At 33.3% G+C, this 72,089-nt stretch overlaps 2 protein-coding genes across 2 annotated transcripts; one reads left to right on the forward strand and one right to left on the reverse strand.

Moving 5' to 3' along the window:
- The first annotated feature begins 11,591 nt into the window (after positions 1-11,591).
- Positions 11,592-17,254, forward strand: LOC115984825 (putative tRNA pseudouridine synthase). The gene is made up of 7 exons (XM_031107827.1): positions 11,592-11,842; positions 11,950-11,985; positions 12,326-12,438; positions 12,552-12,700; positions 13,282-13,426; positions 14,089-14,532; positions 16,564-17,254. The coding sequence occupies exons 1-7, from the start codon at positions 11,638-11,640 to the stop codon at positions 16,990-16,992; spliced, it is 1,521 nt and encodes a 506-aa protein (XP_030963687.1). The 5' UTR covers positions 11,592-11,637; the 3' UTR covers positions 16,993-17,254.
- Positions 17,255-27,089: 9,835 nt separating this feature from the next.
- LOC115990409 lies at positions 27,090-28,711 on the reverse strand. Its single transcript, XM_031114264.1, has 4 exons — positions 28,515-28,711; positions 27,832-27,957; positions 27,568-27,738; positions 27,090-27,394 (listed from the first exon to the last, which is right to left on the reverse strand). Exons 1-4 carry the CDS (start codon positions 28,590-28,592, stop codon positions 27,302-27,304), a joined length of 468 nt encoding a protein of 155 aa, XP_030970124.1. The 5' UTR covers positions 28,593-28,711; the 3' UTR covers positions 27,090-27,301.
- Positions 28,712-72,089: the final 43,378 nt, after the last annotated feature.

The following is a 72,089-nucleotide window of genomic DNA, read 5'->3' on the forward strand; positions in this document are numbered from 1 at the left end:
ATTAGGTACAATTCATCTTTTTTATTTTATTTTATTAAGATTTCATCTAATAATGACACATAAGCTTTTGAAAACTTGCAGTTTTTCAAGTCATTAGTCTAATATATATATTTTTAATCGACTTTAAATTCTATCAAGATTCCTTATATAATGCCAAGAGTCTTGTATTTTAATTGATAGTTTGATATTTTTTAGTATTTTTAATAGAAATGCGTATGGTTCAAATTCCTCTTCTTGTTGTTATAACTATCAAATTATCAACAACAAAAATAATCTTTAAATTTACTTCTTTTTTCAGCCTCTATTAGAATTTTGCAAGTTTGCAACATCATACTTATTTAAGAGTAATGCTACAGATACTAATTATTTTACAACATTTTTACAAACGGCTGATATGACTTTAGTATTTTCCAAATAGTTATTGCAAGAAAAATGTGATGTTAGTGATGGACCCATATTAGAACTAGTAAGAATTTGTCACATTAGCAGTTTGTAAAATTTTTGTAAAATAGTTTATGTCTGTAGTATTACTCCTTATTTAAATAGTAGAATAAATAATTTCATATACACACAATTATAATAAATGCCTATTGATAACTAGTATAATTAACAAATTCAAATTCTTTTTTTTAATAAAAAAATATTGATGTTTTCTTATTAAAAAAAAAAAAAGGAATATCACATTTTAAATAACTATTCCATTCATGGTACAAGTTACTTTGTATATATATATATAAAAGCCTAAAATTAGATTTGATATAGATGGGATATGAGAAATTTTATTATCTATACTACTTGTGGTGCCCAGCAATTCGTGGACCAGGCCCATTTGCCCTTAGAAAGTCCGAGGGCCCAATCCGAGGAGAACTGTGGCCCAAGCTCCATGACGCCGAGTACGGACCAATTTTTGGGAGGCAGCCGAGGACAGTCTAGTCCTCGGCAGGCCCATAATCTGCCCAGAATAAAGGGATAAATTCGTAAGGAAATCCAAAATATCTTGGGGCGATTACCCTAAATACCCTTCTGGATAAGGCCCAATGCCTGGCAGAACCGTACTCTACAGCTTTATCAAGTCATCCCCAACAATTCCGGGATTAGACTAATGGGACCAATGTCAGTATTTGTAAAGACTGACCCTACACGTGGACGAAGGACATCGAACGCACACTAGTATAAAAGGAGAAGTAAGTGAATCTAGCAAGGGGGAAGCAAAAAGGGAGACTTCAGGAGGAAGATCGCCGGAACGATCCATGCACGGAACAGAGAAAGTCCTCCGTTGGACAGCCGGAAAGGACCACAAGGGCCCTCGGATCAAGTCCGAGGATCCCATTCTCAGAGGTGGCAGTATGGCGGGGCTTTAAACGTTTAGGCCCAGTCCATTTTCCACAGGGATCTTTCTGAAATCCAGACCGGATCATCCCCCCGTGACCAAGCCCAAGCTTTTCAAGCCCACTCTCTACAAATCGTATTGTGAGGGATCTCTCCCGCGTGAACCCTAAGATGTCACTGGGCCGCGCAGGAACCGTGTCCCTACAATTGGCGCCGTCTGTGGGAAGCATGCGCGCTTGGCGCAGGTGGCGGTGGAGTCAACTCTCTACTAAGCAAAAATCCACGGAGCTTCCTCCGTCTCCTTTGACGTGCAGCTGTTGTTCCGACATAAACTTCTGCTAGGGGCTACTCCTTGCAGCGCCCATGGCGTGGGCAGCCCTAGGGGCTCTTGGCCTCAAGCCGGCTCTCCCCGCCCTGATCTAGGGGCTTACATCCGAAAAACAAACCAAAAGTTTTGGACAGAACCAAGGCCTTGCATGGTCCACGGACTCAAGCCTGTGGGGAAACCAAACACAAAAAAATAAGTCTCGAAAGTTTTGGACAGAACCAAGGTCTTGCATGGTCCTCGGACTCAAACCTATGGGGAAACCAAGTACAAGAGATGAAAATCAAAAGTTTTGGACAGAACCAAGGCCTTGCATGGTCCACGGACTCAAGCCTGTGGGGAAACCAAACACAAAAAAATAAGTCTCGAAAGTTTTGGACAGAACCAAGGTCTTGCATGGTCCTCGGACTCAAACCTATGGGGAAACCAAGTACAAGAGATGAAAATCAAAAGTTTTGGACAGAACCAAGGCCTTGCATGGTCCACGGACTCAAGCCTGTGGGGAAACCAAACACAAAAAAATAAGTCTCGAAAGTTTTGGACAGAACCAAGGTCTTGCATGGTCCTCGGACTCAAACCTATGGGGAAACCAAGTACAAGAGATGAAAATCAAAAGTTTTGGACAGAACCAAGGCCTTGCATGGTCCACGGACTCAAGCCTGTGGGGAAACCAAACACAAAAAAAAAATAATAATAATAAATCTCGTAAGTTTTGGACAGAACCAAGGTCTTGCATGGTCCTCGGACTCAAACCTATGGGGAAACCAAGTACAAGAGATAAACATCACAAGTTTCGGACGAAACCAAGGTCTTGTATGGTCCTCGGACTCAAACCTATGATAAAACCAACTACTCGTAAGGAAAAACTACATTACGTAGAATTTGGATTCATCTGAGGAAAGCTCCCCACTCGCCATTGGGTCAGTTCCCAAACTGCGGGGATTCGCAAGTCTGCTCTTAGATCTGCAGCACCAGGGGAATCGATGCGACGTGGGGCAATACGTCACCTGAGAAACGATTTGAGTTCTTTACCCTCCGTCAACTCCTTGGACGGTACTCTCATACTTATCACAGAATATTCAATTGTTATTTTTGCTAGTTTCCTGAGCTAAACCTGCTATGAGTTATCGCCGTAAGGTTTGGTAGTGTTGGTACATTAGAACTGATTGGATTATGTTTCAAAACTTCCTGCTCTAAGTATCATTGAAGAAACAGACACAGGGAGCACACCCTTCCACAAAATAATGTTGCAAAAAGAGTAGTATTCAAAATAAGTAGGCAAAATTTCCTTTCTTATTAGAACAAAGAAACAGTACAGCATACAACAAAAAGCTGAAATCAACTTGTGATAAAACTTGCTACATGATAGAAAGGAAGGTTACAAGGAAGCAAGAGAAGGCCGAGGAGGTAGCACAGACGAGACGTGGGCTACTGCTTCGAGGCCTTGTCCCTTCCCCCATGCTTTCGCATGCCCATAGCTCCGGCAGCAAAGGAGCCCAACTTGAGCCTCACGCCGCAGTGGGGAGGACGCAGGTAGCACAGAGGAGAGGTTGGCTACTGCCTCAAGACCTCGTTTCATCCTCAACGCTTTCACGTGCCCGAAACTCAGGCAGCAAAAGAACCTGACCTCAGGCTAACACCATCTACAAAGAAGATGCAGGGAGCCGAAAGTTGGGAAGCCCCCGCAGAAATTTGCCGGCTGCAAGGTAGACAGTGCTGATGGTGGAAATTCCTTCTTCGGACATACCAAAAATCTGGCATGACCAGAACCTGCTTCGGATTTTGACTAAAAGCGTGGGAAACATCCTCTCCCCTCTGTCATAAGGGAATATTTCTTTGAATCTATGCCTTCGTTGCCCGTATATCACTCTTCTGAGCTTGAGGAGAACGTGGCGCCCTTGCGGCGGAGAGAGTTTTTCTTCCCCGACCCTTATCTCAAACATGACTTGCTGCGGGAGGAAGCTGAAGGAGGAGACTAAGGAGCTGGTGCCTTGGCAAAGAAACTTGCTCTCTTATTTATTTGAGGAGATAGGGTGGTAGCATTTAATTAGCGCAGCTTCCCGAGGAACGCTACAGACAAAACGTCTCCAGCTCGACTTCCAATAAACCTCTGCAACGACAAGACTAAAGGAGCCTCGTCGAGGTGCACCTCGAACATCGGGACACCCAGAAGTACCGCGTGGCCAAAGATTATGGAAATATCTCATGACCCGTGGGCCTAGTAAATCCGCGGCCCATGCCCTTGCTACATGATGGCCCACGGACTACGGGCCCCGCCGGGTAATAACTAATGCCGAGGACAACCTCCTGCCCGGCCGCGTACGGGATACCTGAGGAGAGGGAATAAAACAGAACCAAGGCCTTGCATGGTCCTCGGACTCAAGCCTATGGGGAAACCAAGTATAAAAATTATTATTATTACAAGTCATGGACTGAACCAAGGCCTTGCATGGTCCTCGGACTCAAGCCTATGGGGAAACCAAGTATAAAAATTATTATTATTACAAGTCATGGACTGAACCAAGGCCTTGCATGGTCCTCGGACTCAAGCCTATGGGGAAACCAAGTATAAAAATTATTATTATTACGAGTTTTGTATAGAATCAAGGCCTTGTATGGTCCTCGGACCCAAACACGGCATCAAGCCTCCAGTTCTCTCCTCGGCCAGCATGGGTAATCATTACTTTTCACTGGTCGGCCTTAGTGGGCCAAACACTTATATTAGAGTTATGGCAACATCTTTTTATTATCAAGTATTTTGGTCTTAGTTGTCATCGGTTTAGAGACTTTCTCATTGAGCCGAGCAGCATTTACCAATATACAAAAACATAAACGGAATATGCAAAATGAAATAATAAACACTTTTATTAATATAAGAGATTATTACAATGTACGAAAAAGGGCTCAAACAAGCCTATACAAAAGGAGAACTGCTGAAGCAACGATAACACTCGCAGTACAGAGAAGTAAACAGTCAGGCTTCTTCTAAAACTCATCTTCAAGGTCTCTTCAGTCTCTGCCTCAACATTGCTCATATCATGACAAGAACCTTCTTCGGAAAAGGATGAAGGACAAGGAAGAAGAATTGAAGGAGAAGGAAATAGTAAGGAAGAAATCAATGAAGAAGATGGAGGAGATGAAGGAGGAAGATGGAGGACATGAGTAAAGAAGGAGGAGAAGAAGAGAGAAGGGACGAAAAGAAAGAAAAGGAGCAAAAGAGGGAAAAGGGAAGGCACCAGGACGGAACTGGTGCTGGGAAGACTATAAGAGGAAAGCGGAGGAGGGCACCAAGGAGCAAAAGAGGGAGAAGCAGAAGCACTTAGCCCCTGCCTCAGCCCTGACTCCTAACACGTTGGTGCCATATTAGGTATGCACATGAGGAGCCGGGTGGTGCTGGTCTTGGTTGTTCTCGACTCAGTCGCGCCGAGAGTTCGACACGACGAGTCCCTGCTTCGGATTTTGGCTGAAAGAAAGGCGAGACAGATCTTAAGTCTGCGCCACCCTTGCCCTGATCGAGCCATTTCAAGTTTTATCAGAATATGGTGTCTAGAAGAGGGGCATGATTTCTTCATCATTTGGTGCGATCTCAGAAGAATAGAAGGGAGTTAGTACGAAAGTGATGGCCTCCTGCTTGCCTTCTTATAGGAAGAGCAGAACGGATGGCATTAAATGCATTCAACCTTCCCAAAGAATCTGAAGAAAAAAGAGGCGTCCGTTCCACTTCTCCACCTTATCAAATGAGCCGCTGGATATAAATGAGCCTCATTAAGGGGAATTCATTAAGGGCGCGTCTGGGACATCCAAGCGGAAGGAGCAGATCCCGAGCGGATTAAAAGGAATCCCTCAAAAACCGCCTGACTTCCTGAGAAACCGCTCACATAAATGCGGGATCAAGCTAAATGGGCCATATTAAGGGCCCGGGTTTGCCAAAACCCTCCTTTCCAATCCGGAATTCGGATAGAAGGGTTTTGAGGGGCTATTGTGGGGCCCAGCAATTCGTGGACCAGGCCCATTTGCCCTTAGAAAGTCCGAGGGCCCAATCCGAGGAGAACTGTGGCCCAAGCTCCATGACGCCGAGTACGGACCAATTTTTGGGAGGCAACCGAGGACAGTCTAGTCCTCGGCAGGCCCATAATCCGCCCAGAATAAAGGGATAAATTCGTAAGGAAATCCAAAATACCTTGGGGCGATTACCCTAAATACCCTTCTGGATAAGGCCCAATGCCTGGCAGAACCGTACTCTACAGCTTTATCAAGTCATCCCCAACAATTCCGGGATTAGACTGATGGGACCAATGTCAGTATTTGTAAAGACTGACCCTACACGTGGACGAAGGACATCGAACGCACACTAGTATAAAAGGAGAAGTAAGTGAATCTAGCAAGGGGGAAGCAAAAAGGGAGACTTCAGGAGGAAGATCGCCGGAACGATCCATGCACGGAACAGAGAAAGTCCTCCGTTGGACAGCCGGAAAGGACCACAAGGGCCCTCGGATCAAGTCCGAGGATCCCATTCTCAGAGGTGGCAGTATGGCGGGGCTTTAAACGTTTAGGCCCAGTCCATTTTCCACAGGGATCTTTCTGAAATCCAGACCGGACCATCCCCCCGTGCCCAAGCCCAAGCTTTTCAAGCCCACTCTCTACAAATCGTATTGTGAGGGATCTCTCCCGCGTGAACCCTAAGATGTCACTGGGCCGCGCAGGAACCGTGTCCCTACACTACTATTTAAAGGACTTCCTTATTTGGATTCCTCATTTTTTTTTTTTGGTTCAAAAATACTCATACACCCCTATGTATAAGTAGACACAAAACTAAAGGACAATCCGGTAAAAATACAACTCTAACTCCAATTAAAATATTGCCTAAAAAATATGGTCACTCTTCTGTTGATTTTTTTTTTTTTTGTTGAAAACTTCTCCTGTTAATTTTCAAATTATTTTATCCACTTATAAATTAGATTCTCAAAATAAAAATTATATATATAAAATAAAAACACTTTTTTTTCTATAAAAAAAGCCTCATTATACGAGCAAAGCATATGTGATGAGACTATAAAAATAACGAACATTCTCGTCTTTTATATATATTTTTATATATAAAAACCTAAAAGTAGATATTGATATAGATGGGATGTGAGAATTTTAATAAAATAATGATGAATTTTATCATGAATTTCATTGTGAGACTTCGAGAGAAAGGAATACTACTTTTGAAGTGCGGAATAATTACTCTCTATTCTGATGTTATCAAGGGGGAACTAGAAAAATAGAAATGAAAAAAACCAAGGCATAGAGCAGCTGCTTTCACAAATCTTGGGGTAGTTGTGAAGAGTGTGAACATATTTTCCTTAGGAATCTAATTAGTCAACTAAACCAAAGGTTTATACCCTTTCATTGCTTTAACCTTTGCAACATTCTGTATTTGGAATCCATATTTTGCAAATCCGCCAAACTTAAGAACTTTCCAACTACCCATAGGATTAAAATATTCAATAGCTTCAAAATTCTGCTTAAACAAATAATAATGTCTGGAAATGTAAACGTTTACAAAGTCTAAAAGGTTCATATTAGCCTTTGCTTGAATGGATTTGTTAAAGCTTTTTCTTCCTTTGAGAGCTCATGTTTGACAATTGGGCATTATCAAAAGTAAAATTAAGAAACATAAGCGTGATTAGTATAAGTTCGATCTTAGACGTCATGCTCGATCAACTATTAGAAATAAAATCCGAGTTGTCCTTTATCCATTATATATGCCCCTCTCTCTCTCTCTCTCTCTCTCTCTCTCTCTCTCTCTCTGATGTGACTGATTGCTAACTTCTCTTTACTTTCAAATGCTGAATGGCATCTTTTTATTTTTACTTTTTGGGTATGTTAACACCAACTCTTAAAGTGGTGTTTGGTTTGGTCATGTGTAAACGTGTTAAATGCATGTCCATCAACATACAGATATCAATAAAATTGTAATGCAGGAAAATCTAAATGATTGAAATTAAATATAATGAAATTATAGTTACATTTTTTTTATTAGAAATTTGGCCAAATTCCATAAATGGATAGTTCTATGTTTGTTTTATTCTTATTTTATGAAAAATCTAATTAAAGTAATTTGGGAATTTGGATGCCTATTTATTTTTCAGATTATAAAATAGAAATATTCAAAAATCCTGCTGCCTACATTAATTCACGAGGAGGCCACTTTTATATATATATATATATATATATATATATATATGTGGGTACCTAAGGCATACTTAGGCATGCTTGCAACGTCCTAGGCATGCTTAACAACGTCCTAAAGATGTAGTGGTACACTACTCCTTCGCTTCAAAGCTTATAAGGTAGAAAGTGGGGGGATTTCTCTTCGATGTGGGACGCCAAGGACATTGCCAAGCATGCCAAGGTCGGCCAAGGACGTTGCCAAGCATGCCTAGGACGTTGCAAGCATGCCTAGGACGTTGCAAGCATGCCTAAGCATGCCTTAGGTACATACAATATATATTTGGTAAATGACAATATTTGAAAGTTATTTCTGGGAAATAGCCTATTTTGAATCAAGTCATCCTATAAAGAGACGAGTTTGAACTTATCTCTTCAAGAATTGGAAAAGTTATACCCCATATACCGTTAAAACAGATAAAAACATATATAATTTGTAAAAATATTGCCATTAAGAAAAATTGGCCTTCTGCCACATCAATAAAATTCGTTATTAACAAAGGATCTGATTAATGTATGCTCTTAGGACACACATTAATCATCTATTTTAGAAAGAAAAAAAAAAATTATGAAAAATTGAAAAAGTTGTCAAACAAGTTAGTAATTTTTTTATCATTCCATGAAAAATTTCCTAAAATGGTTTACTAATGTAGACCCTAAGGGTATACATTAGTAAAACCAATTAGCAAAACCCTATTCATGCCTTGGTTTCATAAGATGGTTTTGTCGTTCATCACTTCATCGGTTCATCCTGTCAATCTACATGCAATCATGACATTGACACTAAACAAGAAAAAAAGAAGGAAGAAAAGGAAAGGATAAGTCTGATTGATCCAACCCACAGTATATTTTGACACTTAAAGTTATGATTGTTTTCATTTTAATCATTTGCGTTTCACTATTTTCATTTTGACCATTTATATTTAATTTTGTTATCATATTGTCATATTGAAATTGCTATTTATTTTCGCAATTAATCTGATGAAGCTTGGTTTTATATAGGTGACGTGACTAGATTGGACGTCACTTATTTGGCACTTAACATTCAAGCCACTAACAAAAAAGAAAAAAAAGAAAAAAAAAGAGAAAGACATAGCTTATATAAAATCAAAATCAAATATGAATAGCCAAAATGAAATTTTAAAATATAAAGGCCTAAAATAAAAATGTAAGAACTCAATTTGTAACGATCCCAAACTCGTATTGGGTTCGAACGCTAAATGCCCAAATAATAAATTTGTAAAGCGTGGATATAAAAGAACTAGATTAACTTCAGAAGAAAAACAATTAAACTTAACATTTCTAGATGGATTAATACAAATATTACGATCAATTTATCCTTGAAACAAGCTAAGTTCTTTATTTCATAAAATTTTCTTCTAAGCATCACTTGTTTAGAAGTTCTGATTCTTTCTCTTAATGCATTCTTCCATGTTATATATTGCTCTCTTGGTGTCATCTTCACCACACACATGTAGGTTGGATTTGGGGAATCCCTTCCTGTCCCATCCAACACTTCTTGGAACCTTCAACCAGCAGTTGTAAGGCTGCTTCATCACTGTTCAGGCATCACCTCCACATTAATGCGGCCGGAGAGTTGGTTGAGACGCAATTAATGCGAAGGCAGCAGTTGTTAAAGATATTTGTTTATCTTTTCTTTCTTACCCTTGGCCCCATCTCCTACCTTTAGTAGTAATGTAATTTTGAAGTGTGTTTGTGACAATACGACGTTCAGGTCGTCCTCGGACACATATTGCAGAGAAGGATTTTGTCCTTAGATGAATACTGGACCCATCTCATGTGATATCTACTCCTCTTATCATTTGGTTCCCCTTATAACCTTATGTGGACCTCCTCGGATGGTTTAACTTCTTCGGATGGGCCACAGGCCCAATTAACACGGTTTTAATACTTATTGATTAACTGGCCCCCACAAAAAATAACTTCAAATTTTACGTATTAAAAGTATATTTTAATCTAAGAGAAAATAGTCAAGCTCTTCTAAGGCTTCACTTGGGAGGAGGGAATGGAATGGAAAGGTATAAAAAAATCATTTTAAAATATTCTTCATTTTCCTTGTTTGAGAGTTTTAATGGAGGGAATGAAATAGGTAGGAGGGAACACTCATTCCTCTCTATTCCCTTAAAACCTCAAATTTTCATTCCCCCCCGAAATTGGAAGGAATTGGAGGAAATGGAATTAGATTTAATAATTTTTTTACTAAAACTCCAAAAATACCCCTGTATATTTAACTCTTTATTTTAAAATAGGGGTCTAATAGTAATATTTTCATAAAATGATTCCGTTCCATTCCCTCCATGTTGCTCCAAAACAAGATTACTTACATTCCATTCATTTTCATTCCTTTTGTTTAAAACTTCCACTCAAGGTTACTTAATTCCATTTCATTTCATTATTTTTCATTCATTTCCCTTACTTAAATACATTCCATTCCATTCTATTCCTTTCCATTCTCTTATTATTATTCTATTCCCTTCCCTTATGAACTCCCAAGCAAAGCCTAAGGGACCGGAATATTTGGGTCCAATATGTTGTTGTAGTTTTGTGGATATTTCTCTTTTTAACCACACAATTACTAATACGCCTATTTTGATTCCTAATACAGGAATCAAAATAAGAAAAGCATCAATATAATTCCATAGACCCCTTTTAAAGATTCCACTTTGTAAGAAATATTGATATCTTGTACTTCCCTTGTATCAATTATCATTTTAACAATTGATTTCTCCTATCTATGCTACCTGGTATTATCATAATATCAGCCAAAAACTCGATTACCCGATCCCTTAAGACCTAAAGTCTCAAGGCCCAATTTATTCCCTAAAACGCAGTTCAGCCCATGGCTTGAAGCCTAGCCTAACTCTAAACTAAAAGCCCAAGTCCCCAGCCTATGTATGGTCCGAAAACAAACTCTGTCCGTTTAGTTGATTTCAAACCCGGTTTGATTAAAGCCCAATCTGATCCAATGCTACTGCAAATCCATATCTGCCCACACTTAAACCCATCAAACCGAAGACACTTTAAGTGTAAACCCAATCCAAACAAGCCCAAGCCCATTTCATACATTTAGGCTTAAAAAAAAAAAAAAAAAAGAGCTAAATTACAAATTTCCCCCTTTAAATTTGCTTAAAATACAATTTATTCTTTTGACTTCATTTTCATTCAATTAAGTCCTCTAACTTTCAATTTTGTTAATGATCATTTCATAGTCTTTAACTATTGAGGACCCCACAAAATGATGTAGTTTTGTATTAAACAAAATCAAAACTTAATGGTGCAATTCTAATAAAGACTAGCGGGAAAAGTGAATAGAATAAAATTCAAATTTAAAAGGCTGAATAAAATAAAATAAAAGTTAGAGTACCAAATTTAAATTTTAAGGAAAATTAAATAATGCAAATTTTAATTTAGCCGAAAAAAAAAAACCAAAAGTTCGTAGTTTTTGTATAAAACATTTGAATAATATTACATGTACAAACTATTTCATAATATTTTTATAAGCTATTATTGTTACCAATTCTTACTGATTCTCATTTAAATCAACCATTAATATCACTTTTTACTTATCAATAACTGTTCATTATATAGCAATTTGTTAAAAAATTTGCATTTTCCAAAACGTTTGGTCGTTTCCCGGTTTTTAAATTGCCGTTTTAGTTGCACCAAATGTTAAATTTTCTCTCACTGTATTATCCTCCTAATGAACACCCAAGTCTCAACACTCATCAATTCACATTCACATTGACATGGCCCTCTCTTCCCTTCGTTTCCCGCTCTCCCCAAACCTCCTGAAAACCCCAACCTTCAGTTTCGCACTTCTCAGAATCCCAATATTACCCCTAACAACACCATACTGCTCAACCTCAACCTCAACACCATTGAAAAAATGGGAACCTTTCCGCAAAAAGAAAGTCGTCCTGCGAATCGGCTATGTCGGAACCGATTACAGAGGTAGGTCACCTTTTTCTTTTCCTTTTACAATTCTATTATATATCCCATTTCATTTTCATCTTTTTTCTTCTACTTCTACTATATATACATATTTCTTTCACTTTCAGGTCTACAAAAGCAAATAGAGGAACACGCATTATCCAGTAACATTCTTCCTTTCTTTTTTAATTCATTCCTCTATATACTTCTTCTTTTTTTGGGTACTTTTTATTAAGTTATTTTTATTTTCATTTTGGCCTTTCATGTTTGATTTCGTTTTCATATTGGCATTTTTTTTTTTTTTTAATGAAATAGCACTTAACGGTTAGATTACTGACGAAAATGGAAATTAGGGTTGATATGAAAATGGAATAAAATATGAAGGGCTAAAATGAAAACAACCTCAAACTTTAAGGACAAATAGTGTGTAATGTACTACCTTAATTGGCATGGATGGTGTGTGGAGGGGTTCTTGCTAAAAGCGTTACAATTTTGATTATGTAGCTATTGAAAATGAATTGGAGACCGCCATCTTTAAGGCCGGTGGTATCCGCGATAGTAATTTTGGGAATCTCAACAAAATTGCTTGGGGCAGAAGTAGCCGTACTGATAAAGGAGTAACTTATGAATTCATATTCTGTTTGATTAGTTTGTTTGATAGATATTGAGCTTTTGATGACATGAAGTTGCTGAATTATTTGATGTTTTGGGGTCATTGATATGTTTTTAGGTGCATTCCTTGGCAACGACGATATCATTAAAAATGGAAATCCCTGATAATGCATGGAAAGATGACCCTCATGGCCTGGCTCTTGCGAATCACATTAACTCTTATCTTCCTGAAAATATTAAAGTCTTTTGCGTTTTACCATCACAGAGGTGAGACCCTGCCATTTTTCTTCATAAGAAAAAATCCCATGAACTTTAATGTTAAGAATGGATAATGTCTGATATCTTGATGATGTAGTAGCAACGTGAGTATGTTCTCCATTTACTTGGGGGGGAAAATGCTACTTTATTTGACTTATTGCATACATGAATTGGGTTAAGATTATTTCATTAAGTAATTAATTGTATTTGCTTCCTAAATTACTTTGGCTCAATCTTCCCGTTTGTCACAATTTTGCCTTTAAATTATGGTTCATAGAGTCATACTTCAGCAGAAAGAGAGATCATTTAGTATAAACAAAATTTCTCAAATGTTATTATACTACATGATTAGATGAAGGTCAGATTGTTGACTTATGATTGTTAAGCTCTTGAAGTGTTTGCTTTATTGTCAGAATTGCATTTGCTCATGGTTTGAGAAAAGAATACAGAAGAGGTTAACTGTTTTAATTTACTTAAAAGTCTGTAACTTGTAGACTGGCTCTTGTTATGAAGTTCTGATTCCACAAGTCTATGCTGCTCTCCCATTATTTCTTATAATTTTTTTATTTAGATATGCTTTTATGTTTTAGGAGCTTTGATCCTAGAAGGGAGTGTAATCTTCGGAAGTATTCTTATCTCCTTCCTGCTGAAATTATTGGAATCAAAAGTTACTTTGGCGGAGCTGAAGCTGATTATCATATATCGGACTTCAAGGATATATTAAATTCCTTTGAGGTATGGGGAACTTGTCTTTCTTTTTCACCTTAAGCAATGTAAAAATTATCTTTTAGTAATGTAAAATATTATCAAGGATACATACTAATGAAAATTTCAATATTGCATGAACTAAAGTTGTTTTCAGCAGTTTTCAGCCGTTAAAGTTGTTTTCTGCAGTTTTACGTGCACATAGCTCATAAGTAAATAAATCGAAAATTTGTTCTCTACATTTTGGCTTTCTTGTGGGGGAATGCTCAATTTTGCATTACCTCATATCGACACAATCCTGGATCAGCCTCTCGAGTTAGTTTCTTCACTCTACGTTTTTCTCATAAGCATGCTGGCATGCTTTTGGTGTAGTTTGACATCTTCTCATATGATTGATATGGTGTTTACACTTTTTGATGCAAAAAAGAAGCTATGATGAATTGGGAGGAATGATATATAATTGCTTTCTCTTCTTTATTATTGGGTTTTGGTTGATCTAGGACTTGTTTAAACCTTCTTTTAGAACCCCTTACAGAAGGCTAGTTCTCTATCTTTTTTTTTTTTTTTTTTTTTTGCCCTGGCCTTTATGGAGAATAGTTTCTTCTACTTATGGTCCATAAATACTGTCCATTTCATTATTCTAGAGGTCACTTGTAGACTGAAATTTATATTTTTGGGTATTTTGTTTATAGGGAGAACATCCTTTCCACAATTATACGATACGGTCCAAGTACAGGAAGCAGTTTCCTGCAAAACGATCACTTGGAAATGGCAGTGTTCCTAGTAGAGCAAAGTCATCTGGTGAGGCATCAGCCTCTGAGTTTGAGGAAAGTGATGGAGAAGAAGATGTTGTAATTGATGGGGCAATTGCATTAGATGTTGAGAAGATGAGCAAAAATTCTTCAGAATCTAGTATTTCTCAGGAAAATCTAGCTGACACTTGCGATAAGAATAAGAATGGTCACAATACCAATTTAGTTCGTGCTAGGTGGCTCCATGAACCTGATGATATGGACAGGATAGGTGCTTCCCACTTCAGAAAGATCTCTTGCTGTTCTTGTGGAAAGCTGGAGAAATCACTTGGATTTGCTTACATTGAGGTTTCCATATGGGGAGAGTCTTTCATGTTACATCAAGTAAGTTTTCCAATATAACTGATGGAAAATATTTAATTTGTTTTCTATGCCATTTTTTTCTACATGTTACACTTAAAGAATTTAGATATGGAAGCACAAACAAGTGTAGACATAATTCTTTCTTTAGTTACATTTGGGTGCAATTTAGGGTCATAGTAACTTATTGTTATTGTTGTTGTAGTTTTTATTGAGAATACAATAATAATAAGTGAGTTTTTGCCCCAAGGGGAGGGGAAGAGGAAATTCGAACTAGTGACCTCTGCTTCATGAGGCATGGCCCCTAGTTGATTATGCTACCCTTGGGGTTTGTGATAGTAACTTCTATAGGGAGGATTTGCCCATTTCTAAGGACAAGAGTTTTTCAGTAATTAATTTACATGCAGTACCTTAAAGTCAAAATTTCTCTCATACGTGGGGAATTCATTGTTTTCCTACTCAAATCATTCCATGGGGGAGAGCCCAAAAGATTTATACCACTTAAATAGAAATATGAATTAAACTGATACCTAAGCAACAGCTACTATCTTCTTTTTGCCGAGCAACATTCACCATCTACTTTTTAGAAGATTTGATAAGCTTTGGCTCAATGAAGCTCTATAGTAGGTTCTATCATTTCAATTGCTATTTGTTAAGAAAGATATGGCTAGAGATGTAATGAGCCAAGTCCGAGCTTTATTTCAAGTTCCATTTTGTAGATGAGCCAAGCTCATGCAGTTTTTTTCCCCAGTTTATAAACAAGTTCATGAACATAAGCTTGAAGATAAATGATTCAAGCTTAAGCTTTATTGATATAAACTTGCTAGTTATGCTTGCCAAGGACTTGGAATGAGCTTGAAAAAAACACACAAGATTTTTCAACATGTCATCCTTGTTTACTTACTATTTTCTTCATCTAATGGATTATATCTCTTTTGTTTATCCTCTAAAGAATATGGATAATGGATTGTTTGTTAGGCTCAATATTCTCTCTCTGTAGCTTTTCATCAGATATAAGTGACTAGATTTGATTCTCTCTCTCTCTCTCTCTCTCTCTATATATATATATATATATATATATTCCTTTTCTCATTCTAGGGATTCAGCCTTTTGCTTCCTTGACTTATTCGTCTATCTTGTCTCTGTAGCCTGTCAATGGGCTCTAGGTCAAATGACACTTCCTCTCCTTTTAGTTGCAAGGTAAATGGCAAGGGTATGGGTTCAATATTGACTAGGTGAGTGTAACTTACCAATAATGGGGGAAAAAAAAAAGAACAGATTATTTCTTTTAACCTCCACCACTATTAACAACACTGCTGATGACTCCATGTGTTGACTGATCCATCATGAGGAGATCTAGAGGTAAGAGACAGAGCCTTTGAGCCTCCTTTTAGCATCTCCATTGCATTACTATTCGACTGGGCAAGCCCAAGCCCACTGCTCTTCCCACTGATTTGCCATCTATGATTCTATAATCTACAATTTTCAGCTCTTTCCTCAATTTGGTTATTATGAAAGTGTATGAAAATAGAATAAATAATGTTATGTTGAAATTCTCATTACTTAAATATTTGTGTTTTTCTTTCTTTGTATCTATCTAGACATAATATAGCTCTCTCTCTCTCACACGCACACGTACGCGCGCACACACACACAAACATGAGTGAGCTTGATATGTACTGTACTGAATCATTCTGTTCTGTAAATTACCATTCTAGAAATATGTAATGCGTGGTTTCTCTGACCTAAGTGATATCCCAGCATCCAGTAATTGTTAGATATTGCGTAAAAACCTTCCCTATCCTATTTACATGTTTGAGGACTGTATGTTTCAGATTCTTTTTCCTCTGCTTGTTTTATTCAGTTGATTGTACTTTAGTTCAGACAGGATTTGAAGTTCTGAGTATTCATGAGGCCTTTAGAGTATGTTAATAGCTATGATTTGGTTCTCTTGTACCCAGTGAAGAAATTTACAATAAAGAAGGCTTATGTGATCCCATTATTTTTACTAATTCATTCCAGTCTTTTAATATTATTTATTATCCATTTTAATAGATCCGCAAAATGATTGGCACAGCAGTTGCAGTAAAGCGCAACTTACTCCCCAGAGATATTCTATCATTGTCACTTACTAAGTTCTCACGTATTGTTCTACCACTTGCCCCATCTGAAGTTTTGATTTTGAGGGGAAACAGTTTCACTCTGAGAAACAAACCGGGGGATGTGAAGAGGCCTGAAATGCTAACAATGGTTGAATCAGAAGAAATTTTGAAGGTGGTTGATGAGTTCTACACATCTGTAATGTTGCCTGAAGTTTCAAAGTTCTTGGACCCTACGGGTTCTCCTTGGAAGGATTGGGTTGAAAAATTGGATGAACATACAAGCATTCCAGATGTACAAATAAATGACGTCAGGAAAGCTTGGAAATTATGGAAGGAAAAGTTTCAGAGTAGTGGCAATGTTGCATCAGTGATAAATCAATGAGACAAAGGTAAATTGCTAATAAGACTTGATTGTCAAATTAGTTTTACTAGAATTTTGTTACCTGGTTTATTTATAAATGATTTTGGCTAAAACGTTTTAGCAGTTAGCATCCTCGTTATATATACATATGTACACGTTATGTCTTGAACGTTGCCACATCAATTCTTGAAGACTGTTTCTGTCATTTGTCAAAACTCAATGATCGGCTGAATGCTGATGTGCCCTTAATGTTTGACTAAATGAGGAAAGTGCCTTCATAACATGATCTGTTGCTGTATTATCAGTCAAAGGACCAAAGCAATTATCTCTCAGACCTGCATGAGAAGAAACACTATCACTAATGATTTTTTTTTTTTTGTGTGTGTGTGTGTGTGTGTGTGTGTGTGTGTGTGTGAACTAAAAAGGATAACTAGCACTAATGATTGAATATTTGATACCATGTATCAATTTTATTGGCTGATTGGATGTATCTGGAGCTTGGAAGTATTAGGATAAAGAAGGTACATGGAAGTAATGGCAATAAATAGCTGAGTAGGGTTGTCTGGCAAATTATGGCATATAAAAGAACTTGAACAAAGTTTGAGAGAATATCATCCTTCAGTCATCAGTCTTGTCTTACAGATGAACTCGTGACAGTGCCCACTACATGTATAAAAACTCAGATTGTGATAAAATAAATAAATAAATAAAATAAAAACTGAGTTCAACTTTTTTCTCGGATATTCCTTGACAGGATCCTTTTCTTTTTGTCATTCAGTTATGATGATTTTTCTATAATTATTATTATTATTATTATTATGTTGGTTTAGTGTTGATGCTATGTGATTACTAAAGCATAATTTATCTTCCTAGTTCTTACCAGGGATTTAGATAAGGTGTAATACCCTAGATGTTGCACTTGATGCAATAGTAATACACGGTTGAGATTGAAAGTTTAAAAAAGAAACTTTCAATCTCAACCATTGCATAAAAAAAAGTTAAAAAGAAGTTTAAAAAGTTAAAGTTAAAAAATAAAAGTGGTAAAATTTAATGTGAGTGGATGTAGTGTAATTGCACCCGATGCAATACCTAGCTGTGATTACTAAAGCATAATTTGTCTTCCTAGTTTTTACCAGGGATTTAAATCAGGTGCAATACTCTAGGTGTTGCACCTGATGCGATAGTAATATACGGTAGAGATTGAAAGTTTAAAAAAGAAACTTTCAATCTCAACCATTGCATAAAAAAAAAAAAAGTTAAAAAGAAGTTTAAAAAGTTAAAAAGTTAAAATTAAAAAAAAAAAAAAAAAAGTGGTAAAAATTAATATAAGTGGATGTAGTGTAATTGCACCAGGTGCAATACCTAGTTGTGATTACTAAAGCATAATTTGTCTTCCTAGTTCCTACTAGGGATTCAAATCAAGTGCAATACCCTAGTTGTTGCACCTGATGCAATAGTAATACACGGTTGAGATTGAAAATTTAAAAAAGAAACTTTCAATCTCAAGTTAAAAAGAAGTTTAAAAAGTTAAAAAGTTAAAGTTAAAAAATAAAAGTGGTAAAAATTAATGTGAGTGGATGTAATGTAATTACACACGGTGCAATACCTAGTTATGATTACTAAAGCATAATTTGTCTTCCTAATTCCTACCAGGGATTCAGATTAGGTGCAATATCCTAGGTGTTGCACCTGATGGGATATTGCACTTGATGCAATAGTAATACACAGTTGAGATTGAAAGTTTAAAAAAGAAACTTTCAATCTCAACCATTGCATAAAAAAAAAGATTAAAAGAATTTTAAAATGTTAAAAAGTTAAAGTTAAAAAATAAAAGTGGTAAAAATTAATGTGAGTAAATGTAGTGTAATTACCCCCGATGCAATACCCTAGGTATTGCACCAGATCTAAATCCTTCCTACCAGGGTTTCCATTTCTAGGCTTGGTTAAAGTTGGAGGTACATAACTTTTTTTTCCCAGATACTTTCAGTCCTTGATTTGCGAGAAATTATAGAGTTTTTTGGTAGATTATGTCACTTGTCCATCATTTCACTAAAAAACTTACACTTGTTTAAAATTGCTGAGTTAGTAATTAATTTCTGTTTAAAAAAAAAAAATTAACTAACAATTTTAAACAAATAAAAGTTTTTTAGTGGAATAATAGACCACATCATTTGTCCACCAAGAAATCTTATAATTTCTCTTCAGCTACTGTTCAATTGGGCTTTAATACTGTGGCCTTGTCAGGCCTACTATTTGGAGCTTGACTGGCAGTAGGTTTGACCTAATGGCCTGTGGCTTTGGAGCGTTTGCTCAGTGGCTCGTGTGCGAATATCGCATCTCGAAGCTGTTGCAGAATGACTACTGTCAGAAATATTTGTTCCAGTATATGAAATTAGATTAACATGGAATTTCACCAATGTGAACAACAGAACAAGCTAAAGAACTAATTGAAATGCTCTCTGAAAATTCTTTAGGTGTGGAGAATTAGATCTGCTCTCAAACATTCAAATCATGTGCAAAATTTTACAATTTGAATTAACTCCAACAAGACTGCATAGTACCCGACACTTGTTAACAACAGAGATAATGGAGAATACCAAATCAGCAATCAATAATGTTCAATCCATGAGGGGAAGTTTGAAGCTACATTATATTTAAATAAAACTACAAGGAAGGATACAACGTTACATACATTAATTTCTTTATATATGAGGGTTTTAAGATGGGAGAAATAGTGCAAAAACAAGGAGGGTTAAGTTTTTGGGATTTAGAAGCATTCAACATGGCTTTATTTGCAAAACAAGGGTGGAGGCTACGTACTAAAGACACTAGCATATTCAGTTATCAAGGCAGAGATGTTTCAGCATTTTTCATTCATGGATGCTAAGTTGAAATTAAATGAGTCCTACACTTGGAGAATCATTTTAGAGGTGTAGAATAGGGAGAGGCAATGAATCAATGGTGAGGGGGGATAGATGGTTACAAACTCCAAGCTCCAAGCACATATAAAGTCATAACCCCAAATTATTGGGAGTGGATGAGCCAACTAATCGAAAGGGAGAGAAGAATGAAGATGTTGGGACCAAGAGAAGTTAAAAGAGTTTAGTATGGGAGGTCTGTGAAGCCATAGTAAGAATACCATTGAGTGCATTTAAATCGGCAGAGACAAATGGATTTGGAATGGAACAGGTAATTGGGGTAATGGTAGTTTTAGTGTGAAGAGTGCACATTGGGTAACTTTGTCCTTGAATTTGAAAGAGATTAGTGAGGGCAAAGCTCAAATGGTGACAATACAAGGAAGGTTTGGTTGTCCATATGGGGGTGCTAAGCTAAGATCCCAAATAAAGACAAAATCTTCACTTGGTGTGCATGTCAGGAAATCCTTCCCACGGGAGCAAATTTGATACGTTGATGCGTAGAAATATAACGACGGATTCATGATGCCAAAGATGCCGTTTGTAGGAGAGTATTGTTCATGCTCTTTGGAATAGTGAGGAAGCACAAAAAACTTGGGAACGGTACACTGTTCGAGTCAATTTGACAACTATGGTGCGTTTAATACATTGAATGAAGATTACGTTAAGAATAATAATCTTTATTAGTGTGAATAAAAAATATTGTAATGGAATAACTATTATTATTCATAAGTTTGGTTATTACACATGAAAAGTTTGAAAAAGATGATGTATAAGGAAAATTTATACTTTTGGAAATATATTAATTTTAAGACTTATTATATGCATTAAGAAATAGCTATTACATCTATTTTAAAGAGGAATAACTATATTTTTTTTTAATACAAAATAAAAATTCTACTATATCCTAATTTAAATGTATATGTGTATGAAATTTCTGCTTGGAGACTTAAACCCCGGTCCTTGCTTTCCACATCTCACAAGCACTTATACTTGTAAAGTAACCATCGTGCCAAGGGTGCGCAATGGTGAAGAATAGCTATTCTTTAATTTAAAGAATATTTATTTCTTTGTAATAACTAATACATGTAATAAAGATGCAACCAAACGGCTAAAACTATTCCATTATAGGAGTTATTACACCATACCAAACATACCCCTAGTGTAGTAGAGTTGGCTAAGACATATCCTCACTTGGCTTGAGTTTGTATGGGAATATAGTAGATAAAGGTGAAGCAAAGATAGCAGAATTCTCTTCTGACCACCCATTTTTTCCTCTATTTTCTACCCTTAATAAACCAGGCAGAATGCCACTTTTCTTCCCACTTTTCCCTCCCCACTTTCCATCCACCTAATTTTCACCCCAACCAAAAACTATCTAGGCGTGAATCCAACTCATATCTTAACTAGACACACAAAAAATTGATGATTTTGTTACATGGATAAAGGAAGCTCCAAGCTTCCTACTTGGGGAAATAAAAAATGTTGACGTTTGAGAACAACTCATCTAGCTTTTGTTGAACTTTTTTTGATAAAAGTGTATTAAAGTATACTTATATCTTAAAAAAATTTGAAAAAGTGAGAAAAAAGGGGGGAAAATTAAAATTTAAAAAAACTGTATATAAAAATTAAAAGCTTAAAACTAAAATAAATAGTGAAACTTGTCAATAGTTTTTTACCTCAATGGAATGGTCTAATCTTCCTTACAAGGAGAATTAAGATTCAAACCTCGATTCTCCCATTTACTGTAACAAGTTTTTTTTTTTTTTTTTTTGAATTTATAGAAATTTTTGGTAATAAATTGTTAATCAAGGTACTACTTTAAATTTTTCTATATACCTATTAATAGAGTTATACCAAAAGTAAATTTTTTTTAAAAAATAATAATTTTAATATGCTTATAGTGAGGAACATAGAGGTCAAGGCTTAATGTGATGACAAGTCTTGATGTGACAAGTGTTTTTCGTCAAAAAGTAACAAACCGTGAGTTTGAGTATGAGAATCAACATAAGTAGGAGTTTTATGCCTTGGGTACAACTTTTGTTAATATAAACAAAATTTGTAATTAAAAACATGGCAGATACACATGACGTGACATAATTACAATGAGTCATATGACCTAAGCATAATGTTTAAGACCAAAAATTGTAATAGATGATTAAGAGAATTTAAAATAAATAATAAGACTTTAAAAAAATTGAAATTATTTAGTTATCAAAGTTTAATTTAAACTTCTTGAAATTTTGATAGTTGACTATTACTTAAAGCAAATGACCTTAGTAATTTTTTTTTTTTTTTGGTTGAGAAAAATGACCTTAGTATTTGAAAGCATTTATAATGACTCACGTGAAAAAAGAAAAGAAAAAAAAAATGTATGACCTTGACATAACAAACATACGTTAATTATATAACGAAATGGTGTAGTCTAAGACCATACTAACCCAAGTGTTCACATGAGTTCTATTAATAATTATGGTCATTTGTTGATCTCTATTTTCATAAATGTATATCATAAGAGAAATGCTATATAGTGGGTTGTTAGTGGTTGTTATAGATGAGTAAGAAAATAATTTAAGTTGTAGATTCAAATTAGAACCAATAACAATTTATCATTTATAATTTGTTGTGAAAATTTTGTAGATCTATAGCATTCCTCATTTCATAATCAAGCCCAAATATCATAAGAAGTGATCTAACATTCATGCTCATATAGGTGAAATCTGTCAAGGTGTTTTGATAGTTTTGACTGTCTCATTGATAAGAGCAACAAATTTCATTAAGATTTTTTTAAACATACCCAATCTCCCAAAAATTGCATGATAAACGCACCCACACCATAGTATAAAATTACAAAAAATATAGTGCATTTTTTTACAGCCACCTTATAATTCATTATTTTCATTAAACATAGTTCTTACAATATTTGGTCCCTAGGAACAGCCTTGATGATTGAGAGGAAGTGATTGTATTGGTGGTGGTGGCACCTTGCATCTAGGGACGAAACCAGGATTCAAACTTTTGGGGGCCAAAGTTCTTTGTTTAAGAATTTTAAAAAGTTGGAATATTAATACTAGAGGTTGATAACAATGCATTATTAGCATTAATTTTTTTAAAAAAATCAATAATAGATATTTATAATCAAAAGTTTTGTAAGTCAATTGACACGTCTTGATATTTTTAAGGTTTGATTGAGATTAGACCAACTATTTATTCTATCCACATTATAAAATTTTTTAAAAATCTATTTATTCTTTTCATATAATTCTACCTAATAACTTCATAATGCTATATATTAAAGTTTCTTAAAAAAAATACCAAAACTATAGTTAAAGTACCCGTTTGGATTTGGCGTTTTGTGCGTCTGCGTTTGGAAAATCACGTTTCATTCTTTTTTTTTTTTTTTGTTCCAGCCGTACTATTTGACCAAGTCAACCGTAAACAGTGCACAGGTCCCACAAATTCCATTTTTCAGCCACTTTTTCATTAAAAATGGGTCATACAGCACTATTCACACATTTAAAAATTATTTCGCTACAGTGTTTCAATTTCAGTAAAAATAAGCTCAATCCAAACGGACCCAAAAGTTCAAATCCATGTCTAGTATTACATTAATAAAACTACTAAAATAATGGTTAATCAATGTCATGCACTAATATTCAGTGATAAAGGGTGAGACAATTATTGGTGTCTTGGTTAAGGATTTTTTTTTTTTAAATAATTACTTAGTTAAGATTGAGGTAGCATAAAGATGTGAGATCTTTTCCTTTAAAAAATTGTCATTTTGAAAAAGTAGTAAAAAAAGAAAAGAAAAAAAGGTCTGTTAAACAATTACATGATAATGAATGGTAACTTTGAGTTTTTAACTATGTAAATAATAAAGTTTTTCCCATGGCTACATTAATTTAGCTAAGACACAAAGATTATTACCAATAGACTAATCACATATATGCTATGGTGGCAGTTTAGGTAAGACACAAAATAGTAGATTGTTGTTGTTTTACACGTGTATTACATTTATGCATGCATGTCAAGTGTGTCCCAAAGTTAATAAAACATTAAAAATTAATAAAATCCTATCATTCAAAAAATAAATAAAAATTTTTGACAGGTTGTGTCAAAAGAGCAGTAGCTCTTCAAAAAACAATTTTTTTTTTTTTTTTTTTTTTATGGATTGAGTTAAAAACACCAACTGATCCAAGTTGCTAGTGATACTAATTGGTGTGTGGATGGAGTGATTGATAGCATAGGAGTTGTCTCTGTAACTATGGAGTAAAGTTATTTGAGAGAGACAAAGAGCTCTCAAATGAAAGGTAGAAATTGGGTAAAGATTATTAGGTTTTTGTGATTTGTTTTGCTAGGATTTATAATTGATTTGTTATATATATATATATATATATATATATATTTTACTTAGACCGTGTCCAAATATTTTTTTTAATTATTGAATATGTGAATTGTTTTGTAGATTTTCCTTATTGTTCGGATTTGTAAATTGTCCAAATGTTTAGCTAAATGTTTCTCTTGATATTTTTGGGACAGTTAGACAAGGGATGATTTGATAATTTTTTTCATTTTTGATTTCATGGGTCAGCTTGTAAATTGTTTGGGAGAGGGGGGCCAAGTATATTAATTTTAGAGCTAAATGTATATTTTTAATGCTAGTATATATACTAGGGAATTTTTTTTCAAAGGCTTGGGGTGGGGTGCATGGCCCCCTCAGCCCTAAGGTAGTTCCATCCCTGCTTGCATCCATGCCAACTACACAAAGCCGAGGGCATGAGGAAGGCATGCCATGGGCTGTGCCAGTTCTCATGAGGTAGCAACAGTTTGTGCTGCCTCATTGTGATGTTTAACTACACGAATGGACTTAAAAGGCAGCTGGATGTGGAGGTTTGGTGAGGGATGAGCACGGCAATTGGGTTGGGGGTTTTACTAGACATATTGGCTCAACCAATAATTTCATTGCAGAGCTATGGGGGCTTAGAGAGGGGCTGCTGCTCTGCTGCAACTTAAACATTGATTCCCTTGTTGTTGAATTGGATGCTCAAGCTGTGGTGGAGGTTTTTAAGAATGCTGCTTATGTAAACAATGTCATTTCTCCTCTTTTGGATGATTGTAGGCGCTTGGCAGCTCACTTTCAACGAATTCGGTTTAACCATTTCTACTGCCAAGCCAATCGATGTGCTGGTTTGCTGGCTAGGATGGGTGCTAATGTGCTATCCAGGTTTCAGATTTTCTTTCCTTTAGTAGTCCACCTGTGGACATTTGTAATGCCTTTGAGGATGACTGTAATGGTGTGTTGTTCAACAGGATGTGTCCTGTTCTAGATGTAATTGTTTAGCCGTTTTTAATGCATCGTCTTTTACCAAAAAAAAAAAAAAAAAAAGGTCTTTGGTCATAGTTTTGTAGGTTGCAAACCATGCATGTGCTGTGGGCAGCAATTAAGTGTAATGGAATTAAGCTATGGCAATCTTGTGTGGGCTAGCCTATGAGCAAGTTATTAAGAAGTGGATAGGTTGTGTGTAGGCAAGGTGTTACCTGAATGCATAGTATGTTGAGTTGTGTGAGAAAAACGTGATATAGATTGTCGATGGCATGGTCGAATGTTCCTACAAGTGCTACAGGTTTGAGCCTATATCGGCTTGGGCCAATATATAACTTTGACATTAACACATTAAAAAATATATATTCATTTTAAAGTCACTAAACCTCAAGACTCTTGGCATTAGTTTATCTTATCTAATGATCACAGCTTAGTAAAAAATGAATATAAAGATCTTTCTTAATAAACTTATATAGGTTGTTATATGTTTATGAAATTTGTAAGTGTTGTGCTAATTAGTATGTTTGTGAGATTTGATTAAGTGTAATTGTAATCCATATCATTAATATTTTGATTTTGTTTAACATTGTTGTACATGTAGATATGGAGTTAGCTGTAAATCATGTTAAACTTTTTATCAGTTTATGTTTTCCCTTCTTCCTTTTTTGTGTGAATATGTTTCTGTTAGTTTTAAATCCCAACATTTTCAATATTCCAATGCATGTATTATGTATAAATTTCTTATATTTCTTCTAATCAACGCAAGAATTGCTTACACTATTGTTGCTCTTAAAAAAATAAAAATAATAAGGCTCAAAATAGTGATTTTCAATTGGAAATTTACTTCTATTTAAAAATAAATAAATAAATAATTCTAGTTAAAGGGAAATTTTTTATTTTCCTTCTTTTTTTGGATGAATTTTTCCTAGCTAATTCATAAACCACTACTATATTAATATACTTAGTGATTCTTAGATATCTACATATATATAGTTAAAGCCAAAGTTTAGAGAAAGTCCAATTAGATTTTAAATTATAGCTCAATTTTGCGTCACGTGTCGCATCTAATTTTTTTGTCAAGTAATTATTAGGTGTAAAAACCGAAGTGTCTAAATCTAATTGAATACTAAATTGGATTTCAATTGGGATTCAATTTTGCACCGTGTGTCCTACCTAATTTTTAAAATTTTGTGACAAGTAAATTATTGAATGCAAAATCCGAAATGTTCAAATCTAATTAAATTATAAATTATATATTTGTATATAAAATGAGAAACCATTACATTTTTTTTTTTGAAATTCATGGCTTTGAAAAGATGTAAGTTATAACTTTAATACTAAGTATAATTTGAACTCATATATATGCATATATAATTGTGATTGTTTTTAAATATATCCATGTATATGCACGGAATTATACACTAGTATTAAATGATGTTTAAAAAACTATGGTTCACAAAATTTAAAATCATAATAATATCTATGCTTCTATAATATATAAATGAGACCTCCATGCTAATTAATAACTCCAACTAAATCATAAATCACTCCGAAAAACTCTAGTTACCATTTTAGTTTTGAAATTAATAAGGATCCATGCTAACATCAAATCCATCAATAAGAAAACATTTAATTCTCTACCTTTTAGTGGAGTCATACCATTCAAGTAGAATTTGCACTAGGCATCATAGTGCTTCCGTTTATTGAAACATGATACCATCGATCTCTAAGCAATTTGAAGTTGTCCCTTAAAAGAATTCCATCATAGAAGGTTCTTTGATCTTATAACTTTTCTTCCAAAATGAATTACTAAATTAGCTATCATATGAGAAAAGAAATATTGGGAAAAAAGTGGAAAGTAACCATAATGTGTTTATTTCTTAAAACATTTCTTCCTGTTATTGTTTCCCACAGCACATGAAAACAAACGCACTCACATGTCAACATGATCGATATTGTATGTAGTGTTTGGAACTCTCTGGACCATACTTTCACAAGTATTAACCATTATATGAAAGAGTAACCTACACTAGACAGCTTCATCTAGCTAGCTTGCTAGTTAAAACATGAAACTAAAAAGTTGCTTTTATAATTATTTCTCGCTAATTTCGCTCCAATTTTTAATAGCTTCCAAAACTGCTTCTGTCACCACCTGAGCATCAACCTCATCATCTCCTTCATTAACCTGGTACATCATCAAATGTGCATTATATATGTATGTCCTTTTACATTGAAAAAAAAGAAGAAAGATATATGTACGTCTTTTGAGTGTGTGAGTTTTGTGTGTTGAGAGAGAGAGAGAAAGAGAAAGCACGTGTTAATATGACATCAAGGACTTTCATCCATTTTCTTTCTTACTTTTGCTCCCATGGCTTCTAAATGAAAGTTGTCAGAGCAAGAAACCCTAGCTTGGAGCACATCAAGGCCTAGCTCTTCAAAGGCTTCCAATATGAAAACAAGCAAACCACAGCAACTTCTTTTGTTGAAAACCTCAATCAGGAAACCCTTTTCTTGGGCTTCTACTTTAATCTGCGGAAATATAGATGAGATACATATAATTAATTAATGATATCCCATGCAATTATAATTGATCAAAGGATGCAATTATGTCTTAGATTCTACCTGAGGCAGTGAAGCTTGGGCCTCGGAGTCCTGTGCCACGGCAATTTTTTGATTCATTACATCTATCTTTCGCTTTAGATCTTCTATGTACTTTGATGCATCTAATATAATCGAGGTTTTACTGTGCTGCACAGATAAAGACAAAAAATATATATATAAAAAATAAGAAGAAGAAGAAGGATTTAAGAAATTTGATGCCAGTCAGTCAAAAGATTTTACCATCCTTAAAGATGGTATTAGAAGTTTTAAGAAAAAGATACATGAAAGGATGCTTAAGAACAAACAAGGCTTGCGTGTGATATTAAAATATTGTTAGGCCAGTATCTCTTAAAATAGTATCATACTTATTAAGAAGTTGATGGGTATATTTGAAAAAGGAGATGTGATAAATTAATCAAGATGAACTGCGGACTAACAAATATTTATATATAAGACCAATAACACTAAATCAATGTTTCCAGCATGCCTTAAATGGATACGGATGAGAAAAAATTAGAGCTAAAAGAGAAGAAAATTGAAAAGCTGGTGATGATGATGATGATGAAAATGATGAACTATGTTACAAGGCTGTCAGTTTTGTCCAAATAATTCTCCATTTAGACTATGTAATATAGTAAGAGTTAGAGAATTAAGACAATGAAATAAACTAAACGAACTGATGTTATAGGAAATTAGAGAATTACCGCATGGGAATTAGTGATGGATCGAAGCAGTTGCAGATTCTTATACATGGCTGTTCTCTTGTGCTTCCTAGAAACCATGACTCTCTCTCTCTCTCTCTCTCTCTGAATTTTAGGTTGCCTGGTATTTAAAAAGGGACGAGAACTCAATTTTGAGCATTATGTGATTCCTAAAATTACCAAAACACCACTTCATTTTTCAAAAGTTAAAAGGAAATATTGTTCTATCCTTTTGGGTTTATTTTTGCAAGGTTAAGCTAGCCGTCCCATCACCCATGACCCTTAACCTAAATGAAATATTTGATTCAACCATTTAAACACCTTCATCACCATGGCCAGCATCTTTAGTTCTAATAATGGATGCAGATCAGTAAAATTTATTTAAAGATTTTCATTTTTTTGGGTCCATGTACAACCAACAAGAATAAAGTTGTCCTATCAAAAAAATAAAAATAAAAAACAAGAATAAAGTTACAATGTCCTATCATGTATGAGTAATTATATAATATTATGGGAATACAATAATGAGATTTTCCCCCCTAGCTCTCACATAATAGTAAATAATTAAATTTATTATGAAACCTATTATATATGTGAGATGGAGTATACCATTGTTATACTTCCAAAGTGAAAGTTCAAAAACGTGTAAAAACACCTTTGAACGTTTAGACCCCCAAATTACAGCTTAACCAATTCAAGCAATATGTCAAACAACTAGTGTGCGGAAACTTAACATATGCTATAATATGAAATTGATTAAAAACTATCTAAGCCATAACAAAATAAAACCACAGCAGATAATGAAAAGGCACAGATAGAGAGGAAGGAAGATGCAAATACAAAGACAACACGCGATGTGTTATCGAAGAGGAAACCGAAGCCCTCGGCGTAAAACCTCTCCACCGCCCTCCAAGCGGTAAACAATCTACTAGAAAATACAGTTGGGATACAAGGACAGCAATAGACCCTCCAAGCCTAATCTACCCAGTGCACCTAAGCCCTCCAAGCTTCTTGCTCCAACGAGGTTGCGCCGAACCTTTTTCTTTTCTAACTTCCCGGATTCCGCTACTAGACCGTAGCATCAACCAATGAAGATTGGTTCCTTCCTAACTGCTTCCCAAAAATCCAAACAGCAGTCTCACAATGATGATGATAGTGAGAACCTGGTTTGGTATAATGCCTCTCAAGGATTTGACAATGGAGAGGAAGAGAGTTGAGGAATTTGAAGAGACTCTAAGGTATAGATTGTGGGTGAATCAATCTTGTTTTTCTTTAGGATTTCTCTCTCAAAATTCTCTCTGGAAGTTCTCTTTCAATCGTGGGTAATAGGGGTATTTATACTGGAGTGGGAGAGGAATGTGAAACGTCAGGTTTTACAAACAGGAGTGGCTCGCGGCTTGACCAAGTCGCAAGATCCAGTCGCGAGATAACCGTATGGCCAGTTGTCCTGTTTTGTCCTGTAGTGCTCCAGCTAGCATGACTGTTCATCTTCCAGCATGCTTGGCACGTGTGCTGCTTCTGGCGGCTTGAAATCGCGAGTCACCCGCGAGTCCCAGCCATGAGTCTCTGTTTTCTTGCACACTCTTGAGCAAACTTCACTCTATCTCACTCACTACCCTTACATTAAACCCACCTAAATACAGGGTTACTAAATGCTGAATTACAAGCAAATTTGGCACGGAATAAAGCCAATTAGATGGTTGAATAAATTCAACCTTACACAAAGTATTTCATCTAGAATAGACCATCATGATCTTTCTAGACTCCCACGCACGCTTGAAATCATCGCATAAGGCAAAAAAACACTAGTAGAAATCATAGGCCTTGGAGTTAGAATTTTATGAAATTTGGCAAGTTGAAGCGAAATGGCCTTTTAAGTAATAGTCGTCACTTTGCCATAAGGTATCCCCTGAAATTGGCAAATTCCTCCATTTAGGCCTTGAAAACTGTGATTTTGTCATTTATAGTAATTTTTGTTTTCTTAATAACTTTTTACTTAAAAGTCAGAATAGGGTCTCATTTGTTTTATGATAACTGTTAAAGTCAGTAGTTTATGATTTTCATTTAACTCAATTTTCCACTTTTGGTAAATTTTGGTATTTTGTCATCTAATCACATAATTAGTGCGAATTAGTTTTAGGATGACCATTAAAGTCAGTAGTTTATGGTTTTCATTTAACTCAATTTTGCCACTTTTGGTAAATTTTGGTATTTTGTAACCTAATCACATAATTAGTGCGAATTAGGGTTCAGACGTTTCTTAATCATCCTAAGGTTTTACTTTCTTAGTATTTATATGTTTTGTAGTCATCAAAGGCAAATCAGATTATTATTAATAAAATATAGATTTTTTTCAAATTTTTTCTCTGGTAGATTCCAATTTATTACCTTGTGGATTCAAGGAACCCATCGTGAAAAGTTTTACTACCCATAAACTAACATTTTAGGTTTTGTCTATCAAAGAAAGTATTGTGTGTGCTTTTTTTAGGCTTCTGCGACATCAGTATTGCATAATTTTATAATTTTCTATCATATAGAAGAGGGTTGTAAAGAAAGGTGTTGACTTTTGATGCCGCATTAAAGTATAAAATAATTCTAGTTTAATTTATCATAATTTAAAATTGAATTATCTTATTTATCTATTATAAGCATATATTTACATTAATATATAACATCATAACAAATTATCTATTCAAAATTTTATCACAAATTTAAATTAAATAAAATTATTCATTTATTTAACATAAAAATATTTAAAATTTTAACAAGGATTTATCTAATAACATTACTAATGTGCTTGATATGACATCGATACTATTAGAAATAAATTTATTCATTGCTATTTTTTGAAAAAATTAACTCATTAATTTGTAAATTTTATGTGGTAAAAGTTGTACAATTAGGATCACTCTTTATTATTAGGGACATGGCATCCGGCATAAATGCCATCCATCAATCTTTCAGTGGATGGGTTTTCATGGATTTGAACTCTCTGAATTTTATTACTTATATATCAGAAAAATATTAATTCAATGAGTGACTGTGATTATAAAAGTATATATAAATGGACTCATCCTAAGTGCCATATTATCATGCTTCATGCATGATCATACAGTTAATCCAACTGTGAATTTTCAAATCAATCTCGTTTTAAGTGCAAAATTATGGCCATATTCGATTTTATAATTACGATTATTATGTTTTACACCTAATAATATGTGAGAGGATCTCATCCTCGTGGGTCCTATCAGTTGCCACATCAATGTCATAAAAGAGTACAAGAATAATATTGCACTGTGGAGATGGAAAAAGCCACTAAATATGAAGAAGAAATTATAGGACGCTGAAGAGAGGTGTGTGGGGACATTTTGGACATGGAGAAAATAACGAAACAGACATTTTTTTTGCATGGGAAGAGAGTGAAGGTGGTGGTGGGGTTAACGTGAGAGAAGGAATCTACTCGTGATTGGGAAACCATCAAAAGAAGTAAAGGAAGTGTCAAAGCATTATCAGTTTGTGTTTTTATGAATGCTTCCAAGCCTTCCTCACGGGAAGGAATTAAAACACACTCGTACACACGCACTCTCTCTCCCCCACCCTTGTTTTCCTATCATATAAGAAAGAGCCAACTGGTTAAATTGGGCTTAAATAATTGGCAAATTGGAAATGCTTTTTATTCCTCAGTGGTAACAGCAAAATTTTTGACAGATGTGTCGTATTGTTTTTGTTTCGTCCTTCTCACATGACATATGGGAAATCGAAAATAAGAAACCTGCAGGGTAGAGAATAAACTGCGTACAGTGTTTAGAGTAATTTTGAAGAATAAGTTATTAACTCATAAATTTTGTTGACATTCTTTCAATAACTTTCAAGAAGCCCTACCAAATAGAGAGAACAATATTGTTATATATGCTATAAGCCAACATGTCCATTCCAATCCACGTAGTTCCACAAGTAGCCATACAATAATGGTTTTGCTTTCCAATAGCTTTTTCCAAACATGCATGTTTTATTGGTGTTGGGTTGTGTGTCAAACCCACCCGCCCGACACAATCAATCCAACTCGATAAAATCTAACACCTCGAGTTGGTTTTTATGGGTTGGTGGGTTTAGTTAGAGTTTTATTTTTGAGTCATAGGTAGAGTCAGGTTTGGGTTGATATATTGTTTTTTTAACTCATCTAGCCCAATTCAACCTATCATGTATATAAGTTTATCTTATTATCTTTATTTTAATTTTTTAGTTTAATTTGATTTTTGTTGATATTTTCAAAACTAGTTTTGATGAATCTAAAAATTTGGACTATAATTGATGAAATCCTCTTTTTTTTTTTTTAAGGTATAAAACATGTATGCAAAACTGATTTGACCAACCCAACCCATGTTGGTTGGGTTGGGTTGAGTTTTACACATGATGAATTGGGTTGGGTTAATATCTAAACCCAACAAGGATTGAAAAAGCCTTCCAACCCAACTCATACACACCTCTATTGGTGTGTCTTAGAACCCGACCCAAATTAATTACTAAGGCCTCATTTGTAATTTGACATGATTCATGGACGATCTTGTCCAACTGAATTATAAACTGACTATAGTTGTTAATAGATAAAGAAAATCTTTGTGATATTGGGTGTAAATTAGGGTTTGAATTCTAAGAGACAACATTGAGCATGTATTGTAATTTATTTTATTTTATTTCACAATGCAAGTATTACCCATCTTTAATATTGGCCAAAGGCAAAACTGCGTAATCGAAAAAGATCTAGGATTTTGTAGCAATAAAACTTAATTTTTGTGAACAAGATCTAGGATTTTGTAGCAATAAAACTTAATTTTTGTGCACAATGTATAGATATTTCCTTGTCCAACAAGTTTAGGAAAAATTATAGTCATTTCAATTTTTTTTTTTTTAATTACAATAAGATGAGAATTGAGAATTTAAATCCAAGTCTCACTTTGTAGGAGAATTAAAAAAAAAAAAATACTACTGAACTACAAAGCTTTTGAATATTGTCGTGGTTAGGTAAATAGGTTGTGTAGAAGGTTTTTACAAGAACATTTTCCGAATTAATTAAATCAACTGAAAACTTATACTTGCGAAAACAAATTGCACGTTCACCCAATTGAATGCTGCCAAAGCAAGTGGCAATTTTATATTGGCTGAAATGCTCCAAGCGGAAGAAGAGTTATATTGCTAGCTAAGCTTGTCCATAGCAAATGCCGTCAACAGGTTTTTAAGTAGTATGTCGCATTAGACAACAGGGAAAAACTTATTGTCTAATGCTGAATATATGAAGTATCTTTGATCTCTAAAGAACAAGAAATTGGAGATATTATATATGGTTTTGCCAATTTTCAAATTATATTAAATATCATGGAAAGCAAGTTTATCAGTACTTATAAACCTTATCCTATATATATACTTGGGGCGATTACTTGAATCCTATTATACCATAACCCATTGCATTTGAGGATTCCTTTTTCTTTCTTTTGTTCTTTTTCATAGGTTATAACTTATAAGTATCTTTCGATCTGGGAATTAATAACATTTTCAACTTGAATCAAATGACCCTCTATATATCTTGTGGGAGCAAGTTTCAATATTTAGATAATCTAGAACTAATAAACACACTAAACAAGTTGATATAATCACCTAAAACACATTCTAAGCGGTTCTATTTTGTACGCAGTTTTGTTGGTGGTTCATAGTGACAACGGGAGTGGGCTTGCTTTGAAAGTTGTCTGCATTCAGACATGGACAAATCAAGTTACCATCGGTTCACATGAGTGCTCGTTAATCATCACAACCAAACAATATAACCCATAAGTATTTTCCTGCTATCACCTTGTCCCTTTCCATCCTTGACATGCTACTATTTTCAGAGATTTTAGGTCTACATTTTAGTCTTAATTTGTCAACTATACAAATGATCAATTTCTATCTTGAATGTTATTAGACTACTCTATCATAAATAGTTAGACTTTTAAAATACACATATATATATATATATATATATATATATTGTGTGGCTGTTATCTAGTTTGTCACCTAAACTAGCTAATTATAGGGTCTCAGATTGTGATCCATAACGAAACAGTGTGAAGGGGAAGCATTTAACTATATCATTGTTCTCCAATAGAATTAAGTTATGAAGTTTTTCAATATAATTTTGAATCGTGTTGAACAAATTTGAAATTTGATTGTTCTTTCGTATTTAAACAAGATAAATTTTACAATACCAATATCTTTTTACTAATGACTCCATTAATTAACAAACTAACCCAACATTTAGTTCTGATAAAACTGTTTTCCAGTGAATTCTGAAACACCCAAAAGTTTCGGACCTAAAGAAAGAAACACCCAAAACTTTCATTATTACTTACTCTCATAATTCATATCAACATCAAAAAATTCCAAGACAACCATGTAACAAATAGAAACAGGTGTGACACTTCTAAGTCAAGCAGAATGCGTGGTCTCTATGAAAACCTATATATTGTCAAAAAAAATTGAAAATCGTCTACTTTGTAATCAATTGTGCATTGAAGGTGCCTTGATGCTTATCAAGCGTGAGAAAAAGTTTAACATTAAAACCAGATTTTGCTTGCATTTGAAGTTTAGTTACCATTCATCATCTGGAATTCTTAAATTACATTGCTTGAATTTGAAGCAGCAGTGGAAGCACTTTTCTGCTTTCAAAAGACAGGAGCTACAACAATGTCTTCATTTGTTCGATCAAGATTGTTTTCACACCAGATTTTTGAAGTTTATGTGATGTTAACATAAGTAGGGTTCTTTAGAAAACTTTCTCATCTTTGTTACTTAACATTCTATAATAATCTGGATGATAATTTTACTTGGTAATCTGGGTGAAAGTAGATCCACCACGTTTGTACAAAACAAAAAGAAGCACGTGAACTGGGGTACAGTTGCTACTGTCTGTTTTAGGGCATTATATGTTGTATAATTTATTCCCACAAGCGAAAATCCAGAGCAAACGTGGGGTCTCAAACCACTCAAGCATTTCATTATTATAATATTGTCATAAAATAGCAAACGAATGAGTTGAAAACATACGGAAAACTTTCTTACCTAAGCTTCATTAGTTAATTAAAATTAATAGGTACGTTATATAAAAGAATTGTTAGCTGCACCCCAATAGGATATGATCTGTAATGGGGTCGAGTCAGTTGTTATCAGTCACGTGATTCATAAGGATCTGATACCATTCACTTGAAAATGTGTACACTGTACAAAGAGATGCTTGAAAAGATTAAACCCAAGCCGCCTCTTACTGTAAGCCCTAGTTGTCTGTAATTTTCTAACCAAACTTTGAAAAGATTAAATAAAAAATCTCAAAGTTTTGCTCTAATTTCAAATTAAATCCCGACTTTTAATTTTATCAACTAAAACCTCACAGCTATACCCTATTATTATTATTATTATTATAAAACTCATAGATATATCATCATTTCATATTAATAATGGACCCTATTATAAATTTAAATAATAGGAGTGACCTATATTATAATATGAGAGGAGAGATCCTTATCCCCAAAGTACTACTTGCAGTGCACTGATAGTGATAGCTGAGCACTCTCTTGAGAGCATCCAAAGAATTTGCATGGATAAAATAACGAGAAATATTAATGAATGTCTTAAAAGCATTTGTTAGTGAACTATTTTAAAAAAACTTTTTACTGGAAAAGAAAAAAAATATATATATTTTGACAATTTTTTCAATTTTCTATAAAAGTACTATAAAAACAGGGCATTGGTTAATAATCCATTTTGAAAAAGTTTTGACATCACTTCATAAGAAATGAAAAAAATTGTCAAAACATTAATTACTTTTTTTTCTTTTACCATAAAAACTTTCTTTAAATAGATTATTAACTAATGTCCTAAGAACATTTGTTAACATTTCTCTTAATTTATTAACAAGCCCTAAGAGCACCTATATATTAACATGACCCTAAGATAAAAGCCCAATGACAAAATTTTTGATTCGTAACCTATCTATAGAGACCTATGGTAGTACAGCATGCGCTGGGTAGTTGTGTAAAAACTAATTATTGGACATTTCATCTACAAGCAAGCATCAGGTATAAGTCAAAAACTATATTGTTTTCGGAAAAAAACATGGACTCTCTGCATAACAAGTTGAACTCAAAGGTCATTTTCACTTGTTCTATGTCTTACATTTCTCTCTTGTAACATCAGCCTATAGCTTTCAAATTAAAACCTTAAGAGTCTATCCACTATGTAAAGTAGCCCCAGAAGCTTCCTGTCTTCTTCAAGTTGTAAAGTTTCAATTTTCAAATTAGTTATTAATTACAACAAACAAAATCATAGTATAAAATTACTAATTGAATACTGACCTATATATGTATGCAATAATTTAAATTCTTCTTAAGAAGAGGTCAATTAAAAATGATGGGTGTACGTGAATAGAAGCGCCTTACATCCATTTATTCATATATATTCTGGGTGGTCATCAATGAAATATAAAATAGCATCTAATAATGAAGGTGGAATCTTATGAAAATTGAGAAATTTGTACTTATATTTTTTTTTTCCAGGCTGTAAACACCCGAAAACTAAGGACCCTTGAATTTTTATAAAATATAGAAGAATTTGTCATGTCAAATTATAACTGGGAAAAAGGACAAACTATTCTAATTAAGAGTACTCATGATAGAACATGACAATTGACATGTATATGACGATATCTGTTAATGTCAGAGAGAGTCATATAAGGATCAATCAACGAAAGATTAATTACATTTAGAGTTTCTTGTATTTGTTTAGTCCAAATTTGAAAATCTTCTTTAAACTCTTATGCAATTTGTGAATACAAATCCTCTATTCCAAATTTTGTATTCCACATCCACCAACCATGAGATGCACCATGTGTTTGATTTATTTTATTTTCATTTTTAATTTTGGTTATTTTATAATTAAGGAAAGTCAAACAAATGCATAATAAGTTGTAATCGATGGAGCATAAAATAAAATACAAAAAGTGTGATAGTGAGTTTGTATTCATGATTTGTTTAATGGAACTATAGGATTAATTGTTTAAGCACACAAGATATTTATTAATTCACACAAATATATAGTTCACCATAGTTCAGCAAATACCAAATCTTAAAGTATGATATATAAAAGAAATAAAACACAAGACAAAAGATTTGGTAACCAAACAGAAAACTAAATAATAACCTCTTTAATGGAAAAAACCACTCTAGGAGATAAACAATCTCATAGAAAATTTACTTAAGAAAAATAGTTACAACAATCTACTTACAAGACTCTTATAAAACTAAACTGTCAAATGCCTTGTTTACCTTCCTACCATAGTATCCTAAGAACCTTTGGAATATGTCTTCCTCAACAAACTTCCTCGTCCATATGAACCAAAACTTTTGGCACTTCAAGGAACCTCCTCAAAGATTTGAAAATAGTAAACCACAATAGAAAGGGATTTTATGTGGTTTTAAACAATTTATCATCCACTCACTTTAGAATCACAAGTAGTGTGGGTAGAAACTAAGGTTTTGCAACATGGATCAATGAAGAAGAGGTATTTCACTCAATAGTTCTGGGTGTGGCAGCCTCTAACTCTCAGGAAAATCGTGCAAAAAACACTTTATAGAGGAACACAAAGTAAGGTTGAAGAGGCGAGTGAAAACTTAATTGGTTAAAGTTGAAATTTGGAAAACTGTTTTACATAAGAGTTCTGTGCCTGTGCGGCATACTGTTACATTACTTGGGGTTGGGTTCCTTGTTGCATGCTTGTAATGGATATTCGTGCAACTTATTGTGAGAGTTATGTAGTTTTACAACATACTAATTTGAAAAGATTGATGCTGCATCATTCTAATTACAATTGTTGCATTGCATTGCCACAATCATGTGTTTATGATAGAGCTTTGAAACTCTCAGGTTATAACATGTTTCTCTAGTATTCATTATTATATATGAAACTTTGCATTTCCCCTACTCTCATTAGACAACAACCCATTTACTTGAATTTCCTGACTAGCAGTAGTTAGGATACTCACTAGAGGCTGGGCTTTCTGGAGTTTGAAGATTTTAGAATTAGACCCAGAACTTGCTGCTGGGGTTGCACATTTAAGGGGAGATTTTACACGGTACTTTCATAACTGATTTTAGTGGTGACTTATATCTCATTTTGAAATGAGTTAATAATTTGTAGTTAATATACAAACCTCCATTCTAGTCGTTGTATTTGATTATCTAGCTGTGACTAATATTTGGAAAATATGTTAGTGGAGCAATGTACAATATAATTTATATGGATTAAATTGTATACTTGATGAATGGAATTAATGTTTTCATACTTAATTAGTTTTCCTTTTGCAAGTGGGTGATCTTTTAAACTGAAAATGTTTTGAAAAATAGATGCATGTGCAGGGCGACTCTAGGATTTTTGTCCAGGAGGGTCAATAAGAAACATAAATTATATAAAATCTAAAACAAAAGAGACTTGAATATATCAATATCATAAAAATATATATTTATATATGAAATTCTACAATTATCTTCTACGAGGTTTCATATTTTGAAACCGTTACATGATAGATTCATTATCAATCCTACGAACTATATCTTTTACAATGTATACAGTCAAATAACCATTCATCCACTGATCCCCCATTCGATTACGCAGTTCATTCTTGATATATTTCATTGCTGAAAAACTTATTTCCGCTATTGTGGTCGCAACAAGAAGAGTCAAAACTAATTTCACAAGCAAATATACTAATGAATAAATAACATCCATATTTGTCACCACCATCTTTCTAGCAAGGTCCCCAATTCCTTTAAGCTCTAAAAACTCGTCATTGGAGTGCATATCAACAATATAAGTCTAAAACTAATTATCAATTGCCAATAAATTTGTCTCAGAAAAATCAGATGGATAGAACTTTGCAAGATGGGTTAATTTTTTTATATCGAAAGCCAAAAATGAATCACTTGGATTCATGCAAACCATACAAAGTAGCAACTCAGTAGTCGCCTTTGAAAAACGATTGTTAAGCTCTTGGAGTTGCAAATCTATGACTTCAAAGAATAGATCAACACGATAGTGATGTAAATATGTAATTTGTGGAGCGTTGCTTAGACACTCTGACAAGTGTCATAACATTTACAATATCTTGATTTTTCTTTTGCAATGCTATTGACAACTCATTTATAATCTCCAAAATATTTTTCATCAAGTGTAAAGCAAAGGAAATTAAAAAGATAGAATTAACCTCAAAATAGATCAAACTTCAACTCTATGCTCAGAGAGTACGCTATCCTTTTGAATAATCTCAAGTACATCAACTGTGGAAGAGAACATCAAAATCAAGTTAAGGATTCTCCTATAATGTGATCCCCAATGTGTATCACTAGCACGTTTTAGACTTGTCTCTTGGTTCTAACCTTGCCCACTTTCAAGTTCACCCAAGTTCAATGCTTTTTTAATTTTGGCAAATTGTGCATTTCATAAAAATTCTCGTCTTTTACAAGAGGCTCCAACAATAGTTACTATTTTACTAACCAAGCTAAAAAGTTCAACAATATCAGTATGCTTGTTAGCAACAGCTACAAGAGTCAAATGAAGTTGATGAGCAAATCAATGGACATAAAATGCTGATTTATTCTCCTTCAAAATTGAAATTTTAAGACCATTGGATTCAGCTTGCATCTTACTAGTACCATCATAACCTTGCCCACATAGTCTTGATAAACTCAATGCATATTTACAAAATAAAAATTCAATTGCAACTTTTAGAGATAAAGCAAAGGTATCTGCTACATGTACAATACCAATAAATTGCTCTGTAACAATTCCCTTTTTGTCCACATAATACAAAACAATAGCCATTTGTTCTTTTATTAAGATATCACGAGACTCACCAACTAAAATTGAAAAGAACTCACTGTCAAGATCTTCGATGATGGCATTGGTAGTTTTATATGCAACTGCATTCACAATGTCTTTTTGAATATTAGGATGGGTTAGCTAGTTGTTTTTTGGAGTTTTCTGCAACACTTCATTAATTACATCATTATAATCATTAATAACATCAAGAAAATTTCCTTTATCACTTGAATCACTAAATTCATCATGACCACGAAAAGCTAATTCCCGATGCAAAAGGAATCTTATGCAATCAACTATTGCATATAATTGAGTCCGATATTCAATCTTATCTTGATTTGACTGCTTAACGAAAACACTTTAAATGTGTTGATTTTGCTTCATTAGATTTTCACATTCTTAAGAGCTTGGTTATGGGCACTATTAACACCTCCCACATGTAGGTCTAGCTTTTCTTTCTTATTCCAACTATTGAATCCCTTTGTCACAAAACTGTCACCTCCAAATTGCATACCAACATCTTGTCTAAATAGATAACAATATAAACTGTCACACCCCAAACCCAGAGGGTCCAAAGCATGAGAAAGATGTCTCAAAGTACCTGTAGATTTTTCCTTTTTGACAATCCAATCCACAAAAATAATATCAAGTACCAATATCAGGAATTATCATAATAATTCCATTGAATATACTCTCAAAGTAAGTCAGAGTTTTAAGCAATAATTACAAGGACCAATGCTTAATAATTCAAGCTCTATGCTTATTGTGATAGATTTACTTGATATTATTTAGGTTCTAGCTAATCTCCTTAGAGTTTGGAGAATTAGGATTTTGTGGTTGTGAGATAAGTAGCTTTTTAATGGGATTTTTGAAAAATAATCATATTGTACAAATGTTGTTTTTGGGTTAGACATATTTTTGGAAACTACCTATGGAAACTATATTTTCCTAAAAACTATTGTGTCGTAACCTTAATATATATATATATATATATATATATATATATATGATTATAATATGAAAATGCATCATATTTGGTATTGCATTTGGAGAAATGCATGAATTGTTGATATGGAAAAATGAGCATCTTTTATTTGATCTTTGATAAGGAAAAATCTACAGGTATCTTTGCGATGTATTTCTCATGCTTTGGACCTTTTGGGTTTGGGGTGTAACATAAACAATATGCAGCATTCTTTTCAATACTATATTCCAACCAACTTCCATACTCTTTAAACCATTTAGGATTAAATCGACGCATAAGTTCACCAATTTTTTGTTTGAGGAAAATTGTGTTCATGAGGTTGACAAGGTTTTTTTTGTAAATAATATCTTCTTATTTCATCTCGATCATTAAGATGATAAAATGAAATCTTTTTTCATTGCCCAGGGTCTGAAGGAAGATTGTTCACATCAACACAACCATGCTTAGAAGATGAATCTTGAGTAGAAGATAAATCTTGAGTAAGAGATGAATCTTGCGACCTATGGGGTTTTCTAATTACAAATTTGTCCATAGTACTAGGAAAAAAAAAACTATAAGTTCATTTGACATTTACAATAAATATATTAATTATTGTTGTTAAGTGATTTTTTTTTTTTTTGCAATTCTTTAATTTATAAGTTTACAATTGTTTAAATGTTTTATTTTTTTTTTATCGTCCTTTAGTATTAATGTATTAACCCACTCGCATAGCCAACAACCACTCACAAGTTACAAATTCAATCAAATAGTCAAAGTGCAAAAGACAAACTCATAACTCAAAACTTTATATCGAAACAATACAAACACTTACACATAGAAAAAAAGCTATTGCCAATGACTCAAAACTCAATTAAAAAGTCAAAACACTATAACCCCTTAACCTCCCCCCCCCCCCCCAGGCCCACTCACACACGGTCATATATATGGCAAGACATGTGAGTGAGAGATGGAAATTCGAAGAAGACACATGAACAGAGAGACAAAGACAAAGCAAAAATAAGAACACAGAGAGAGAGAGAGAGAGAGAGAGAGAGAAAGAGAGAGAGAGAGAGAGATGAAGGCGGCGATTAAGAATACAGAGAGTTAAAACACTATAAACACACACTCTCACAGTGAAAGAAAGAGAGAAAGAGAGAGCTGAAAAACTAGATCAAGCAACCGGCGATTAAGTGGCAGCAACGGTAGATTAGGGGCAGTCCAGGCGGCAACAGATCATGGGGCTATACAATGGCGATTAAGTGGCAGCAGCGGCAGATTACTGAGATTAGGGACAGTCCAGACGATGGCAGATCATGGAGCTACATAGTGGCAGATTTTGTGTGTGTAAAGCAGAGAGGCAACCTTTTTCCTTTGGGTTTGGAGAGTGAAGAAGGATAGTGGGAGATTTTGGAGGTTACGCAATAGCAAATTCTTAGGTTTTATTTGGCCTTTTTATTTATTTATGATTTATCAAAATTTGATTTATGGGCTCTTTATTTCTAAGAGTAAAGACCAAAATTTTTTGTTGGACTTTTTTTTTTTTGGGGGGGGGTTTAAGCTGGGCTTTATAAACAAATGGACAAGTTCGAAGGTGAGGGTATGCAAATTTGTATTACAAGGGGTTCAAAACAATTTTTTTATAAAAATATTATATATATTAAAAAAAATTTCGGGTCAGGGGGTTTATTTGAACCCCCTAACTACAACATAGTGTCGCCCCTGTGCATGTGCTTTTAGTTTTGGTTTGTGTTCTCCTCATGCACAACCTTTTAGTGGGTTTAGATGTGACTCTCTCTCTCTCTCTCTCTCTCTCTCTCTCTCTCTTTACTTAATGGTCTGTTTGAATTGAAGGAGAGGGAGGGAGAGTAGAGTAGAGTAAAGTAGATAAGAATTGGGCCAAAATTAGTCTATTTTCAGCTAACTCTACTCTACTCCCCCCCCACCCCCCAAAACGAAAAAAAGAAAAAAAAATTGACTAGTCCAATAATTATAGGCATGAGTTACTTTTTTTAATAATAAAGTTTGCTCTTTTATCGGTTAAAGGTTTAGATCATTCATATTTTTCATAGACTTTATTTATTGGTTCTCTTAGAATTTGTTTTATACACTTTAATCCATAATTTGGTAATTTATATAGCAAATTAAATTTTGATGAATTTACTATTGAGATTATTTATAATAGATGAGATTTAACCTATTAAAGATCGTCATTTTTGGAGAGAGAGAGAGAGAGAGAGAGAGAATTCCTAGGTCCACCCAAATACTTCCTACCCCTTTAGTTTTTTTTTTTTTTTCCTTGTAATTTTTTTTTTATATCTCTTTTTATGTGTCAAACCTTATTAAAAAAATGGAAAGAAAGACTTTCTTATTTTATCAATATTTTTTTTAAGGTTTAAAAGTTTAAAAAAAAAAAAAAAAAAAGGATAAACAAAAACAAAGAAGTTGTAATTGCAGGATAGAAAAAAATATATATATCAAAAGTATAAGAGCTCAATTCCTTTATGTACTCATTTATTATTTTTCAGAAAAATTAGCATTGTACTAAATTTGAGAATAATATAGTATTATACTTTTATATTATTTTCAAATTAAACTCTAGGGTTTTAGATGCCCATATGGTTTCTATATGGTTTTAAATTATTATAATATTAATCATTTTATTAGTTTAACAAAGCTAACATAAGTTTTACTAAAACTAAATTATATAATGAAATTAATGGATGCCCTAAAAGTATTGATATTTAAATTATTTTTAGACACTTTTTATAGGAAAAAGAAAAAAGAAAAAAGAAGTAACTAACAACTTTTTATATTTTTCAGGAGGAATTACACTTTACCATCTTAAACTATATTACATATTACACTTTGCATCCTACACTTTTTGAATGCACATTTTGCACCATAAATTATGATCCTTATTACATTTTGCACACCGTTATTAAATTTGACGTTAACTTGGATAAAAAAGTATGACATCACATGAAAAGACCCAATTTTCCTTATTCTCAATCAATTAAAAACAAAGAAGAAATTGTATTTTACCACTCTAAACTATACTCCTGATTACACTTTGCACCATAAACTTTTGATTTCCATCCAAGTTAACGTCAAACTCAACGTTGAGGTGTAAAGTGTAACAAGAGTCATAACTTATGGTGCAAAATGTGCATTCAAAAAGTTTAAGGTGCAAAGTGTAATGTAAGATATAATTTAGAGTGGTAAAATATAATTTCCTCATATTTTCTATGAAAATAGTATTAAAACTTGTCTAAAATAATCATTAATAAATATCTTAAAGACACATGTTAATAAGACCCAATTATAAATGGTATTAGCATTTCTTACAAAAATAAATTCCATGGAGTCTTTCTTCTTTTCTTCATTTTCATTTTATTTCTCTTAATTCTTTTGCATCATTTTTCCGTTGGCCATGGCAATTGTGCCTATCAAATTCCTACTCTAACAAAAGCCCGTATGAACCTCGATCCGTTAGCCTGGGCCCTATCTAACCCGTATGTGCAGCGCGTTCCCAGAGATTGGGTTGCATTCAATGTGTCTTGTCTTAGCAAAAATATATAGTTTCTTTGGGCTTTATCTCAGCCCTTAACACCAGGCCCAATTTTTCTTCTTCTTCTTTTTCTTCTTCTTCTTCTTCTTCTTATTACATTAGGTGGATGCATATATTTGAACTCAAATCCTGTTTTATGGAAAAATTAAACAATATTGCAAGACTATAAGGTTCTTTATTCTTGAAAGCTTAGGTTATGTCTAGCCATTTAAAGGTTTTTTTTTTTTTTTTTTTTTTTTTTTTTTTTTTTTTTTTTTTTTTTTTTTCAATCTCCTTATTGGAGTCACAAAGCAACCAAGCCATGCATTCGTTAGGCTGTTTTTTTTTTTTTTTTTTTGGCCAGCCTATATTAAATTCTTATTTAATTTATAAGCTATAAAATTGGCTTCTGTTGAGTAGAATATTAAATTAAAAAAAAAAAATCGCTCCTATAAATCGGATAAATTTTAATGAAGATGGATTTAATCCAGCCTTAAGTGGATCATTAAATAAATAAATAAAATTTAAAAAAAAAAAATCACCAACTTAACCATTTCAAACCTTTCACTCTGTTTTACTTTTTAAGTATTATAGATAGATTTATGTTCTTATTTTTATATAAAAAATGCTAAAGACATAAGCTGATAATGTGGTAAATGGTTATTGGTAAATAAAAAAATAGGGATGTTATGTCCACAACATTTTTACAACAAATCATAAATGGTTAATTGTTATTGGTTCAAATTTGAACCTAAGACTAAGATTACCTTTTTGCCCCAACAATAATATGCAACCTGTAACAACCTGCCACTTAGAATTTGTTGTAAAAATGTTGTGAAAATGTTGTGGACATATCATTTCTCATAAAAAAAAATAATGTTAGTGTTGAGCCCAAATATGAACCTATAAAAATTCTTTACATCAATTGTTTATAAAAATGTTGTAAAATAATTTGTATTTATATCATTATTCTTTTTAGGCGAAAATATTATTTTGGTCCTTACATTTTGGTATCATAGTCAATTTGATCCCTACATTTTGGTTGCAGTCAATTTGGTATCTGTTATTTTCAACTTGTAATCGATTTGGTCTCTACCGTTAAGTCACTAACGAAAAATGCTTACATCCAAATGATGTGTACGGTTGGCACATAGTAGCTTACATAGCATCTAAAATAATAATAATAAATTTAATGGCTATTAAAAAAAAACAAAAACAAAATCCAACGTCGGCATTTATATTTTTCAAAAAATTTTGAAATGTGAATTTTGAAAGGAAAAAATTTTAATATCAAGTTCACAATTTCTTTACTTTTCTAGGAACCAAACACATCAACAATGTTTGTGGAGAAAATCTGTAACAATATGTAAGCAACCAAAGTACCAAACACATCTCTAGTAGCAATATGCTAGTTCATTTGAAAAGCTCAAGAAATTAACAAACAAAAGTCAAAAAGAGAACCTAAATGACAAAGAGAATTCCACACAAACAAAATCAAAATGTCAAAACGAAACCATCAATGGCAAGCTCCAAAATGCAGAAAAACCTTAGCCCTATTGAACAAAACATTAACCAAAATTAGCATCGATTTTGGGAATAAGAAGTGGTCAATCTATTCATCTTTGTGTCAGATTCACTGTTGAGGCGGAGCTTTTACTGTTGAGACCGATCTGCTACGGATGACATCGATTTGCACCAAGAAGTGGTCGAACTCCTCATTTTTGGTTTCTCTCATCTGTGCAAATTTCTCTCTTTAAGGGATAGTGGCAGTGGAGCCACGAGCACCATCGTAATCAAATCTAGAACCATGTGTTAGGCTTTGTGGAGTCTAGTTATGTTTGATCTGGTTTGACGACCCAACCCGACCCAAATAATATTGTGTGATTTTTAATGGAAGATTTATTGAGGCTTAGTTCATGGCCCAAGCCGGATGTAAAAACCCGTTTTGTAGCCCATTGTGAATTCTATGCGTAGGATGTAAAAACCGTTTTTGGTGATTAGGGTTTTATTGTTTTGTTGTCGTCTTGAGAGAGAGTGTGAAACAATGTAGCCGCACTTTGTATTTTTTTCTCTGATAATAGTGAAATTCCTGCAACTCCGTAGACGTAGGCAAATTGCCAAACCACGTAAATATTATCTTGTGTGTGTAATTGTTTTTCTTTGGCGTGTGTTTTCTCTATTTTTTGTTTCTTATAGGTTGGGAATTTCGGTTAAATTCCCTACACCATGAGCATCGCAATAGCCCCACTAGTGGATCTAGGTTGCAACGATTCTGGGTTTGCCATATGGGCTGCTGGGTTAGATTTGGATTGCAAATTTTAGTTGTATGAAAAACAATTTATTTCATTGGTGAAAAAAATGGAACAAAGGAGATAAGTTTTGATTTTAATGTATATGGAATAACCTATTTTCGCCATTCAAGCAGAGCACTAGAAGCTCATTTTCACCAGCCAAGAACAGTAGAAGAACACAAGAACTCGTTTGATGAGCTTGATGATTTTTTTTTTTTTTTTGAAAAGCTATGAATTTTTTTTTTTAATTCTTGTGTTTTTATAACTTTTTGTTATTGGTTTTCATTCAAATGTTTGGTGGCTTTTTTAATATTTTATTTTATATTATTATATTTGCCATTTGTACGCCAACAATGCAACCGTTTGCCACATAACATTTTCCGTTAGTAAGTTAACGGTAAAAATCAAATTGACTGTAACTTGAAAATAACAAAGATCAAACTAATTGCTACTAGAATATAGGGACCAAATTGACTGTGATTTCAAATTATAGGGACCAAAATAGTGTTTTCGCCTTCTTTTATATTGAATCAACTATAACATCTTAACTCTTAATAACTATTCTTTATTATTGTTGAGCCTTTGAAAAAAAGAAAAGATTGTTACAACATGTGAGGAGAGAAATTCAAATCTTAGTTCTTCTCATGAGGATATTCTCATAAGGATGGCTAAACCACTAATTAAACTTCATGATTCTTGATATTGTAGAGCCTCTTTCTATCTTTTATCTTTTATTACCGCTTGAAGGGTCATTGTTATACATTTGGGCTTTAAGCCTCTAACCCATTAAGGGCCATACAATATCTCAAGTGATTTGCACTATAACATCATTGAGTGCGTCATTCTTAGTAGATGCTTTTTTCTTTTCTTCTTTCTACTTTTAAGAATCTACTAATTAAATGCTTCTGTTTAATAATATAGTTGTTACCATAAGTGTGAGAATGCAGATTCAACCCTTTAATTCTCTTCATAAAGGAAATTAAATAATACAATGAAAGAGAGAAAAGATGATAGTTTAAAAGATGACAGTTTTAGAAATAATGATGATAGCTTGAAAGAATTACATGAAAGACAAAATAGTAAAGATGTAGAGAAAGACATGCCAAAAGAAAATAGTGGTAAGGAATCACAACGTAGGAAGATAGAAATAGAGGAAAAGATGAAACATGAAAGACAAAAAGAAAAAGTCAACAATGGTGGGAAAAATAGTTATGGTAATTTAAAAGAAAAAGCAAATAGTGATAGTGTAGTAAAAGTAAAAATGGAAGACAAAAAGTGTAATAGTTTTAAAGAAGAAATTGATGAGAGACTTAAAACAATTGGCAGAACTGAAAACCACAGTTTAATAGAATTAGCTAAAAAGATAGAGATATAAATTTTAAGTTTACCTTTAGAAACAGTCAGATTAAGAGACATAACAGTTTTAAATACTACAGAATTATCAGATAATGAGAAAACTGACAGACAGGTTAATAATACTATTTGTCATAAATGCAAAAAATATGGACATACTAAAAAACAATGTGACAGACATAATAGAATTATTAAACAAATTAGTAAATTAGAATTTGAGAAAGATATTATAAAAGAATTAACGGAAATATTTAATGTTAGTCAAAAAGAAATAGATCAAGTAAAGAAAGAGTTAAAATCAACCAACCCACTTAAAATTAATAAAAGAAAGAGAAAACAAAAAGACATAATAATAAAACTAATAGACAATCTACCAAATCACTATAAAGAGAAAAAAGAATATTTATTAAAATTAAAAGACTCTATAGAAATACCTATTGCTTGCATTAGGTGCAGGAAATATGGTCACCATGTTACGGATTGTAGAAAGAAAGAAAAAGACAAGAAAGAAAAGGTAAAAATGAAATTAAAACAAGATGGTGTAGAGATAAAAATAGCTCTACTGACAGAAGACGAAATGGTAAAAAAGGAAATTAAAGAAGAAAATCTGACAGACATAAATGAACATAATATTGTAAAAGAATTTTCTAATTCCATGATAGACCCCTTTGATCCTCCTACAGATAAAGAAGTTACAGATATTAATGTTTCAAACAATAGTAATAAATTTGATAGACAAAATTTCTTAAGTTCAGTTGACAGAGTAATTTTCAAAAAATGGCATACAAAAATTACTTTAGAGTTTTCTTTGACAGAAATACACTCTTCCAAAAACGTTGCTATTTTAACAGATATCAACGAAAGAGAAATCTATAGAACTGAAAGAAGTTTGTCATCTTTAAAGACAGAAATGCTACTTGTTAATCAATTGACAGAAAATGACAAAAAGAAAGATAAGCAAGACAAAGAAACAGAGATATGTTCTTATTCTTCTATTGCTTTCTTACATAAAGTCCAATCTACAGAAGAATTCACAAAAGATGGAAATATGAATATATGGACTAATAGTATATGGACTGACAGATGGCAATTTGAGACTATTGCCCCCACACAAAATATAGATGGTACAATTATTACTTCTTTTAATAATAATGACAGACATACTGATAGACTGATAGAAGTACTAAATGACAAATGTACACTCTTTATAGCATTTTTAAATATTCATATGACAGATATTTTAATAAAAGAATCTTTGACAGACTCTTCTTTATTAATCATTAAAGAAAACATTAATTGTGGTAATTTCTTGAATAATGACAGATTCAATTTCCTAATAGACAGAATTAATCCCCTAATAGACTGCCCTATTAATGAAAGACTTTACGAAGAAATTTTATTCTCACAAGATGAGATATATAGTAGTACATGTATGAATAGAATGGATAGAATCATATTAGATTTTAACCAATCTCTGAATCCCACTTACTTTGACAGACCCCATCATGACCACTCTAATATTATTGCTACTCAGAAAGAGCACAAAAGTGAACAAAGAAAAGTTTGTTTTATAAATGTTTTTATTGTTTTCCTTATAAAATATTTCAAAAGAATTTCACAGAAAGACATTGACAGAAGAATTTCGAAAGAAGTTTTTATTTGTTCCAAATATAATCCTTTTCCAAAAACCCAATTGCAGACTACCATGAGTAAAAGATTCTCTCAGAAAGACAAGGGCAAGGCACCAGCGGTGCAACCCAGAGGTTTCCGAAAGCCCTCAGTCAAAATTTCGGATATGCATGAAGGCGTCTCGATAGAGACAATATCCCTTCAGGATACGTTGCTAGCAGAGGCAATGTATTCATGTGGTAATAAAAGTGTAATCTTGCAAAAAGTGATCGACAGCAATCTTATGTTTCAAGACGGAGAATTTACAGACCTTCCTCTTCATATTAAACTACTTCTTGATAATTTACAGGCAGCATTCACCCTCAGACAGAAACCCTTATTCCAAATGACCCTTCAGGCTTTGGAATTACATCTTGTTAGCACCGGGGCATTTATTGAAGCTTTCGGTTGTCAACTCCCTGGCAAGGAGGATGGAGATTCAAGCTCCACAAAGACAGAACTACAGTCTCTAAAAAGCTATCTTATGGGAACAAGCTTTTCAAAGCTCCACCCTAAGATTCAGCAAAAAACGAGACTTGCTATTAGAACCTTACCCCCTGAAATCCAACAGAATATATTAACTCATAAAGCTATAACAAGTTCTTATGACAGATGGATGTATCTTTTTAAATTATTAGTCTCTACAGCATTTATCAGAACAGAAGACATGACAGGTGATATATGGTTATCTCATAAGGCTAAATGGTATAATAGTTTTGGAAATTCAGACAGAGTTTATGAAAGAACAGGAGACAGATTTGATCCCTACACGGGATTACTTATCAACACAGAGACAGAAGATCCAGTAATCTATGATCCCTTATGGTTATCTGAAATGCTAGAAGCAGGGTTTATCAGAAAATTAACTATTACTTCGGCAAATCAGATTAGTTTATTTCCCAGAGTCATCCAAGAAGTAGCAGCACAGATTGGAGGACTTAATTATATGAAGATAGAAATCTGGAGTACTCTTCCAGTTTGGGACACTAGCTATTATATGGAAGCTCAGCCAGCACACATTTTAGTCCTTATCCATGATTGGTGTGGTATCCTTGAATATAACTGGTATACAGGTGATACTTACTTATCACTGGATGATCCAGGTGCTTTGGCTCAAGAATGGTCTAATTTCATGAGTAATAAGATTTATGAAGAACAGAAAGAATTAGATAGAGGTTTTCATTTATATGGCTACACCGACAGGATAGCTGTGTATGGCCCAAGACCTTCAGCAGGAAGGCTCATTGGGAAAAGAAGGATTGTTAAAGATCCCAGATTGATGACAGCCAAAGATCATGTTCCTGTTTTCGTTCCTATTTCATATTGTGCCCTATGTAATGATTATGGAGTGCTCCACGAGCATGAGCAGTATGAGGATAACACTGATCCGCTAGATTATGATAACTACGCAGATACAGATTGATAGACAGATAGATAGAAGGCACAGACAAACAGAATACTCTTCCGACAGACAACGGCGACAGATCACTATTCACCGACGACAGATCACTATTCACCAGCGACAGATCACTATTCACTAGAGACAGATCACTATTCACCGACATGCATGAATAGCTTCCAGATAGATCCATTACAGTCCAGACAGATACAGACAGATCCAGAAAGATATTTTGAAAGATATTTTGACAGAATATTATTCACATACAGACAAACTATTACTGTTCAAGATTCTACCGACAGATTAACTTGAGTTCACTTCATTTAACTCAGGTTACTTTTGAAGACTTACCATGGTTCACTTTATCTATAAATAGATAGACTTCGAAGACAGAAGATAGATTCAAATTTTAGGTTCAAATTCTAGGTCCAAATTTTAAGTTTCCATTCCAAGGTCCAAGATAGCCCTCTCCCTCAGAAAGACTTTATAGCTCTCCCTTTCCCCGAAAGACTTTTGTACTCTCCCTTTTGTACTTTACTTTCTTTTTGTAATCTTGTAACCTTTCCTTCAGACAGACAATCTTGTAACCCTTTACAGATTTTACTTTGTAATCTTGTAACTCTTCAGACAGTGTTTATTTTCAAAGCTTGTAAGAAAGACAGAAGTTTTCAGTTTTAATCAAAGACAGAAGTATTTTCAAGTAAGATTTTATTTGTTTCAGTTTTATATTCCATACCCTGTTTTAATCTATTTTGACTATATCTATTTTGCTATTCTCTTCTTTATCAACTATTTTATCATTGTTTATGCTTCTATATTACTGCTGTGCTCACTCCTGGGTAGTCAATGGTATCAGAGCCATGGATGGTAGGTGTATGAGTTTTATTTCTTTGCAATTAAGAAGTTACTAGGAACTTATATTACTACATAGCCACTACTTGCTCCTTGTTAGCGTTGGTCAGCCTAGAGACTCGTTGGCAAACCATAGTTTCGCGTTGGTCAGCCCCTTTGTTGTAGCCGACGGACAGGCGTTGTTTGGGTGGTCCCGCAATGGAGTTTCCCGAGGAGGTGGTCCCGATAGCAAGGATACCAGTGGTTAGTAATAGTTCCGCCAGTAATTATTAATTGCTTAGAAAGAGAATAAATACATTTATCAGCTCATCATCTGTTTGCTTGTTCACACTTAGGCTAGGCACACACTAATTGAAACATGGACTATGATGATATAGTTTATGATGAAGGTTATAGCATGACAGATATAGATGATAATTGGTCAAATAGTGATATGGAATATGAAACAGATTCTGATTCTGACAGAAAAATGGATAATTATAACTATAATGGTAACACAAATAATTGGTGTAATTTCACAAATGATAAAATCAACCGACAGACTAATAACCACAATAATAGTTTTTTGGACAGAATTAATAGAAAATTGGAATCCTTGGAAAATATTGATAGATTTGCTATATATACTAAAGTTGAAAAGAAAAATGATAGCTTTTTGGACCTCTATGAAAGAATGAAAGCTTTAAATTCACATTTTGAAAAAGATATAGAATTTGGACCCCATCATAGATCATCTTTTACAGAAACTATGACAGATAATTGGTATATAAATAGTAATTCAAAAGAAGTTGATAAGAATTTACAGACATTAAAAGCAACTGACAGATTAGAAAGTGGCCCTATTAAGGAAAGAGTAACACGTATAAAAGATAGAAGTACTATAGAAAATGACAGACTAAAAGAAATTTCTAGTTCAGTACTAGACACAGATAGACAAAGAAGCCTAATAGAGACAGACAAGAAAGAATCTCTACATGAGAAGTTGATAGATAATGAGAAAGAAATAATAAGAAAAGGAATGGTAAAAGAGATGAAAGAAATATTTGAAAGACAGAATAGTGAAGATGTAGAGAAAGTGATAAAGACAAATGATAGAAGAAGAATTGAAAGACATAAAGATGAAGGTGTTATACGTAGAAAGCTAGAAAAAGAAATAGTGATAGATGATAGTTTTAGAAATAATGATGATAGTTTGAAAGAATTGCATGAAAAACAAAATAGGAAAGATGTAGGGAAAGTAAAGGACATGCAAAAACCAAAAACAAATAGTAGTGAAGAATCCCTACGTAGGAAGATAGAAATAGAAGAAAAGATGAGACATGAAAGAGAAAAAGTCAAAGTCCACAATAGTAGGCAAAATAATTATGGCAATAGTGATAGTGTAGGGAAAGTAAAGATGGAAGTAAAAGACAAAAAGAGTAATAGTTTTAAAGAAGAAATTGACGAGAGACTTAAAATAATTGACAGAACTGAAAACCACAGTTTAATAGAATTGGCTAAAAAGATAGAACTTTTAAGTTTACCTTTAGAAACAGACAGATTAAGAGACATAAAAGTTTTAAATACTACAGAGTTATCAGATAATGAGAAAACTGACAGACAGGTTAATAATACTATTTGTCATAAATGCAAAAAATATGGACATACTAAAAAACAATGTGACAAACATAATAGAATTATTAAACAAATTAGTAAATTAGAATTTGAGAAAGATATTATAAAAGAATTAACGGAAATATTTAATGTTAGTCAAAAAGAAATAGACCAAGTAAAGAAAGAGTTAAAATCAACCAACCCACTTAAAATTAATAAAAGAAAGAGAAAACAAAAAGACATAATAATAAAACTAATAGACAATCTACCAAATCACCATAAAGAGAAAAAAGAATATTTATTAAAATTAAAAGACTCTATAGAAATACCTATTGCTTGCATTAGGTGCAGGAAATATGGTCACCATGTTACGGATTGTAGAAAGAAAGAAAAAGACAAGAAAGAAAAGGTAAAAATGAAATTAAAACAAGATGGTGTAGAGATAAAAATAGCTCTACTGACAGAAGACGAAATGGTAAAAAAGGAAATTAAAGAAATTAAAGAAGAAAATCTGACAGACATAAATGAACATAATATTGTAAAAGAATTTTCTAATTCCATGATAGACCCCTTTGATCCTCCTACAGATAAAGAAGTTACAGATATTAATGTTTCAAACAATAGTAATAAATTTGATAGACAAAATTTCTTAAGTTCAGTTGACAGAGTAATTTTCAAAAAATGGCATACAAAAATTACTTTAGAGTTTTCTTTGACAGAAATCGCTTTGACAGATTCAGGTGCTGATATGAAAAGATTAATACCCTTAAAGTATTATGAAAGATCATCTGAAAGATTAATTCAGGCCAATGGAGAAAAACTAATAATTAATTATAAAATACCTATTGTTCATATATGCCATGATAGAATATATTTTGAGACAGCCTTTGTTTTAATTAAAGACTTTCCTTCTAAAATTATTTTAGGAACTCCTTTTATGAATTTAATTTATCCATTTTTAGTGACAGATGAAGGAATTAAAACTAATATATGGGAAAAAGATATATTCTTTAAATTGATTTTACCACTTGTCTTGATAGAAATACACTCTTCCAAAAAGGTTACTATTTTAACAGATATCAACGAAAGAGAAATCTATAGAACTGAAAGAAGTTTGTCATCTTTAAAGACAGAAATGCTACTTGTTAATCAATTGACAGAAAATGACAAAAAGAAAGATAAGCAAGACAAAGAAACAGAGATATGTTCTTATTCTTCTATTGCTTTCTTACATAAAGTCCAATCTACAGAAGAATTCACGAAAGATGGAAATATGAATATATGGACTAATAGTATATGGACTGACAGATGGCAATTTGAGACTATTGCCCCCACACAAAATATAGATGGTACAATTATTACTTCTTTTAATAATAATGACAGACATACTGATAGACTGATAGAAGTACTAAATGACAAATGTACACTCTTTATAGCATTTTTAAATATTCATATGACAGATATTTTAATAAAAGAATCTTTGACAGACTCTTCTTTATTAATGATTAAAGAAAATATTAATTGTGGTAATCTCTTGAATAATGACAGATTTAATCCCCTTATAGACAGAATTAATTATAATCCCTTGATAGATTGTCCTATTAATGAAAGACTTTACAAAGAGATTTTATTTCACATATTCTCACAAGATGAGATATATAGTAGTACATGTATGGATAGAATGGATAGAATGATATTAGATTTTAACCAATCTCTGAATCCCACTTACTTTGACAGACCCCATCATGACCACTCTAATATTATTGCCACTCAGAAAGAGCACAAAAGTGAACAAAGAAAAGTTTGTTTTATAAATTTTGTTTGTTTTATAAATGTTTTTATTGTTTTCCTTATAAAATATTTCAAAAGAATTTCACAAAAAGACATTGACAGAAGAATTTCGAAAGAAGTTTTTATTTGTTCCAAATATAATCCTTTTCCAAAAACCCAATTGCAGACTACCATGAGTAAAAGATTCTCTCAGAAAGACAAGGGCAAGGCACCAGCGGTGCAACCCAGAGGTTTCCGAAAGCCCTCAGTAAAAATTTCGGATATGCATGAAGGCATCTCGATAGAGACAATATCCCTTCAGGATACGTTGCTAGCAGAGGCAATATATTCATGTGGTAATAAAAGTGTAATCTTGCAAAAAGTGATCGACAGCAATCTTATGTTTCAAGACGGAGAATTTACAGACCTTCCTCTTCATATTAAACTACTTCTTGATAATTTACAAGCAGCATTCACCCTCAGACAGAAACCCTTATTCTAAATGACCCTTCAGGCTTTGGAATTACATCTTGTTAGCACCGGGGCATTTATTGAAGCTCTCGGTTGTCAACTCCCTGGCAAGGAGGATGGAGATTCAAGCTCCACAAAGACAGAACTACAGTCTCTAAAAAGCTATCTTATGGGAATAAGCTTTTCAAAGCTCCACCCTAGGATTCAGCAAAAAACGAGACTTGCTATTAGAACCTTACCCCCTGAAATCCAGCAGAATATATTAACTCATAAAGCTATAACAAGTTCTTATGACAGATGGATGTATCTTTTTAAATTATTAGTCTCTACAGCATTTATCAGAACAGAAGACATGATAGGTGATGTATGGTTATCTCATAAGGCTAAATGGTACGACAGTTTTGGAAATTCAGACAGAGTTTATGAAAGAACAGGAGACAGATTTGATCCCTATCCGGGATTACTTATCAACACAGAGACAGAAGATCCAGTAATCTGTGATCCCTTATGGTTATCTGAAATGCTAGAAGCAGGGTTTATCAGAAAATTAACCATTACTTCTGCAAATCAGATTAGTTTATTTCCCAGGGTCATCCAAGAAGCAGCAGCACAGATTGGAGGACTTAATTATATGAAGATAGAAATCTGGAGTACTCTTCCAGTATGGGACACTAGCTATTATATGGAAGCTTAGCCAGCACACATTTTAGTCCTTATCCATGATTGGTGTGGTATCCTTGAATATAACTGGTATACAGGTGATACTTACTTATCATTGGATGATCCAGGTGCTTTGGCTCAAGAATGGTCTAATTTCATGAGTAATAAGATTTATGAAGAACAGAAAGAATTAGATAGAGGTTTTCATTTATATGGCTACACCGACAGGATAGCTGTGTATGGCCCAAGACCTTCAGCAGAAAGGCTCATTGGGAAAAGAAGGATTGTTAAAGATCCCAGATTGATGACAGCCAAAGATCAAGTTCCTGTTTTCGTTCCTATTTCATATTGTGCCCTATGTAATGATTATGGAGTGCTGCACGAGCATGAGCAGTATGAGGATAACACTAATCCGCTAGATTATGATAACTATGCGGATACAGATTGATAGACAGATAGACAGAAGGCACAGACAGACAAAATACTCTTCCGACAGACAACGGCGATAGATCACTATTCACCAGCGACAGATCACTATTCACCAGCGGCAGATCACTATTCACTGGAGACAGATCACTATTCTCCGACATGCATGAATAGCTTCTAGACAGATCCATTACAGTCCAGACAGATCCAGAAAGATATTTTGAAAGATATTTTGACAAAAAGATATTTTGAAAGATATTTTGACAGAATATTATTCACATACAGACAAACTATTACTGTTCAAGATAGACTTTTACTGTTCAAGATTCTACCGACAGATTAACTTGAGTTCACTTCATTTAACTCAGGTTACTTTTGAAGACTTATCATGGTTCACTTTATCTATAAATAGACAGACTTCGAAGACAGAAGATAGGTCCAAATTTCAGGTTCAAATTCTAGGTCCATTTCTAAGGTCCAAATTTTAAGTTTCCATTCCAAGGTCTAAGATAGCCCTCTCCCTCAGAAAGACTTTATAGCTCTCCCTTTCCCCGAAAGACTTTTGTACTCTCCCTTAGAAAGACTTTTGTACTTTACTTTCTTTTTGTAATCTTGTAACCTTACCTTTCCAGACAGACAACCTTGTAACCCTTTACAGATTTTACTTTGTAATCTTGTAACTCTTCAGACAGCTCTTATTTTCAAAACTTGTAAGAAAGACAGTTTGTTTTCAAGTTTAATCAAAGACAGAAGTATTTTCAAGTAAGATTTTATTTGTTTCAGTTTTATATTCCATACCCTGTTTTAATCTATTTTGACTATATCTATTTTGCTATTATCTTCTTTATCAACTATTTTATCATTGTTTATACTTCTATATTACTGCTGTGCTCACTCCTGGGTAGTCAATGGTATCAGAGCCATGGATGGTAGGTGTATGAGTTTTATTTCTTTGCAATTAAGAAGTTACTAGGAACTCATATTACTACATAGCCACTACTTGCTCCTTGTTAGCGTTGGTCAGCCTAGAGACTCATTGGCAAACCATAGTTTCGCGTTTGTCAGCCCCTTTGTTGTAGCCGACGGACAAGCGTTGTTTGGGTGGTCCCGCAATGGAGTTTCCCGAGGAGGTGGTCCCGATAGCAAGGATACCAGTGGTTAGTAATAGTTCCGCCAGTAATTATTAATTGCTTAGAAAGATAATAAATACATTTATCAGCTCATCATCTGTTTGCTTGTTCACACTTAGGCTAGGCACACACTAATTGAAACATGGACTATGATGATATAGTTTATGATGAAGGTTATAGCATGAAAGATATAGATGATAATTGGTCAAATAGTGATATGGAATATGAAACAGATTCTGATTCTGACAGTGAAATGGATAATTATAACTATAATAATAATACAAATAATTGGAGTAATTTCACAAATGATAAAATCAACCGACAGACTAATAAACACAATGATAGTTTTTTGGATAAAATTAATAGAAAATTGGAATCCTTGGAAGATATTGACAGATTTGCTATACATACTAAAGTTGAAAAGAAAAGTGATAGCTTTTTGGACCTCTATGAAAGAATGAAAGCCTTAAATTCACATTTTGAAAAAGATATAGAATTTGGACCCCATCATAGATCATCTTTTACAGAAACTATGACAGATAATTGGTATTTAAATAATAGCTTAAAAGAAGTTGTCGATAAGAATTTACAGACATTAAAAGCAACTGACAGATTAGTTGATGAAAAAACTGACCCAATTAAGGAAAGAGTAACACGTGTAGAAGATAAAATAAAAGATCTCACAAAAGATAGAAGTACTATAGAAAATGACAGACTAAAAGAAATTTCTAGTTCGGTACTAGACATAGATAGACAAAAGAGCCTAATAGAGACAGACAAGAAAGAATCTCTACATGAGAAGTTAATAGATAATGATAATAATAGTTTGACAGATTCAAAAGTAACTGACAAAGCTATATCTATAACTTACGAAGATAAGGAAAGACAGAATAGTGAAAAACTATGTTCAAAGCTAAAGACAAAAGAAGATGTAGAGAAAGACATGCCAAAAGAAAATAGTAAGGAATCACTACGTAGGAAGATAGAAATAGAAGAAAAGGTAAGACATGAAAGAGAAATAGTAAAACAAAGAAACATGACAAAGAAAGAGAAAAAAGATGATAGTCCTAGAAATAATGATGATAGCTTGAAAGATAAATTGTATGAAAGACAAAACAATGAAATGGTACGTAGGATGTTAGATACAAAAGAGATAGAAAGAGATAGTGAAAAAGTAGTCAACAATGGTGGGAAAAATAGTTATGGTAATTTAAAAGAAAAGGTAAATAGTGATAGTGTAGTAAAAGCAAAAGAAGGAATAGTGAAAGAAGTACTCAATAGAAAAGACAGAAAGTGCAATAGTTTTAAAGAAGAAATTGATGAGAGACTTAAAACAATTGACAGAACTGAAAACCACAGTTTAATAGAATTGGCTAAAAAGATAGAAATTTTAAGTTTACCAATGGAGATAGACAGAAAAAGAGACATAACAGTTTTAAATACTACAGAATTATCAGATAATAAGAAAACTGACAGACATGTTAATAGTACTATTTGTCATAAATGCAAAAGATATGGACATACTAAAAAACAATGTGACAGACATAATAGAATTATTAAACAAATTAGTAAATTAGAATTTGAGAAAGATATAATAAATGAATTAATGGAAATATTTAATGTTAGTCAAAAAGAAGTAGATCAAGTTAAGAAAGAGTTAAAATCAACCAACCCACTTAAAATTAATAAGAGAAAAAGAAAACAAAAAGACATAATAATAAAACTGATAGAAAATCTACCAGATCACTATAAAGACAAGAAAGAATATTTATTAAAATTGAAAGACACTATAGAAATACCTATTGCTTGCATTAGGTGCAGGAAATATGGTCACCATGTTACGGATTGTAGAAAGGAAGAAAAAACCAAGAAAGAGAAAGACAAGAAAGAAAAGGTAAAAATGAAATTAAAACAAGATGGTGTAGAGATAAAACCAATAGCTCTACTGACAGAAGAAGAAATAGTAAAAAAGGCAATTAAAGAAATTAAAGAAGAAAATCTGACAGACATAAATAAACATAATATTGTAGAAATGATAAAAGAATTTTCTAATCCCATCATAGACCCCCTTGATCCTCCTACAGATAAAGAAGTTACAGATATTAATGTTTCAAACAATAGCAATAAATTTGATAAACAGAATTTCTTAAGTTTAATTGACAGAGTAATTTTCAAAAAATGGCATACAAAAATTACTTTAGAGTTTTCTTTGACAGAAATTGCTTTGACAGATTCAGGTGCTGATATGAAAAGATTAATACCCTTAAAGTATTATGAAAGATCATCTGAAAGATTAATTCAGGCCAATGGAGAAAAATTAATAATTAATTATAAAATACCTATTGTTCATATATGCCATGATAGAATATTTATTGAGACAGCCTTTGTTTTAATTAAAGACTTTCCTTTTAAAATTATTTTAGGAACTCCTTTTATGACTTTAATTTATCCCTTTTTAGTGACAGATGAAGGAATTAAAACTAATATATGGGAAAAAGATATATTCTTTAAATTGATTTTACCACTTGTCTTGACAGAAATACACTCTTCCAAAAAGGTTACTATTTCAACAGATATCAACGATAGAGGAATCTATAGAACTGAAAGAAGTTTGTTATCTTTAAAGACAAAAATATTGCTTATTAATCAATTGACAGAAAATGACAAAAAGAAAGATGGACAAGACAAAGAGACAGAGACACGTTCTTATTTTCCTATTGCTTTCTTACATAAAGTCCAATCTACAGAAGAATTCATAAAAGACGAAGATATGAATATAGTCTTTTGTAATCAATATGCATGGACTAATAGTATATGGACTAACAGATGGCAATTTGAGACTATTGCCCCCACACAGAATATAGATGGTAAAATTATTATTTCTTTTATTAATAATGACAGACATACTGATAGACTGATAGAAGTACTAAATGACAAATGTACACGCTTTATAGCATTTTTAAATATTCATATAACAGATATTTTAATAAAAGAATCTTTGACAGACTCTTCTTTATTAATCATTAAAGAAAATATTAATTGTGGAAATCTCTTGAATAATGACAGATTTAATCTCCCTATAGACAGAATTAATCCCCTGATAGATTGTCCTATTAATGAAAGACTTTATGAAGAAATATATAGTAGTACATGCATGGATAGAAACATACTAGATTTAAAAAATATTCTGAATCGCATTTACCTTGACAGATCCTATCATGACTACTCTAATATTATTGCTACTCAGCAAGAGCACAAAAGTGTACAAAGAAAAGTTTGTTTTATAAATGTTGTTTGTTTTGTAAATGCTTTTATTACTTTTCTTGTAAAATATTTCAAAAGAATTTCACAGAAAGACATTGACAGAAGAATTTCAAAAGAAATTTTTATTTGTTCCAAATATAATCCTTTTCCAAAAACCCAATTGCAGACCACCATGAGTAAAAGATTCTCTTAGACAGACAAGGGCAAGGCACCAGCGGTGCAACCCAGAGGTTTCCGAAAGCCCTCAGTCAAAATTTCGGATATGCATGAAGGCGTCTCGATAGAGACAATATCCCTTCAAGATACGTTGCTAGCAGAGGCAATGTATTCATGTGGTAATAAAAGTATAATTTTGCAAAAAGTGCTTGACAGTGATCTTATGTTTCAAGATGGAGAATTTACAGACCTTCCTCTTCATATTAAAATACTTCTTGATAATTTACAGGCAGCATTCACCCTCAGACAGAAACCCCTATTCCAAATGACCCTTCAGGCTTTGGAATTACATCTTGTTAGCACCGGGGCATTTATTGAAGCTCTCGGTTGTCAACTCCCTGGCAAGGAGGATGGAGATTCAAGCTCCACAAAGACAGAACTACAGTCTCTAAAAAGCTATCTTATGGGAACAAGCTTTTCAAAGCTCCACCCTAGGATTCAGCAAAAAACGAGACTTGCTATTAGAACCTTACCCCCTAAAATCCAACAGAATATATTAACTCATAAAGCTATAACAAGTTCTTATGACAGATGGATGTATCTTTTTAAATTATTAGTCTCTACAGCATTTATCAGAACAGAAGACATGACAGGTGATGAATGGTTATCTCATAAGGCTAAATGGTATAACAGTTTTGGAAATTCAGACAGAGTTTATGAAAGAACAAGAGACAGATTTGATCCCTACCCGGGATTACTTATCAACATAGAGACAGAAGATCCAGTAATCTGTGATCCCTTATGGTTATCTGAAATGCTAGAAGCAGGATTTATCAAAAAATTAACCATTACTTCTGCAAATCAGATTAGTTTATTTCCCAGAGTCATCCAAGAAGCAGCAGCACAGATTGGAGGACTTAATTATATGAAGATAGAAATCTGGAGTACTCTTCCAGTTTGGGACACTAGCTATTATATGGAAGCTCAGCCAGCACACATTTTAGTCCTTATTCATGATTGATGTGGTATCCTTGAATATAACTGGTATACAGGAGATACTTACTTACCACTTGATGATCCAGGTGCTCTGGCTCAAGAATGGTCCAATTTCATGAGTAATAAGATTTATGAAGAACAGAAAGAATTAGATAGAGGTTTTCATTTATATGGCTACACCGACAGGATAGCTGTGTATGGCCCAAGACCTTCAGCAGGAAGGCTCATTGGGAAAAGAAGGATTGTTAAAGATCCCAGATTGATGACAGCTAAAGATCATGTTCCTGTTTTCGTTCCTATTTTATACTGTGCCCTATGTAATGATTATGGAGTGCTCCATGAGCATGAGCAGTATGAGGATAACTTTGATCCGCTAGATTATGATAACTACGCAGATACAGATTGACAGATAGACAGAAGGCACAGACAGACAGAATACTCTTCTGACAGACAGCGGCGACAGATCACTATTCACCAGCGACAGATCACTATTCATCGACATGCATGAATAGCTACAGACAGATCCATTACAGTCCAGACAGATCCAGAAAGATATTTTCAAAGATATTTTGACAGAATATTATTCACATGCAGACAGACTATTACTGTTCAAGATAGACTTTTACTGTTCAAGATTCTGCCGACAGATTAACTTGAGTTCACTTCACCTAACTCAGGTTATTTTTGAAGACTTACCATGGTTCACTTTATCTATAAATAGACAGACTTCGAAGACAGAAGATAGGTTCAAATTCTAGGTCCATTTCTAAGGTCCAAATTTTAAGTTTCCATTCCAAGGTCCAAGATAGCCCTCTCCCTCAGAAAGACTTTATAGCTCTCCCTTTCCCCGAAAGACTTTTGTACTCTCCCTTAGAAAGACTTTTGTACTCTCCCTTAGAAAGACTTTTGTACTTTACTTTCTTTTTGTAATCTTGTAACCTTACCTTTCCAGACAGACAACCTTGTAACTCTTTACAGATTTTACTTTGTAATCTTGTAACTCTTCAGACAGCTCTTATTTTCAAAGGTTGTAAGAAAGACAGTTTGTTTTCAAGTTTAATCAAAGACAGAAGTATTTTCAAGTAAGATTTTATTTGTTTCAGTTTTATATTCCATACCCTGTTTTAATCTATTTTGACTATATCTATTTTGCTATTCTCTTCTTTATCAACTATTTTATCATTTCGCCTTCTTTTATATTGAATCAACTATAACATCTTAACTCTTAATAACTATTCTTTATTATTGTTGAGCCTTTGAAAAAAAGAAAAGATTGTTACAACATGTGAGGAGAGAAATTCAAATCTTAGTTCTTCTCATGAGGATATTCTCATAAGGATGGCTAAACCACTAATTAAACTTCATGATTCTTGATATTGTAGAGCCTCTTTCTATCTTTTATCTTTTATTACCGCTTGAAGGGTCATTGTTATACATTTGGGCTTTAAGCCTCTAACCCATTAAGGGCCATACAATACGTCAAGTGATTTGCACTATAACATCATTGAGTGCGTCATTCTTAGTAGATGCTTTTTTCTTTTCTTCTTTCTACTTTTAAGAATCTACTAATTAAATGCTTCTGTTTAATAATATAGTTGTTACCATAAGTGTGAGAATGCAGATTCAACCCTTTAATTCTCTTCATAAAGGAAATTAAATAATACGACTGAGGCTGAGTTACAAAGTTAATGACTACTCCTAAAGATTGTTTTATATATATATATATATATATATATATATATATATATATATATATCTGTGTGTGTGTGTTTTATGTTTTTTGTTATTTGTTAATATCCTTGGTTTCGCATTCATTGAACCATATATTAAATTTAAACAGACAAAAAGCCAAAGCATATCAACTATATAAGAGGTAAGAGAATACATCTATGTTACGTATTGCCTGACGAAAGAAATTTTAGCAGCCTTGTGAATAGGGGCCAACAATGACAGACGTCGTTAAACATGGTGATCATCTTCATAGCTAATAGCGCACAGTGGACCAATCCAATGCCATGAACACGATAGCCAAAGAGAACGATGAGGACGAGTACGAGGCTTGTGCGCAACTCATTCCATAAATGAGCACCTGTGGCTGTGGCTGGATGTGCAGTGTTGCCACTTGCCAGTCCTAGAATGTATTGTTTGATTTTTATGTGGTTGACGATAGTTTGAGAAATTTTCAAACCCCACTTAATTACATGATGAGACACAAGTTGATTTCACCCTTCTACTCTATCCTGAATCTCCCAAGTCATTGTTGCATTAAATTTTTGGACCCATTCATATTTGCCAAATATTATCTTAATTATTATCGATGTCGCATCAATAATATAATGAATATATTTATGACAAGAGTTTGTAACTTATGCTCTGTTTGGATGTTACGGGAAGGAGGTGGAATAGAGTAGAGAGAGGGAGAATAAGTTAAATTACCTTATTTGGATGTTTTTTAAAGAAGGAAGGGGAGAGATTTGGAGGGGTTTGGAGGGGTACAAACTACTTCTAATTCCTCATTTATAATTCTCCCAAATTGGAGATATTTGGAAGGAGAGTAGAGTACAAAAATACTTAACCAAAATAATTACCCAATTTATCCTTATCATATTAACAAAATTACAATATTTTGTAACGTTAAAAAAAAAATATATAACCTAAAACATTCTCTTGCTCTTGAAGCTTTCTCTCTCTCACGATTTCTTCACTCTTGGACTGTCTTTCACTCTTCTCTCTCACGCATAGCATTCTCTCACAAAGATAAGCTCTGTTTTAATTTCTATTTCATGGGTTTCTTTTAAGTTGAATCAAATAACTATGTTCTTATAACTGTGATTTTATTGGATAATTTCTTATTTATTGTGATTTTATGGGGGTAATACATGTTATTCGTGAATAGGTTTTGGATGTGAGGGCTTTTTTTACTTAAATTTTAAAATTTCAAAGTATTGCTCATAAGGTGTTTGATAAAATGCTTGAGTGAGTCTAGTTTGATTTTATGGTCAGGTCTTTGGTGATTGGTTTGTGTTAGTGATTTTTATTGGGTAATTATATAGCAATGCTCCATATATATATATATATATATATGCTGGGGCCCCATGCCCCTATTGCCTTAACTTTGTTCCACAATATAGCTGACAAATCCTTGATAGCTTCCAAAGCATCCTCTGGTGTTCATCTTGGAAAACTTTATTAATCTAGTCATTTGATGGAAACAAAACTTAGCTTGTGCATCATAATTGAAGTGGCTTGTCTGGTTGTGATGATAGAAGTACTAATCTAGTTATGTATGCAAGACCAAGAAGCGATGGAGAATAAAATATGATTATATGTATATTTCCGCATGAATCTGACATTCAAGATTTTTGTTTGATCGTTTGATTGATAGCAGTGAAAGCACTTGCATAAACATGTAATTTAAAAATTATATTTGAATTAAATGAATTTGAGAATATGTAAAGTTGAGCATGTGTTTAGAAAACATTCAGTAGGTAGAGTTAATTTTGCTAGGAATTTGTTGGTTCAGTGAGTCAAATTTAGTATCTCATTTGGGTTCCACTTCAACCTAGACCTAGTCACTTGCTTCAGTTTTAAGGTCTATATGTGGCAATGACTTTTTGAAACATTGAATCCTATGAGTAAAGAAATTGTTCACTTACAACTGTAATTAGTGATTTCATCTTGTTAATCTCCTTGCTGTCACAAATAAGTGCACGTTGCCCTGTTATAAGTTCTGCTAGAACAACTCCAAATGCGAATACATCAGTTTTGGGGATCACTTGGAGCTCCTTCACGGATCTTCAATTAAGTTAGTATTTGAATCTTATGGTTTGTTTAATCTTTCAAATTTAGGCTTGCTGAAAGAAACTGCAGGTTTAAGAGAGAATGTAATGCCATGAGTACTACTAGAACTTTTATGCTCTGTTTGGGTTTATTTATGATTGAATGGTTAATTGTCATTATTCTCAAATTTATTCCTTTCTAATTCCCTGCCTCCCTCTTCCATTTCCCTTTTACTCGACTAAAAGATAAGGATAACAGATAAATACATGCTAACACAGAATATTACATTTTTTATTCTGCTAATCGGCTCCAACACAGCATGAAGCATAATTCTGGAGCTAGTATTGAAGAACAAGTACATAACTTCTACATTTTTTTTTTTTTTTTTTTTTTTTTTGCTGAATACATAACTTCTACATATTGAACAAGCAAACATGCTACAACGACTTAAACAAAGGAAACATGCTAATAATTTTTAAACTTCAGGAACCAGCTAGAGGACTGGTCTGATCCTTCTTCTAAGTCAGTGCATTTCTTTTTTGTTGGCATGGTTTCAAGTAGTTACTTTCTTTCTGCATTTGAGGGGCCTGTATCATTTCAATACCCAAGATTCACATCAAGTGAATCAAGCTACTGAAACTACAGGACACTTGTAACTCTAACCTTATCGCTGCCTGCTTATTGGGGTTTTCACAGATAGACCTGATGCACCAAAACAAAAATATTGGCTCTTCAACCTTCTATGACTGGAGCCTTGTTTGGTCAAATTTGGTGTTTCATCATCAAATAGTTGATTGGAGGAAGATGGTCCTACCACATCATCTTCAATAAAAATACCTTTTTGTTTATCTACTGAATTAGGTGAAGAAAGTGATGATTTTGAAAATGAACTTGAACAATGAACGAGAACAGTGTGGCACAGAAATATAAGGCACGGCCTGCATAACACCATGTACTAGCCTCGAAGTAAATCTTTTCTTTGCAAATTTTTTTCTTATTTTAATTATTATCAATTAAGGATGGTTTTTTTTAGTATAATAAAAAAGGAAAAAAAAATTTAATCATAGACCAATCTTGATTATTTAATTCACATTAGAAAAAAAAATTCAAAAAAAAATATTGCATGTTATAGTCATAATTATTTGATTTAACAAATTAATCATAGACCAATTTTGCAAATCCATTTTCAAATAGGGATAAATTTTTCTATTTAAAAATATTTAATCATTTCCTTTCATTTCCATCCTAATTTTTAAAATATCCAAATAAGAAGAAGAGCTAATTACTCCCCTCCTCCTTACTTTATTTTAAAAACATCCAAACAAGGTGGAGGATAACCATTCATCTCTACTCTCCTCCCCTCTACTTCCCTCTACTCTACTTCCCTCTACTCTCCTCCCCTCTACTTCCCTCTACTCTCCTCCCTCTCTAAACTTCCAAACAGGTTATTAAGTGACATTTATTGGTGTCTCAAACAAAGACATCCAATTTTCAAATCTCACACTCCTATATATATATATATATATATATATATATAAAATAATAATAGTAATAAATATATGATCCAATTAACAAGTTCCCTTATGGCATGTTTGGAAGTTGAGAGAGGGAGGAGAGTAGAGGGGAGTAGAGGGGAGGCGAGTAGTGGGGAGGAGAGTAGAGGGGAATGATTATCCTCTACTTTGTTTGGATGTTTTTAAAATTAACCAGGGGAAGGGAGTAAGTAGCCCTTCCTCTTGTTTGGATATTTTAAAAATTACGATGGAGAGGAGAGAAAATAATTTAAATAGACAAAGTTACCCCTATTTGAAAATGGATTTGCAACATTGTTCTATGATTAATTTATCAGTTTTGTAAAATCTTGAACCTGATTATCATTCGTCCAAATCTTAGAATATGTTAGTGAATTTTTTTCAAATAAAATTTTCGATAAGGCCTTGTGGTAGCTAAAATTGTACGAAAAGAAAAATAAATTGGGGCTTCTAAATGTCAGATTCATTATCATTTGTGAATACTCAACCTAATATAACTATGTATCTTGTTCTACGTGGAAGCTCCTTATCAGTGGACAAAACTAAAGATGAACAAAAAAAAAAAAAAGGTGGTTTCCTCTGTTTTCTCAGCAACAAAACAGAGGCCAAGTAATGAGAAACAGCACGTAAACACAAAAATCAAGCATTGAACTCGATGAAACCAAAAATGCAATAAAACTAGCTGAGAAAACTGAAGAAGAACAAAAAAAAAAAGTGGTTTCCTTTATTTTCTCAGCAACAAAACAAAGGCCAAATAATGAGAAATGGCACGTAAACACAAAAATCAAGCATTGAACTTGATGAAACCAAAAATGCAATAAAACTAGCTGAAAGTTTGAATATGAACTAGGGTTTTGGAGAGCAATACGTCATTGTTGTTGTCCTCACTGTCGTAGTCAGCATCGTCGGAAGATAGCTCGCCTTCTTCTTTGGCTTTGGAAGGCTTTTCAGAGAGCTCCATGTTGGGATTCAAATTCGTAGGCTCTGACGCCATGGCTTTTGCCCTAGCTAGAGCTTCCATTGACAAAGATCAAGTGCTTACATAGTAGGACTCGAAGAAACCAAACTCGGTGCTCTATGTTTGTTTTGGTAGTCTGTATAATTTTTCAAAGTCATAGCTTTTGGAGATTGGGTTAGGCCTTGAATCTTCAAAGGCTTCATTCATTTGGGTAATCAAAGATAGCTACAGAAATGGGTATTTGCCAGAAGGTTTTGAAGAGAGAGTTTAATTTTCTCAAGAAACAAACAAAGATTATTTATATAATTAGTTTGTAATTTTGTTAATTTAGAAAGGGTAAACTGGGGAATTCATTTGTTCAAAAATTTATTTACTTTACTCTCCTTCCAAATCTCTCCAATTTTGGGGAATTAAAAATGAGGAATTAGAGGTAGTTGAAACCCCTCCAAATCCCTCTTCCTCATTTCTTAAAAAATTTCCAAACAAGATAATTGAATTACTCTCCCTCCCTCTACTCTACTCCCCCTCCTTTTATAAACTTCCAAACAGGCCATTAGTCTTTATATTCTTTACTCCAATTCCTTACAAAAGTATAGTATCTTTCTATAACTGTGTCATCTGGGTAAGAAGAGAAGTACTATTTTAAAGCTTTCTATCTTACTTAGTAGTGCAAACTAATAAGATAACATTACGTATGACTTGGTTGTTGTGCCTTGGAGATAGCATGCCTATAAAATATCCCATAAACTACATGTATTATTTCAAGAAAGCGACATATTAGTTTACGCCTCAACTCAATCGCCCTCATACTCATGGCATTAGTAACAATTAATATTTTATATTATAAGATATATTAAAGCACCAATGAGGTAATTAATAATATCCCCTAATTTGTTACCTATTTTGTGGTGAACTACAACTTTTGTGGAATATTATTATTATTATTATTATTGGAAACATAACTTTGTAAATTATGAAATTCTTTTTATTTATTAATTTCTGTTCATTGGAACAACAATAATCAATAATAATCACTTGTTGCACAAGTTTTGAAACTGTTCTAAGGGCATGTTGAATAACTTACTATAATAGGAAAGTAGAGAATGCCACTCATAGATTTTCATGTCACCTAAACCAAGCCTATGTGCGCCCCCCACCCCCCAAAAAAAAAAAAAAAAAAAAAACGTTCTTAATTAGATGCTATTATTAACGAGGTTAATAATAAATGGGTTCTTTGCACACTATCAACAATCCTTAAATAGTGCTTCTCAAAAAATAAACAATCTTTAAAAAATATGAGAAGTGCTACATTCACAACATTTTTATAACAAATTATAGATGGTTAGTTGTTATTAGTTCAAATTTGAATATTTTAGCACTGAAATTACTTTTTTAACCTAACAATAACAATCAGAAACAACCTGTCACTTAGGATTTATTATAAAAATATTGTAGACATATCATTTCTCAAAAAGTATTCTGATAGTGAATGTTGTTAACTATCTGGTTATTCCTAAAAATAATTGTCGCCTAAGGAATGGCTAGCCAAAATTTTGAGATATTGGGATAAGAGTTTAAGAATTTGAAATAGAATGGTTTCAAGTAGCATAATTTCATCAAACCTATGGACAATTAGTGAAGTGAGATGGAAAATACCAAAGAATGTACATTCTTGCCATTCTGGCTAAAATGGTTCATAAAATATTTGATTATTGGTTTCGATTCGATTCGATTCAATTAGAGTATTAAAACTAAGTTGTTTTAAGTTCCACCATAACTCAAAACAACTTAGTTTTAATCCTCTAAGATTATATCATTTAGACTTTTTGAGTCTATTAAATCCACGTAAAAAAAAAAAAAAGTTTACTTTTTTTTTTTTCCTCTCTTTTAATTTTTAATTTTTCTCCCTTATCTCTTTTCATTTTACCTTCCCCCATTTCCTCACTGATCTCCCTATCACCCAAAGTTCTAATCAGACCGTCCCATTAACTCTTTTGTGGGTGGAAGAGTGGGGAATGTTTCACTAACAGACCGTCCCATTTTCATTTTACCTCCTCCCATTTCCTCACTGATCTCCCTATCACCCAAAGTTCTAATCAGACCGTCCCATTAGCTCTTTTGTGGGTGGGAGAGTGGGGAATGTTTCACTAAAAAACCGTCCCATTATCTCTTCTTCTTTTTTGGGGGGTAACAAAAGTACAAAACACTCTTTGAGGTTTCAATGATCTTTTTCAACGCACTTGGAATGTGGCTAGTCAATGATAGTGTATGGTTTTGCCTTTTCCAGTATGATTTGTTTGAAAGGGTAACAAAAGTACAAAACACTCTTTGAGGTTTCAATGATCTTTTTCAACACACTTGAAATGTGGCTAGTCAATGATAGTGTATGGTTTTGATTTTTCCAGTATGATTTGTTTGAACATAGGTATTTGAGGTTGAAAGAGGAATCATCGGTGGACTATGCACTTTTGCTATTGAAGGCTTAGAATTAAATTGTTGTATTTGCTTTAGTTTCTGTTGCAATTTCATGGTTTGGTTTAATTTTCGGGGTGGGGAATATTTATGTGAGCTTGTTTCTTTCATAAATATTAATGGAAATTACAAATGAGAAATTGGAAGTAAGAACAGTTTATAATCTGGATTTTTTTTTTTTTTTTTTTTGGAGTAGTAAGAACAGCTTATTATATAGATTTTGTGGGATTGAATTTGGTTTTTTTTTTTTAAATTCACATGCGTGTCATATGGCTATTTTTTTTTCAAAGTTCAGAGAGTATAATGACAATTACCTAAAATTCACATGTGTGTCATGTGACTATTCTGTTAATATATTAACGGTAGAATAACATATGCCTCTATTTGGCACCTCAAT

The sequence above is a fragment of the Quercus lobata genome, chromosome 1 (assembly GCF_001633185.2).
Source record: "Quercus lobata isolate SW786 chromosome 1, ValleyOak3.0 Primary Assembly, whole genome shotgun sequence".
NCBI classification, from domain to species: domain Eukaryota; kingdom Viridiplantae; phylum Streptophyta; class Magnoliopsida; order Fagales; family Fagaceae; genus Quercus; species Quercus lobata.

Bases quoted from the DNA above. Each gene is read 5' to 3' on its own strand.
- LOC115984825 (XM_031107827.1), top strand. From the start codon at position 11,638: ATGGCCCTCTCTTCCCTTCGTTTCCCGCTCTCCCCAAACCTCCTGAAA. The intron at 11,843-11,949 runs GTAGGTCACCTT...TTTCACTTTCAG, and splicing joins TGTCGGAACCGATTACAGAG to GTCTACAAAAGCAAATAGAG. The intron at 14,533-16,563 runs GTAAGTTTTCCA...CCATTTTAATAG, and splicing joins AGTCTTTCATGTTACATCAA to ATCCGCAAAATGATTGGCAC.
- LOC115990409 (XM_031114264.1), bottom strand. From the start codon at position 28,592: ATGGTTTCTAGGAAGCACAAGAGAACAGCCATGTATAAGAATCTGCAA. The intron at 27,958-28,514 runs GTAATTCTCTAA...TTATCTGTGCAG, and splicing joins CCATCACTAATTCCCATGCG to CACAGTAAAACCTCGATTAT. The intron at 27,395-27,567 runs GTAAGAAAGAAA...ATGATGTACCAG, and splicing joins TAGAAGCCATGGGAGCAAAA to GTTAATGAAGGAGATGATGA.